This window comes from Notamacropus eugenii, chromosome 4 (assembly GCF_028372415.1).
Source record: "Notamacropus eugenii isolate mMacEug1 chromosome 4, mMacEug1.pri_v2, whole genome shotgun sequence".
Taxonomy (NCBI): Eukaryota; Metazoa; Chordata; class Mammalia; order Diprotodontia; family Macropodidae; genus Notamacropus; species Notamacropus eugenii.
This window is the reverse complement of record NC_092875.1, coordinates 74,863,824-74,934,545: the sequence shown is the minus strand read 5'-3', so window position 1 is coordinate 74,934,545 and position 70,722 is coordinate 74,863,824. Positions and strand designations below refer to the sequence as shown.

At 42.2% G+C, this 70,722-nt stretch overlaps 2 protein-coding genes and 1 long non-coding RNA gene across 8 annotated transcripts; 2 read left to right on the top strand and 1 right to left on the bottom strand.

The window, feature by feature from the left end:
- The first annotated feature begins 28,521 nt into the window (after positions 1-28,521).
- On the top strand, positions 28,522-36,112 carry LOC140499949 (general transcription factor IIF subunit 1-like). 4 transcript variants are annotated; one of them, XM_072602005.1, is made up of 13 exons: positions 28,522-28,640; positions 29,882-29,928; positions 30,034-30,106; positions 30,561-30,754; positions 31,089-31,259; positions 32,121-32,308; positions 32,413-32,563; positions 32,657-32,721; positions 34,038-34,157; positions 34,676-34,752; positions 34,848-34,986; positions 35,613-35,739; positions 35,824-36,112. In XM_072602005.1, exons 3-13 carry the CDS (start codon positions 30,059-30,061, stop codon positions 36,026-36,028), a joined length of 1,485 nt encoding a protein of 494 aa, XP_072458106.1. In that variant the 5' UTR covers positions 28,522-28,640; positions 29,882-29,928; positions 30,034-30,058; the 3' UTR covers positions 36,029-36,112. The 4 variants fall into 4 exon arrangements, with proteins under 4 accessions (XP_072458106.1, XP_072458108.1, XP_072458105.1 ...); XM_072602007.1 differs by having other exon boundaries at positions 28,591-28,640; positions 30,034-30,182; XM_072602004.1 differs by lacking the exon at positions 28,522-28,640 and adding an exon at positions 28,842-29,062.
- Positions 36,113-56,342: 20,230 nt separating this feature from the next.
- Positions 56,343-65,348, bottom strand: LOC140499945 (adenylate kinase isoenzyme 1-like). Of its 3 annotated transcripts, XM_072601999.1 has the most exons (6): positions 65,199-65,348; positions 64,471-64,670; positions 63,876-63,989; positions 61,086-61,280; positions 59,703-59,880; positions 56,343-56,513 (listed from the first exon to the last, which is right to left on the bottom strand). In XM_072601999.1, the coding sequence occupies exons 1-5, from the start codon at positions 65,257-65,259 to the stop codon at positions 59,812-59,814; spliced, it is 639 nt and encodes a 212-aa protein (XP_072458100.1). In that variant the 5' UTR covers positions 65,260-65,348; the 3' UTR covers positions 56,343-56,513; positions 59,703-59,811. The 3 variants fall into 3 exon arrangements, with proteins under 3 accessions (XP_072458100.1, XP_072458098.1, XP_072458099.1); XM_072601997.1 differs by lacking the exon at positions 59,703-59,880; XM_072601998.1 differs by lacking the exon at positions 59,703-59,880 and having other exon boundaries at positions 65,230-65,335.
- Positions 65,349-65,433: 85 nt separating this feature from the next.
- On the top strand, positions 65,434-66,009 carry LOC140499948 (uncharacterized). Its single transcript, XR_011965594.1, has 2 exons — positions 65,434-65,598; positions 65,804-66,009. It is a non-coding gene; the product is annotated as an uncharacterized lncRNA (long non-coding RNA).
- The last annotated feature ends 4,713 nt before the right edge of the window (positions 66,010-70,722 follow it).

The following is a 70,722-nucleotide window of genomic DNA, read 5'->3' as shown; positions in this document are numbered from 1 at the left end:
AGAAGACCTGTGTTCACATCTGGCCTCAGGCACTTATTGTCTATGTGATCCTGAACAAGTCACTTAACCCCGTTTGTTTCCAAAAAATAATAAGTGCCACAGTGGGGAGCTTAGAGGAGGCAATCTGCCAGAAGGATGGAATGGGATCTCTTGTGCAGGTAAAGGGGTTTACCTTGGCAAGGAGAAGGACCACCTCTTCATGTGACAGAGGAGAAGGAGATAGTGGCAGAAGACATGAGTACCGTGAGATGAGGAAGAGAGAAGAGGAATGTCAGTGAATGTTTTTTTAGTAGAATATTTGGTGAGGTTTTCAGCTAGAAGAGTGGGCAAAGAAGGAGCCCTAAGAGACTTGAGGAGGGATGGAAAGGTTTGGAAGAGCCATTGTGGTGAGAGGGATAGTGAATCAGAAAGGGTTGAAAGGATTACCTCGCAGTGATGAGGACCCAGTTGACGGTAGCAGAGCTAGGATCAGTTCTTGGAGATGTTTTAATCCATCCCTGACTAACCTTGGTGCTTTACAGTACCAATTACTATTCATGATTGTGAGGGGACAGGGTTTGTCCATTTTTTGCAGTAACCAACCCTCTCTCTTAAGCTGTAGAGAGAGAGAATTTTCTTCCAGATTTCCCCTCTGCTTTCTCATTTGGGCCAGAGAGGGGGTCAACTGCTGGCAATCCTGAGGCTGTCAGCAGTCCGGAAAGTTCAGTGGGCCCTCCTTTGGGGTCAGGGAGGGCTCTGGTTCCGCTAAGATTCTCAATAATGGCATTTTGCAAAATTTTGGTTGCATCTGAGGCAGGTGGTGGGTATCATGGGAGTCAGTTCTAGGCTCAGGGGAGGAGGTGAGTTCTGCTCCTGCCCTCACCTCTCCAACCACATTCCCCCTTACCAGGAAATGGGGATTGCTGGTCATCAGATGAAGAGCTGGAAAGGACTTCCGTTATCAAACCCCTTATTTTACCGGTGAGACTCAGAGAAGACTTAAGCCCAGGTCACACAAGTAGAATAAATAGTAGTGCTGGGATATGACTCCATATCATCCAGTTCTAAATCCTGTGCTCATTCATCTCATTCACTGCCATCTCTTAAATGCCTAAAGTCGATCGGGTGAATTCTGCTTTAAGCAAAGCTGATGTTTGAGAATGGCAATTACTCCACACGATGTCAAAAGTTCGTTAAACCATCTGGTTTAATTCTTTGTGTCTCTGGGGAACTATCTGAATGATACTTTACTTTCAGTCAGTCAGTCAACAAGCATTTATTAAACACCTTCTATTATATGCCAAGTACTGTGCTAAATGCTGGAGATACCAAAAGAGGCAATGATGTTTTAATTTCTCCAAAGCACTTTCCCATCCAAAATTTTATTCTCAAAACCACCAGGTGGTGCAGTGCTGGGCCTGGATTCAAATCCTGAATTTGAATCACTTCCTAGCTGTGTGACACTGAGCAAATCACTTAAACTCTTCTTAACTTAGTCTCCTCAACAGTTAAATGAGGATAACAGTACCAAGGATTGGTGAGGATTGAATGAGATATTTTTAAAGCGCTCAGCTTTACAGTGCCAGGTACATAGTTGGTTATTGTCCTTCATTTTCAAAGAGGACCAAATGACATCACCATGATAAAATGAAGTTTCAGTGTGTCCGACTGTGGCTGATCAGACCAATATGAGCTCAGAATGCTCTACCACAGGTTGGGCACAGATAGTCCGTGTGAATATCTGCGGTGGATACTTCAAATTTGCTCATCCTATGTTTACTTTGTGCTGTCTCAATTCTGCTTTGCTCATAGAACACCCTTTCTAATGTGGGCATGCCATGCTGAGTGGTCCTGTGCCAGTGTCTCCCATGTTGCACACTCAAATCCAAAGTTCTTGAGAGAGATCCTGAGAGTATCCTTGTATCTCTTCTTCTGACCTCCATGTGATCTCCTTCCCCATGGGAGTTCTCCATAAAATAGTCTTTTTGGCAAGTGTACATTTTGCATTCGTACAATGTGGTCAACCCATCAGAGTTATGCTGTCTGAAGCATAGTTTGAATGCTTGGTAGTTCAGCTCAAGCTACCAGGTGATCCTCAGAATCTTCCTAAGACAGTTCAAATGGAAGCGATTCAGTTTCCTGGCATGGTGCTGGTAGACAGTCCATGTTTCACAGGCATACAACAATGAGGCACATAGTAGACACTATATAAATGCTTGTTTCCTTCCTTTCAGACACAGGAAGATATAACCTGTCAGGGGATCTTCTCATTTTGAAGATGAGGCTATTGAATCCTTGAAAGGTGAGATGGAGTAAGGACAATGAGTGGGAGTTACATAGAGATGACTTTAAGCATGACGTTGAGGAAAGCCATTCTCACAATACTAATCACAAGTAGAATGGACTGAGTTCTGTTTCACTGGAGGGACTCTGAGTAAAGTGGGAGGGGATTCTTATTTAGATATAGCTTACACAAGATGATCTCTGAAATGAAGAAGCGGAGGGGATTTGGACAATCAAAGTGAGGAGTGCCATAGAGAATCAATTAAAGAGAAGTAAAAGAATTGCCTTGCTGGCCCATTTGAAATTAGATAAATATGTATTGGACCCAGTTAGAATGATTCCATGACTTTCTAAAAGCTCAATTTTACTTTATTTTTAGTTCTTAATTTTCTTCCTTCATCTTCCCTCTCCCTCACTCATTGAGAAAGTAAGAAAAGCAAAATCCATTACAGATATGTATATTATACAAAACAAATTCTTGTTGTATCTGAAAAAAGGAAGAAAGGAAAGAAGGAAGGGAGGGAGGAAGGGAAGGAATTAGGAGAGAGAGAAAAGAAGGAAGGAAAGAGAAAGGAAGGAAGGGGGAAGGAAAGGAGGGAAAGAGGAAGGAAAGTATAAACCTAGTATTGCTGAGACAAAGGATATGAACACTTTAATAGTTTTTAAAGCTAGTTCCAAATTGCTTTCCAGAATAACTGAACCTGTTCATAGCTCCACCAATTTACACCATTTTTAAAATATAGCCATTGATAGACTGATCTTCTTCTCTACAAACCATCTATTGCTATCCCTTGACAGTTTATCCACTAGGGAATGACTCTTATTCTAGATTCTATGACTTCTTCCAATACTGTTCAGTAGCATTGATAGTGAAATTATGTATTGGTCTAAGCATTCTGGATAACAGCTTGGAATCATGTAAGAAAAGTCACTAAATTATTCTAGAGATCTAAAGTACAAAGTAAAATATGTAAATATGTGTCTCTCCACAAAAAAAAAAAAAAGTATGGGTCCACAGAGGCAGTATTTCAACTACCAATACTAGAAAATGTGACTTGAAGTAACAGCTTCCAGGGCCATCAGAGCAAACCAGAAGATGATAATCTAAGCTTGACCTGTACCAGCTCACTCAACTGAGCAGACATAAAGTCACATATCCATCACTCTAGCTGATAGAGCAACCAGCTTACTTTCACTGAACACAGTGAAACCACTCACAGCTTTTCCCAGTATTTCTGGGAATCATATTTTAATGAGGGAATAGAATAATTTTATATCTTATGGTTATGCTCCCCCACTCATTGAATCCCAATATTTTATTCCTTCCTTAACATGCTCCCTCCCCAAAAAAACTTCTCAATCATCGTATAGGCTAAGGAGAAAGCATTAATACCCAAGTCATAGGAGTGATAAGCATCTCTAGTCACCTCTGGTAACCTCTGAATTTCCAACTCCCTTTACCATCCTTTTTTTGTCACACCTTTTTGATTTATCAGGGAGGGGGCAGACAGATACATCTAAGAACATTTGCAGAAAAGCTCTTGGAGTCCTGGATAGCAAAGGGAAGAAAAATTGTCTCACCGTGATACAACTCCTCAAGCTCATTCCTCTTAAGGAACAGTCTTCTTGCTCTAGAAAGACATTACCTAAATCCTCTGATCTGAAGGTTGCTAGATATTATGGTTGGTTGATTGTTGTCCTCTGTACTCAAAGAGGACCAAAACGACATCACTATGTTGGGGTCAGTGTACCCTGTGTCCAATTGTGGCTGATCACACTAATACAAGCTTGGAAGCTTCTATCATAGTAGAACATAGGCCCAAATAGTCCATATGAACAATTGGAGTGGAGATGTCACTAAATTTGCACATTTCATGTTTCTTTTGAGCTACTGCAATTCTGCTTTACTCATTCTTTGATACATGCATGCCGTATTCTGCAATGTCTCAGTGGTGTCTGACTCTTCCTGAGTTTTCTTGGACAAGATACTAGAGCAATTTACCATTTCCCTCCCCAGCTCTTTTTTACAGATGAGGAACTGAGGCAAACACAGCTAAGTGATTTACCAGGGGTCACATAGCTAAGAAGTGTCTGAGGTTGGATTTGAACTGAGATCTTCCTGACTCCAATGCTGGTGCTATGAGCTACCCATGATTCACAGTCTATTCTAAAGTTCTTCAGAGAGATCTTGAGAATGTCCTTGTATCATTTCTTCTTTTTTGTTTTTCTTTTTTTATTTTCTTTTTTCTCTTCTTTTTTTCTTTATTTATTTTTAGTTTTCAACATTCATTTCCATGAGATTTTGAGTTCCAAATTTTCTCCCCATCTCTCCCCTCCCCCACACTGAAACACCATGCATTCTGATTACCCCTTCCCCTAATCTGCTCTCCCTTCTATCATACCTTTCCTTCCCTTATCCTCATCTTCTCTCTTTTATTGTAGGGCAAGGTAGATTTGTATACCCCATTACCTGTATTTCTTATTTCCCAGTTGCATGTAAAAACAATTCTCAACATTCATTCCTTAAACTTTGAGTTCTAACTTCTCTCCCTTCCTCCCTCCCCACCCATGCCCACTAACAAGGCAAGCAATTCAATGTAGGCTATATATATGTAGTTTTGCGAAGGACTTCCATAATAGTCATGTTGTGAAAGACTAATTATATTTCCTTCCATTCTATCCTGCCCCCTATTTATTCTATTCTCTCTTTAGACCTTGTCCCTCCCCTAAAGTGATTACTTCTTATTACTCCCTCTTCTCATTTGCCCTCCCTTCTATCGTTCCCCCCAACCCTGCTTATCCCCTTTTCCCCTACTTTCCTGTAGCATAAGATAGATTTTCATACCAAATTGAGTGTTCATGTTATTCACTCCTTAAGCCAAATGTGATGAGAGTAAGCCTCACTTTTTCTCTCTCACCTCCCCCCTTTTCCTCTCCATTGGAAAAAACTTTTTCTTGTCTCTTTTGTGAGAGATTATTTGCCCCATTCTATTTCTCCCTTTCTCTTCCCAATGTATTCCTGTCTAACACCTTAATTTTATTTTTTTAGATATCATCCCTTCCTACTCAACTCACCATGTGCCCTCTGTCTCTCTCTATATATATATGTATGTATGTATGTATGTATATTTATGTGTGTGTGTGTGTGTATAATCCTTCTAACTACCCAAATACTGAGAAAAGTTTCAAGAGTTATAAATATTATCTTTCCACATAGGAATGTAAACAGTTCAACTTTAGTAAGCCCCTTATGATTTCTCTTTCCTGTTTACCTTTTAATGCTTCTCTTGATTCTTGTGTTTGAAAGTCAAATTTTCTATTCAGCTCTGGTCTTTTCATCAAGAAAGGTTGAAATTCCTCTATTTCATTGAATGACAATTTTTTCCCCTGAAGTATTATACACAGTTTTGCTGGGTAGGTGATTCTTGGTTTTAATCCTAGTTCCTTTAATATCACATTCCAAGACCTTCAATCCCTTAGTAGAAGCTGCTAGATCTTGTGTTATCCTGATTATATTTCCACAATGCTAGAATTGTTTCTTTCTAGCTGCTTGCAATATTTTCTCCTTGACCTAGGAACTCTGGAATTTGGTTACAATATTCCTAGGAGTTTCTCTTTTCATATCTCAGGAGGCGATCGGTGAATTCTTTCCATTTCTATTTTACCCTCTGGGTCTAGGATATCAGGTCAATTTTCCTTAATAATTTCTTGGAAGATAATGTCTAGGCTCTTTTTTTGATCATGGTTTTCAAGTAGATCAACAGTTTTTAAATTATCTCTCCTGAATCGATTTTCCAGGTCAGTTGTTTTTCCAATGAGATATTTCACATTGTCTTCTATTTTTTCATTCTTTTGGTTTTGTTTTGTAATTTCTTGGTTTCTCATAAAGTAATTAGTTTTCATCTGCTCCATTCGAATTTTTAAAGAACAATTTTCTTCAGTGAGCTTTTGAACTTCCTTTTCCATTTGGCTAATTCTGCTTTTTAAAGCATTCTTCTCCTCATTGGCTTTTTGAACCTCTTTTGCCAATTGAGTTAGCCTATTTTTAAAGGTGTTATTTTCTTCAGCATTTTTTTAGGGTCTCCTTTAGCAAGCTGTTAACTCACTTTTCATGAATTTCTTGCATCGCTCTCATTTCTCTTCCCAATTTTTCCTCCACCTCTCTTACTTGATTTTCAAAATCCTTTTTGAGCTCTTCCATAGCCTGAGACCATTGCATACTTATTTTGGAGGTTTTAGATGCAGAAGCCTTGACTTTTGGGTCTTCCTCTGATGGTATGTACTGTTCTTTCTCATCTGTGTGTGTGTGTATGTGTGTGTGTGTGTGTGTGTGTTCATCCTTCGTTGCCAAAGAAGACTATGCCATCAGAGACATGATGACATGACTGGCACTTGACTTTGTTTTGAGTGAGGTAGGGCTATGAAGGTCACCAGCCTGACTTCTTCTCCAGAGCCATCTGAATCCAGTGAGAAGAAAATACCTGTTCACCAAGAAATTAGCCTTCTATAGTCTTATTTTTTTTCCCTTTTGGGGGCATTTTCCCAGACAGTTACTTGTCTTTTGAGTCCTTTGTCAAGAGGAGGGATGTACTCTGGGGACCTGTAAGTTCTCAGTTCCTCCAAGGTGGCACAATCAAGGGAGAGGAGTTTACTCCTCTCCTGGCCTGAACTTTGGTCTGGGAGCTACCAAAGCTTTTCTGCCCAGGATCTGGTAGTAGAATTCTCTCTCCAGAGCCTCCACCAGCTCCACTATGCCAGAACTCTTCCTCACCCCAGGGCCTCCACTCAGGGCTGAGATTCAGATCAGCAGCTCAATTCCCCTAGGGTCTTTAGGCTGAGGACTCCAGAAATGGATGCTGTTACTGCTGCTGCCACCGCTGCCTGGGGCCAGGGCTAGGGGAGGATCCTGTTCCCTTCTCACCCAGGTGAAAAAGCTTTCTTACTGACCTTTGAAGCTATCTTTGGCGTTTGTGGGCTGAAGGATCTGGGAACCCGCAGCTGCTGCTGGTGGCGCCCTGAAACCTGCTCTGGTCCTGTCGCTGCTACACCATGCTGCCGAGGTTGGGCTGTGCTCTGCTCTGTGCCCCATGCGATAGACCTTTCTTGTTGGCCTTCCAGGCTACCTTGAGCTGGAAATCTCTTTTACTCTGTCATTTTGTGGGTTCTGTTGCTCTGAAATTTATTTAGAGTCATTTTTACAGATATTTTATTAGCTTGTATCATTTCTTCTGACCTCTGTCTAAGTGTTTGACTTATGTGAGTTCTCCATAAAATAATATTTTAGGTAAATGTACATTTGACATGTTTGTAAATGTACATGTTTGAGCATGGCCTGCCCATCAGATTTTCACTCTCTTTGAATTTGAATGCTTGGCAATTCAGCATAAGAAAGAGCCTCAGTATCTAGTACCATATCTTGCCAGGTGATCTTTAGAATCTTCAAATGGAAGTAATTCAGTTTCCTGGCATGGCACCAGTATAGGGTCCAGGTTTTCACAGGCATACAACAATGAGGTCAGGACAACAGCTCTGTAGCCTTCAGTTTGATAGTAGTCCAATATCTTTTTTTCCCCCACATCTTTTTTCAGAGACTCCCAAACACTGAGCTAGCTCTGGTAATGTATGCATCAACCTCTTCATCTCTGTGTGTATTCTTGGAAAGTACATTACCAAGGTAAGTGAACTTATCTACAGCATTCAAAATTTCTCCATTTTACCTCACTCTAGGTGAGTACCTAAAAAGACCTTACTTAGGGCCAAGGTCACCCAATGCATCCTGCACCATCTCCAGTCATTCTGATGAATATCTGGTCACTGGATCTAGATGGCTCTAGAGGAGAAAGTGAGGCTGGTGACCTTGCACAGCCCTCCCTCACTCAAATCCAAGTCAACTGCAAGTCATGTCATCATTTCCCTGATGTCATGGTCCTCTTTGAAAATGAAGGACAAACACAATTACTAGCTGGTATAGAACCTCTGTTTTCTTTGTATTAATTGTTATGCCAAAATTAGCTCAAGCAACAGAGAATTGATCCATTCTTTGTTGTATCTCAGCCTCAGAAGCTGCATTGAGTGCAAAATCATCTCTGAACATAAAGTCATACACCAGCTGTCCCTCCACTTTCGTCTTGGCTTGTAACTTTTCAAGTTAAATAAAATGCCATCAGTATGGTAGCTGACCTTTTTTCCATCCTCGTTGAAGGTGTCTGACAACATCATGCTAAAAAGCATGGAAGCAAGTACACAGCCCTGCTTCACTCCACTGGTGATGGGAAAGTGAGAGAGCATTGTTTATTATTCAGAACCTGTACAAGCATGCCATCATGAAACTGATCTACAATACCAGGAACTTGTCTGGGCAACCAAATATTGCCATGATCTTCCACAAACCCTCATGACCGACTGTATCAAAGGCCTTAGTTAGCTCAGTGAACATTCAGAGCCCTACTCTGCTCTGACATTTCTCCTGGAGTTGTTGGCCAGCAAACATCACATCAACCGTTCTGGCTTCCAATGGTTCCTAGGTAGACCTTCCTCTAAACCCATTTCATTTTGTGTTTACTCCTGATGTGTGGCCACCTTGTGAGTTTTTTCCCCTTAAATTTCTCTTATTTACTACTTCTCACAATTAATTGATATTCAGAGAAAAAATCAGGAAGTTTTCTATAAACTGATACAGGAGTAAAATAACGAGAACTTTAAGATAAGGACAATAATAATGTAGTAAGGTTTGGGGAGACTTGAGGAGGTTTGATTTCTCTGTGGGCAGAGATAGAGGGTTCTGAGTGCCTGACTCCATAAGTTTCTGGAAGAGAGGGTCTCAAAGAAAATGTTCCATCCTATCTTCGGAGCAGATCAATTTTTACTCCCAACCCCATACCTGCTACACATACAGAGACTACAACAATGTAAATGGAAGTCAAATTCTGAGTAATTGAAAAACTAGTGAAAATCCTGGATAACAGACAATGAAACATATCTCCCTTTTCATAGCTGAGAAGCAGGGGATGTCCAGTGTAGAATGTTGTATGCATCATATACAATGTAGTCACTCTATCAGATATTTTTGCTTAACTATTTTCCCTTGCCACAAATGAATATGGGATCTCAGAGAAAATAGAAGGGAAGAAGCATTTATGTAATGCCTACCATGTGCCAGAAACTGTACTAAGCACTTTACAAATATTATCACATTTGATCCTCACAACAACCCTGTGAGGTAGATGTTATTACCCCCATTTTGGGGCAGCTAGGTGGTGCAGTAGATAGAGCACCAGTGCAGGAGTCAGGAGGACCTGAGCTCACATCTCACCTCAGACACTCACTAGCTGTGTGGCCTTGGGCAAGTCACTTAATCCCAACTTCTTCATCCTGGGTCATCTCCAGTCATCCTGATGAATATCTGGTCACTGGATTCAGATGACGCTGGAAGAGAAGTGAGGCTGGTGACCTGCACAGCTCTCCCTCACTCTAAACAAAGTTAAGTGCAAGTCAAGTCATTATTTCTCTGATGGCATGGTCTTCTTTGGCAATGAAGGACGAACACACACCCCCATTTTACAGTTGAGGAAACTGAGTCCAAAGATGGACTTACACAGGATCACATAGCTAGGAAGTGTCTGAGGTAGGATTTGAACTTGGATCTTCTTCCTGGGCCTATCACTCTATGCTCCTTGCTGCCTAAGAGGAAAATCTTTTATTTTTCTTCAGAAATGACTATGATGTAAGGACAAAAAGCATCGATAATATTAATATCTCAACAATGATAAAGAAAACCACACTTTGAGTAAGTGAAAAACCAATAATGATCCTAGAGAACAAGTGATAAAATGTATCTCCCTATTCATGGCCCTAATTGTGAGGATTAAGAGATAAAGGAATCCATTCTTCCTTTTGGTAAAACACCAAAAATCTAGGGAGGGACTGTGCATGTTGTATACATTGCCATTCACTGTCTCAATTGGTTTTAACTGTTTTTCTTTGGAGGGGGAAAGTTTATTGTGAAATTATTACAATACAGAAATCAGAGACTTAGATTAAATGTATTTTTAAAAGTCATCTTATTATATTTGGACCAGCATTTTAGCTTATCAAGATCTTGGATACTGATATTCAAAGTGATAGCTTCCCTCCAGCTTTGTGTCCACTGTTAATATGACAATCTGGCCATTTATGCCTCTATACAAGCACCGAGTCTCTGATGAGATGTCTCCAATGCTTACATACGTGATCCCCTTCCCCAACCACTGTGTGGCTGTGCAGGGTTTAATTGCCCTTACTAAACAGATTCAAAATTGAGTCTGGAAGAAAAAAGAAAATAGAACAATTCTCTAAACTATGAGAATGACAGAAATCGTGCAATTTTAGAAAATGACTTTGCTTTGAGATATTGACTATTGAAGAAAACACATTGGTAGAGTTTTGTGTCGGATATATTTTATTTGCATTATAGGAACCCACTGGGGGTGGGGAGGGGAAATGGTTATTTCCAACAGAAATGCTCTAAACTGGATCCTTTCTATCTCTAGACTGGTTCATGATCTGACTGAGCAACTTCTGAAATTTCTCCCACTTTTTAAAACCCACAAGGTCATGGTTAGGGTGTTTAGTTAGCCAATCACGATATTCCTTTTTTCATGGAATTAAAGACAAGTTCTAACCTGACAAAGGGATCTCAGGATGCAGATAATCTTGTTTGTGCATTTAAAAAATACACTCAGATCTACTGATTAATTGAGGAGGGATATGGAGCTCCCTCCCTCGAGAGTTCATGATAGTCTTTCCAGATTTCTCTGAATCTATCCCTCTCATCATTTCTTGACGCACAACAATGTTCTGTTACATTAATATCTCATAAATTGTTTTTGTTGTTTGGTGTTCGGTCATTTTAGTCACGTCCAATTCTTTGTGATCCCATTTGGGGTTTTCTTGGCAAATATAGTAGTTTGCCATTTCCTTCTCCAGTTTATTTTACAGATAAGGAAAGTGAGATAAACAAGGTTAAGTGACTTGAGTTAGTCAGTGTCTGAGACCAGATCTGAACTCATAAGGATGAGTCTTTTTGATTCCAGGCCCAACACTCTATCCACTCACCACCTAGCTGCCTAGCTATTATCATAGATTGTAGTTTCCAGTTTTTTATTGCAATAAAAATTGCTGCTATAAATGTTTTTGTAGATGGGGGTCTCAATAGAAGATAGATAGATAGATAGATAGATAGATAGATAGATAGATAGATAGATAGATAGATAGATAGATAGATAGATAGATAGATAGATGGACGGACGGACGGACGGACGGATGGATGGATGGATGGATGGATGGATGGATGGATGGATGGATAGATAGATGGATGGATGGATAGATAGAAGATGGGGCAAAGGATGTACACAGTAACTTTTGGGGCCTAGTTCCAAACTGCTCTTTCATATGACTGGACCAATTTATAGCTTCATCAATAGTGTAGTAGTAAACCTGTTTACCCACAATGTCTCTAACATTTGCTATCTTGTTCCGTTGTTTTCGGCCAATTTGATGTGTGTGAAGAAAGAATTCGCAGTTTCTCTAATTCTTATTTCTCTAATTATTTATGTTGTAGAGCATTTTCTCATATGGTCGTTGAGGGTTTAGATTTCTTCCTTTGAAAACTACCTGTTCATACCCTTTAACCATTTATCAATTAGGGAATGGTTCTTTGTTTTACATATTTGAATCAGTTCCTTACATAGTTTGGGAATGAGACCTATCAGAAAAATTTGATGCAAAGATTTTTCCCAGTTGACAGTTTCTCTTCTCATTCTAACTACATTATATTACTTTGTGCAAAATTTTTTTAATTTTATGTAAACAAAATTATCTTGTTTGATTCCATCACTTACTTAATTATTAATTCTTCCCACATCCATCAATTAAAGGGGTTAGATTTCTTCCATATTTCTCCAAGTTTTTTATGATGTGACCTTAGAATGTTTTATAAATAGTCATCTATTTCCTCTGAAAATAGTTTCTGATAATTTCCTTTATTTCCTCTTCAAGTGTTGCACTTTTTTTTATTTTTAATATGAACGATTTCATTTTTCTTTCTTTACAAATATTGAATTAGCTAAACTATTTACATACTTTATTATTTTTTAAAAGCTCCTAGTTTTATTTATTAATTCATTGGTCTTTTTGCTTTAAGTTTTGTTAGTCTCTTCTGTAATTTTTATAATTTCTACTGTGTTACTTAACTGGGGATTTTTTATTTCTTGCTGTTCAAAATTTTTAAATTGCATGCTCAATTCACTGATTTGTTCTTTCTTTCTCTCTTCCCTTTTTTTCTTAATAGAACTGTTTAGAGGTATAAATTTTCCCCTATGAACCACTTTAGTCTTGGTATGTATCTCATAATTGTAATTTTCTTTGATGAAATTTTCTGTTGTTTCTAAAGTGTGTTCTTTGAGCCACCCATTCATTATAATTGTTATTTCATCTACAATTCATTTTTAATTCTTTAAGTGGCATTAATTGAACATTATTTTCATTGCAATGTAATCAATAAATGATGTATTTAATATGTCTTCTTTTCTACATTTCTATTATTTCTGTTTTTCTGAATTTGGCTGTGAGATTTTTATGTCCTAATGCATGGTCAAATTTTGTACATGTCATGACCTGCTGAGAAAAAGATATATTCATTTCCATTCAATTTTCTCCCAAGATCGATCATATCTAACTCTTCCAGAATTTTTTTCACTTCCTTAACTTCTTTCTTGTTTATTTTTTTATTAGACTTATCTAGTTCTGAGAGGGGAAAATTGAGGTCCCCCAATAATACAGTTTTATTATCTATTTCCTCCTGTAACTCATTCAACTTCTTTAAAAATTTAGATGCTACACCATTTGGCACATATATGTTTAGTACTAATCTGAGATCATGATTGCTATCTCTACTTTCTTTGATCTGAAACATAATCAATTCTGCTCAGTCCCTTACCTTTACTCTATATCTCTCTTCTTCAAATGTGTTTCTTGTCAACAACATATTGTAGGATTCTGGTTTTTAATCTATTCTTCTATCCACTTTTGTTTTATGGGTGAGTTCATTCCATTCACATTCATAGTTATGATAACTGTGTATTTCCCTCTATGCTATTGTTTATCTCCCTTGTTTATTTCCCCCTCTCTCTTACCCTCCAACTTATCCCTCTTCACAACTGTTTTACTTCTGATCACTGCCTTCCCCAATCTATCCTCTCTTTTATCAGTCCTCCGTCCCCCTTCTATTATCCTGTCCCTTCTTACTTATAGGGTATGATAGATTTCTGCATCCAACTGAGTGTATATGTTATTCCTTCTTTGAGCCAATTTTGATGAGAGTAGAGTTTAAGCTTTGCCCATCACTCCCACCCCCATTTTCACCTCCATTATAATCTCTCTTTCATGACTCTTCTATGTGGGTTAATTTATCCCCATTTAGTATCCACCTCCTTCAGTGCAATTTTCTTTCTCATTCCTTTACTTTTTGGAGGAGGGGTATCATCCCATCAAAGTCACCTTATATCCACACCCTCTGTCTATATATACTCCTTCTAATTGCTCTTGTAGTAATAAAACTCTTTAGAGCTACAAATATTATCCTACCACATAGAAATATAAACAGTTTAATCTTAATGAATTTCTTATATTTTTCCCTTGTTTCTTTTTTACTTTTTAATGTTTCCCTTGAGTCTTGTATTTGGAAGTCACATTTTTTTTTTTATTCAGCTCTGGTCTTTTAATTAGGAATGCTTGAAAGTCCTCTATTTCATTAAATTTCCAATTTCCCCCCTGAAAGATTATAATCACTTTTGCTAAGTAGGTGATTCTTGATTGTAATCCTAACTCTTTTGCCTTCAAGAATATCATATTCCAAGTTCTTCGGTTCTTTCATGTGGAAGATGCCAAATCATGTGTAATTCTGACTGTAGCTCTGTGGTATTTAAATTGTTTCTTTTTGGCTGCTTGCAGTACTTTTTCCTTGATCTGTGAGCTCTAGAATTTGCCTCTGATGTTCCTGAGAGTTTTCATTTGGGGATCTCTATCAGGCAGTGATGGGTGGAGTTTTACCATTTCTATTTTGCCCTCTAATTCTAATATATCAGAACAATTTTCTTTGATATTTTCTTGAAAGATGTTGTCCAGTTGTTTTTTTTTTTTATCATGGCTTTGAGGTAGTACAATAATTCTTACTTGATCTCTCCTGGATCTATTTTCTAGGTCAGTTGTTTCTCCAGTGAGAAATTTCACATTATCTTCTATTTTTTGAAAAAAACTTTTTGGATTTTTTTTTATCATATTTTGATGTCTCATAGAGTCACTAGCTTCCATTTGCTCAATTCTATTTTTTAATATATAATTAATTTTTAATTCTTAATATTCACCTCCACAAGAATTTGAATTCAAAATTTTCTCCCCATGGCTCCCCACCTCCTACCCCAGGACAGCATGCACCCCATCCACCCTTGCCTCCAGTCTGTCCTCCCTTCTATTACCCACCCTTCTTCCAACCCCCTTCCCTCTATTTTCCTGTAGGGCAAAATAGATTTCTATACTCCATTGCCTGTATAGCTTAGTTTCCAGTTGCTTGCCATAACATTTTTTAACATTCATTCTTAAAGCTTTGACTTTCATATTCTCTCCCTCCCTTTACCCACCTTCATTGAGAAAACAAGCAAATCAATATAGGTCATACATGTGTAACAATGCAAAGCACTTCCATAATAGTTATGGTGTAAAAAACTAACTACGTTTCCCTCTGTCCTATCCTGCCCTACATTTATTCCATTCTCTCCCTTGACGTGTCTTCCCATAGTAGTGTTTGCTTCTGTTTATCCCTTTCCCCAATTTTCTGTCCCTTCCATTATCTTCCCTCTCCTATTCCCTTCCCCCTTGCCTTCCTGCAGGGTAAAATAGATTTCCCTATCCAATTGAGTGTGTGTTATTCCCTCCTTAGGCCAAATCCCACGAAGGTAAGGCTCACTTATTTCCTTTCGTCTCCTCCCTCTTCCCCTCCATTGAAAAAATTCTTTCTTCCCTCTTTTATGTGAGATGGTTTTCTACATTCTACCTCTCCCTTTCTCTTATTCCTACTACATTCCATTCAACAGTAAATTTTTTTTTAGGTATTCTCCCTTCATATTCAGCTCTGTGCCCTCTGTCTCTCTCTGTCTCTCTGTCTGTCTGTCTGTCTCCACATATATATATATACACATACACACACACACACATACACCCATGTACATATATATACCTATGCATATATAATATACATATGCATACATACATACCCATGCACACCTACATATGTGTATTGCCTCTAACTACCCTAATACTGAAAAAAGTCTCATGAGTTACAAATAACATCTTTCCATCTAGGAATGTAAACAGTTCAGTTTTAATGAGTTCCTTAAGGTTTCTCTTTCCTGTTTACCTTTTCATGTTTCTCTTGATTCTTGTATTTGAAAGTCAACATTTCTATTCAGCTCTGGTCTTTTCAACAAGAAAGCTTGGAAGTCCTCTATTTCATTGAAATTCCATTTTTTTCCTTGAAATAGTATACTCAGTTTTGCTGGGTAGGTGATTCCTGGTTTTAATCCTATCTCCTTTCATCTTTGGAATATCATATTCCAAATCCTTCAATCCCTTAGTGTAGAAGCTCCTAAATCCTGCGTTATTCTGATTGTATTTTCACCATACTTGAATTGTTTCTTTCTGGCTGTTTGTAATATTTTCTCCTTGACCATGGAACTCTGGAATTTGGCTAATTCCTAGGAGTTTTCCTTTTGGGATTTCTTTCAGGAGATGATCAGTGAATTCTTTCCATTTCTATTTTCCCTCTGGATCTAGGATATCAGGGCAGTTTTCCTTGATAATTTCTTGGAATATGATGTCTAGGCTCTCTTTTTGATCATGGTTTTCAGGTAGATCAATAGTTTTTAAATTGTCTCTCCTGGATGTATTTTCCAGGTCAGTTGTTTTTCCAAAGAGATATTTCACATTGTCTTCAATTTTTTCATTCTTTTGGTTTTGTTTTGTAATTTCTTGGTTTCTCATAAAGTAATTAGTTTCCATCTGCTCCATTCAAATTTTTAAAGAACTATTTTCTTCAGTGAGCTTTTGAACTTCCTTTTCCATTTTGTCAACTCTGCTTTTTAAAGCATTCTTCTCCTCGTTGGCTTTTTGGATCTTTTCTGCCATTTGCATTAGTCTATTTTTTAAGGTGCTATTTTCTTCAGCATTTTTTGGGTCTCCTTTAGCAAGCTGTTGACTTGCTTTTCATGATTTTCTTATATCACTCTCATTTTTCTTCCCAATTTTTCCTCTACCTTTCTTACTTGATTTTTTAAATTTTATTTATTTTAGTTTTCAACATTCATTTCCGCAAAATTTTGAGTTCCAAATTTTCTCCCCATCTCTCCCCTCCCCCTACCCCAAAATGCCGAGCATTCTGATTACCCCTTCCACCAGTCTGCCCTCCCTTCTAACAGCCCTCCCCCCATCTTCTCTTTTGTCCTGTAGGTCAAGATAAATTTCTATACCCTATTACCTGTATTTCTTATTTCTCAGTTGTATGTAGGAACAATACTCACCATTTGTTCCTAAAACTTTGAGTTCCAACTTCTCTTCCTTTCTCCCTCCCCACCCATCCCTGAGAAGGCAAGCAATTCGATATAGGCTATATATGTGTAGTTTTGCAAATGACTTTCTTAACAGTCATGTTGTGTAAGACTAACTATATTTCCCTTCATCCTATCTTGCCCCCCATTTCTTCTATTCTCTCTTTTGACCTTGCCCCTCTTCAAGAATCTTTATTTCTAATTGCTCCTTCCTCCCATTTGCTATCCCTTCTATCATCCCCCCCCACCCTGCTTATCCCCTTCTCCCCTACTTTTCTGTATTGTAAAATAGGTTTTCATACCAAATTGAGTGTGCATGATATTCCTTCCCTGAGCCAAATGTAATGAGAGTAACCGTCACTTTTTCCCTCTCACCTCCCACCTTTTCACCTCCATTGAAAAGACTTTTTCTTGCCTCTTTTATGAGAGATAATTTGTCCCATTCCATTTCTCCCCTTCTTCCCCCAATACATTCCTCTCTCACCCCTTAATTTTATTTTTTTAGATATGATCCCTTCCTATTCAACTCACCCTGTGCACTGTCTCTCTCTCTCTCTCTCTCTCTCTCTCTCTCTCTCTCTCTCTCTCTCTCTCTCTCTCTCTCTCTCTATATATATATATATATATATATATATATATATATATATATATATATATATATATATATGTATATGTGTGTGTGTGTGTGTGTGTGTGTGATCCCACCAACTACTCAGATACTGAGAAAAGTTTCAAGAGTTACAAATATTATCTTTCCATGGAGGAATGTAAACAGTTCAACTTTAGTAAGTCCCTTATGATTTTTCTTTCCTGTTTATCTTTTCATGCTTCTCTTCATTCTCCTGTTTGAAAGTCAAATTTTCTTTTTAGCTCTGGTCTTTTCATCAAGAATGCTTGAAAGTCCTCTATTTCACTGAAAAACCATTTTTTCCCCTGAAGTATTATACTCAGTTTTCCTGTGTAGGCGATTCTTGGTTTTAATCCTAGTTCTTTTGACTTCTGGAATATCATATTCCATGCCCATCGACCCCTTAATGTAAAAGGTGCTAGGTCTTATGTTATCCTGATTGCATTTCCACAATACTTGAATTGCTTCTTTCTAGCTGCTTGCAATATTTTCTCCTTGACCTGGTAACTCTGGAATTTGGCTACAATGTTCCTAGAAGTTTCTCTTTTCGGGTCTCTTTCAGGAAGTGAGCAGTGGATTCTTCCAATATTTATTTTGCCCTCTGGTTCTAGAATATCAGGGCAATTTTCCCTGATAATCTCATAAAAGATGATGTCTAGGCACTTTTTTTGATCATGGCTTTCAGGTAGTCCCAAAATTTTTAAACTGTCTCTCCTGAATCTATTTTCTAGGTCAGTTGTTTTTGCAATGAGATATTTCACATTGTCTTCTATTTTTTCATTCTTTTGGTTTTGTTTTTTGATTTCTTGGTTTCTCATAAAGTCATTAGCTTCTGTCTGCACCACTCTAATTTTTAAAGAACTATTTTCTTCAGTGAGCTTTTGAACCTCCTTTTCCATTTGGCTAATTCTGCTTTTTAAAGCATTCTTCTCCTTATTGGCTTTTTGAACTTCTTTTGCCAATTGAGTTAACCTACTTTTAAAGGTGTTATTTTCTTCAGCATTTTTTGGGTCTCCTTTAGCAAACTGTTGACTTGCTTCTCATGATTTTCTTGCATCTCTCTCATTTCTCTTCCCAATTTTTCCTCCACCTCTCTTACTTGATTTTCAAAATCCTTTTTGAGCTCTTCCATGGCCTGAAACCATTGAATATTTATTTTTGATGTTTAGGGTACAGAAGCCTTGACTTTTATGTCTTTCCCTGACAGTAAGCATTGTTCTTACTCATCTGAAAGGATGAGAGAAGATACCTGTTCACTAAGAAAGTAACCTTCTATAGTCTTATTTTTTCCCCTTTTGGGGGCATTTTCCCAACCAGTTACTTGACTTTTGGGTTCTTTGTCAAGAGTAGGGTATACTCTGAGGACCTGTAAGATCTCAGTTCCTCCAAGGTGGCACAATCTAGCCTGCACACTTGTCTGGGAGCAACCACAAAGTTTTGTGCCCAGAATCTGTGAGCAGTAGAATTTCCTCTCCACAGCCACCTCGCCTCCAGTTATCTGCCAACTAGGGGCTGAGATTCAGATCAACTGCTCAATTCCCCCAAGGGCTTTATAATGAGACCTCCAACAATGGATGCTGGCTGCTGCCTGCTATGGGAGCCTCTGCTGCCCACTGTGGCCTCTGCTGCTGCTGCATGGTGCCAGAGCTATGGGAGGACCCTGCTCCCTTCTTGGCCAGCTGAAAAATCCCTCTCACTGACCTTTGGTGCTTGTGGGTTGAAGGATCTGTGAACCATTGTTGCTGCCACTGGGGATTCCACCCCTGAGACCTGCTCTGGTCCTCCTCCCCACGCTGCATGGCCAAGGCTGGGCTGTGCTCTGCTCTGCATTTGGTGTGGCAGACCTTTCCTGTGAGCCTTCCAGGTCACCCTGGGCTGAAAGTCCCCTCTGCTGCATTGCTCTGTGGCTTCTGCTGCTCTAGAATTTGTTGACAGTTATTCTTTACAGGTATTTTATGGGCTGTGGGGGAAGAGCTAGAGTGTGTGCATCTTTCTACTCCACCATCTTGGCTCCATTACCCCCTTGGATTTGATTTTCAAAGTCCTTTTTGAGCTCTTCCATGGCGGGAGACCATTGCATATTTTTTTGGAAGTTTTGGATGTAGGAGCCTTGATTTTGTGTCTTCCTCTGATGGTATGCTTTCTTCTTCCTCATATGAAAGGATGGAAGAAAATACCTGTTTACCAAGAAAGTAACCTTCTACAGTCTTTTTTCTCCCTTTTGGGGGCATTTTCCCAGTCAGTTGATTGCGTTTTGAGTCCTTTGTCAAGAGGAGGGTATACTCTAGTGAACTGTAAGTTCTCAGTTTCTCCAAGGTGGGACAATCAAGGGAGAGGAGTTTACTCCTTCTCCTGGCCTGCACTCTGGTCTGTGAACAACCACAAGCACTCTTTTCTGCCCTCAGTCAGTGAGTAGGATTCCCTCTCCACACTCACCACCAGCTCCACCCCACCAGCACTGTTCCTCACCCCAGGACCATCACTCAGAACTGAGATCCAGATCACCAGCTCTATTCCCCCAGGGTCTTTTGGCTGAAGGCTCCAAGAGTGGAAGCTGCTGCCTCAGTGGCTGCTGCCACCCCGGGTCCAGGGCTGAAGTCATACAGCAACTCCCCTCTCACCCAGGTGAAAGAGCTTTCTTACTGATCTTTGAAGCTGTCTGACGTTTTTGGGTTGAGAAATCTGGGAACCACAGCTGCTACCCATGATTCTGTGTCCTGAAGCCTGGTTCAGTCCTATTTGCGTTGTGTGCCAAGGCTGGGTTGCATTCTGCTCTGAGCCTGGTGCAATAGACCTTTCCTGTTGGCCTTCCAGGCTGTCTTGGTCTGCAAATCTCTCTCACTCTGTCGTTTTGTGATTTCCGCTACTCTAGAATTTGTTTAGAGTCATTTTTACAGGTATTTTATGGGCTATGTGGGGAGTGATAGAGGAGGTCTATCCTACTCTGCCATCTTGGCTCTACCCCCTTCAATTCTAATTTTTAAGGAGTTATTTTCTTCAGTGAGCTTTTGTACTTCCTTTTCCATTTGGCTAATTCCATTTTTTAGGGAGTTATTTTCCTCAGTAAATTTTTGTACATCTTTTTCCATGCTATTGATGCCTTTTTTCATTAACCTCATTTCTTTTCCTAATTCTTCTAATTCTCTAATTTGCTTTTTAAAATCTTTTTAAGGTCTTCCAAAAATTCTTTTGGACATGAGACTAAATTACATCGTTCTTTGAGGCTTCATATGTAGCTATTTTGACACTATTGCCTTCTTTTAAATTTATGCCTTGATCTTCCCTGTCACCAGAGTAACTTTCTATAGTCAAGTTCTTTTTTTTGTTTGTTTGTTTGTTTTTATTCATTTTTCAAGCCTTTTTTTATGACTTGGTGTTTCTATGTAAGAGTTGGGCTCTGGTCCTGCACTGACCCAGACTTTTTGTATTGAGGCTCAAGTTCTTACTGCTTACTTTCATTGGAGGGTAGGTTACCCTTCTGTCTTGTACTGGGGGGGAGATATGGAGCCTCCCTCTTGCCCTCCCTTGGGTGTGGCCTGCCCTAGGTGTGGAGCCTATCTGCTGAGTTCATATTATGACAGAGTTTTTCTGGTGGCTGGCCCTGGAGGAGCGATCCTTTTGCTGATCTGTCCCAAGAGTGGGGTCCTGCTGCTGGGTTGCTTTGGAAACAAGGTCTTTCTGCTGGCAGGCCCCAGGGTTGCTGTTGGTCAGCTCCAGGGAAAGAATTCACTACTGGTCAGCAATGGGGTCAGGGCCTCACTGGTGGCTAGTGTTGGGAATGGGGTTACTGAGGTTGGGGCCTTGCTATTCTGCTCAGACTGCTCACTTGACTAAGAGTCTGCTGGTTTGCAGGAGGGTGAGACCTTGCTGGTGGATTGCCCCAGGTTGGGATCCTTGCTGCAGGCCCCTTGCTGTGAGGCTGCCTACTTCTGCTCTTGGACCTTTCTCCCTTTCCACCCCAGTAAGACAGACCTTTTCTGCCTGACTGATAAGCTGCTTCCCTGCTTCTAGGTCAATCTGAGGTGCTTTTCTCATTGTTTGGAGGGGAATTGTGGAGGGTTTCAGAGGACTTCTTTCTCACTCAGCCATATTGGCACCATAAGTCCCATCCTTATTTAGAATTTTCAACATAGGGAAAGCCAGGTGATCCAATGAATAGAGCACTGCCCAGAGGTCAGAAGGAACTGAATTTAAATCTAGACATAGACACTTACTTGCCATGTGACCCTGGGCAAGTCATTTAATCCTGATTGCCTCAAAAAAAAAAAAGAATTTTTAACATAAAGGAGTATTGTACTTTCTCAAAAAGCCTTTCTTGAATCTATTGATAAAATTGTATAATTTTTCAGTATTAATTTTATTGTATTATTATATTTTATTTTTATTTTGTAATTATGCTTATAGTTTTCCTAACTTGGAACCAACTCTGAATTAACAGTATAAATATAATCTGTTCATAATGTGTAATTTTTTTAATATGATGTAGTCTCTTTGATAATATCTTATTCTCTATTTTTGCATTGATATTTATTAGAGATAATAGTCTATAACTTTCTTTTTTTGCTTTATCACTACCTGCTTTAGACATAAGGACCAAATTTATCTCATAGAAGTAGTTGGGTAGAATCCCTTTTCCTTCTATTCTTATAAACAATTTATGTAATATTAGGACTAATTGTTTATTTAAAATTTACTCACAAATCCATCTGATCCTGTTTCTTTTTCACGGTTTTGGAAATATCTTTAATTTCTTTGCCTGAGATTACATTATTTAAGTTCTTTGCATTGTCTAATTAATCTAGGTATTTTGTATTTTTCTAAATATTCATTTATTTCATTTACCAATGTTTGGAGTACATAATTGAGCAAAAACAGTTTCTGATAATTTCTTTATTTCCTCTTCATTTGTTGTAAATTTTCCTTCTCCTTTTTTAATTTTAGTAATTTGGTTTTTCTCACTTTTAAAAATTAGGTTAGCCTGTAGTTTATCAGTTTTATTGCTGTTCATTCATTTCTGTCATGTTTGACTCTTTGTGACCCCATTTCGAGTTTTCTTGGCCAAGATACTGGAGTGGTTTGCCATTTCCTTCTCCAGCTCATTTTATAGATGAGGAACTGAGGCACACAAGGTTCAGTGACTTGCCCAGAGTCACATAACTAGTAAGTGTTTGAGACCAGATTTGAACTCATGAAGATGAGTCTTTCAAGCTCTAGGCTCAATGCTCTATGCACTTTCCACCCAGGTGCCCCTATCAATTTTATTAACCTTTTTAAACAACCCAGTTCTAGAACCAGGAAAACATGTACACAGTAACAGCAACATTGTGTGATGACCAACTTCGATAGACTTAGCTTTTCTCAGTAATGCAATAATCTAAGATAATTCCAAAAACTTCGTGATGGAAAATGATATCCACATCCAGAGAAACAACCATGGATTCTGAATGCAGATCAAAGCATGCTATTTTTCCTTTTTTGTTGTTTTAATTTTTCTTTCTCATGGTTTTCCCCTTTGGTTCTAATTCTTCATTACAACATGATAATATGGAAATTTGTTTAATATGATTGTACATGTATGGTCTATATCAGATTGCACGCTACCTTGGAGAAAGGGAAGGGGAAATGGGAGAAGGAAATTTAAAATTCAAAATCTTGTAAAAGTGAATGTTGAAAACTAAAAATTTTTTTTTAAACTCAGCTCTTAGTTTTTATCAAATCAATAATTTTTTTGTTTTTAATTTTGTCAGTTTCTTCTTTGATCTTTATAATTTCTATTTTTGTGTTTAGTGGGAATTTTTGCCTTTCCAGTTTTTCTTTAAAATGTTGCATGTCCAATTAATCCATTCTTTCTCTTTTATTAATAAAAGTGTGTAATAATATACATTTCCCCCTAAAAATTGTTTTCGCTATCTTCCCAATTTTTTAGCATGTTGTCTCGTTGTCATCATTTTCTTTGATGAAATTTTCCATAGTTTCCATGATTTGCTCTTCGGCCCAGAAATTCTTTAATATTTAATTATGCAGTGTCCTTTTAAGTTTGAATCCCTTTATCAAATGCCTTTTATTGGTTATAATTTGTATTGCATTGTGGTCAGTAAATATGTTTAATATTTCTGCATAGTTTTATGATACTTTTATGTCCTAGCATATAGCCATTTTTTGTATGTAGCAGAGAAATATTATATATACATACACACACACACAAACACATATTCTTTTCTATTCCTAACCACTAATTGCCACAGATCTATATGTCTAACATTTCTGAAATTCTACTAACTTTTTTCTTATCTTTTTAAAAAAATATTTCTCCAGATTATTAAAGGGGCACATAAAAAATCTTGATTTTAGTTTTACCGTCTATTTCTTTCCATAATTTGATTCACTTTTCATTGAACTACTCAAATGCTTTGCCATTTGAAGCATATATTAAGAATTTATATTATTTCATTTTATAGTTCCCTTAAGTGTAATATAGTTATTCCCTTTAAACAAACCTATTTTTATTGTTGTCTTGTCTGAAATTATGGTTGCCACTCTTAATTTTAAAAATTTCACCTGAAACATAATAAATTATGCTCCAGTCAATTTATCAATCAGTAAACCTTTATTCAGTGTCCACGATGTTTTTAAAGCTGGGAATACAAAGAGTCAAAAAGTCCCTCATTTTAACTCTGTGGATCTTTTTATTTCAAATATGTTTCTTGTAAGTGGTTTTTTGTTAGAGTCTAGTTTCTAATATATTCTACTGCTCTCCTCAGTTTTGTAGGTGAGTTCATCTCATTCTCATGAATAGTTATAATTAATTCTATATTTCCCTCCATTAGATCTACTTACATTTTCCTCTCTTCTCCTCCCCCCCAAGTTTTCTCTTAAATTGCTTCTTTCATTATTTCCTATTGGGTAATAGCATGCTTTTGTAAATTCTTTTAATATATACATCCTTTCTTTGATATCCTTCAGGTATAGAAATAGTAGTGGTATTATAGCATTGACTTTTTGGATACTTCTTTCCATATTGTTTAGATATGTTAATAGTTCCACCAAAAGTACATTAGTATCCTGTTCTCCTATAGCCCCTCCAACACTTCTAATTTTTTTATGTCATTTTTGCCAATTTAATGAGGGTAAGGTGGAATCTACTATGAGTTTCCATCTCATAATATTTTTAATGTGCATTTCTCTAATTATCACTGATTTGGAGCATTTTTTTTCTTGTAGATATTGATAATGTGCTTCTCTTCAGTTGATTTTAGATTGGGACCCTTATTCCTTGAAATTTAAGTACTAACAAGGTTTTTTCATTTAGGTGAGACCAAGGGCTTCAGACTAGGACACTGAGAAAATATGATGTCCCACTATTTCTAAGAGAGAGCAGAGAGGCCTTGGTATCTTCCATGAAGGTAATTTTCATTCCTGGTCCCATCTTCTTTTCCCAATGCTAGACCTATAGACTTTAGATTCTACAGCTAAAAACTGCATTCTCTTTGTGAGCATATCCAAATGACATATGACTACCTTCTCTGCAGTCACAATAGAACACATATTTGCCCTCCTTGTGGTCTCCTGGCAACACTGTTGGCATATCATGCTAGCTGGCATGGTTTTGTTCACAGTTCCATCTCACCAGATTTTCTACAATCTTTGGTCCTCAAATGTACATCTACACTATGATTTCCTTGCCTGCCTCCATGGCTCATTCACAAGAGGTGAGGTTGGGTCTTCCCTTAGGCAGCTTTTCACCCATGCTTCATCTTGCAAATTGTGTCCATTAGGTATGTGAAAGATGTTGGAGGCTAATGCAGCCCAATGTCAACTAGATTCGGTTTTACCTCTGGGTTCTGTATCAAGCCACTGAGGTAATCATTCCACTCTAAACCCAAATGCTTCCTCAGACTTGACTGTTCTTTTCTATAGCAGTCTGTTTAGTTGTTTCTGTAGCATCCCACTGACCCCAAAATGTTTCTCCCGTTTTTGCATACAGGTTTGCCATAGGAGTCCAGGATGGGTATCTTTCAAGCCTTCTGCAAGTCCAAAAGCTGACCCTATGAGGCATTCAATGAAGGCACTCATCTTTTGTAATGCGGAGATCTGCTGGATTCCATGATGACTCAACTTTCCATATTTGTTTCTACAAAAATACATGCTACTTTATCAGAGGAGATTCCTAACTCCATTTAGGAATCCCTCTCTAATGATGCATTTTAATTAATTAGCACATTCAGACTGTCAAATATTTTGGTTAACGCTGTTTATAAATAAAAGTAAATATTTTAAACAAAGGTAAATATCTTTTTCCTGTGCCAAAAGGGAAAGGTTTCAGGTTACCAGGAGTACACATAGGAAGAAAGGAGATACAGAATTACAGCTTTGGGATTGTGTGTGTGTGTGTGTGTGTGTGTGAGGGGCCAAAAGTGTGCAACAAGGCAGGATCTGGCTGGAAATTCCTTGTGCCCACTTGCCCCATACAGTCTCACTTGCATTCTCCCAGTTCTCAAAGTTTCTTACTGCCTCATTTTCTCCAACTCCATGCAGCTTCTATATGCCTTGTCAGGAGCTGGGTTTTGGTCTAAGTTCCGCCTGTTGCAGAACTGACTTTTAAAAATCACCTTGAAGCATAGCTAACTGTGGTATGATGCTTCCTTTCCAATTCCCTCAGTGAGTTTAACAACATCCAATTATTCTCTTTATGTGATGAGGTCCTGGACTTTCAAAGACCAACACCATTACACTTAGATGAAGACACAGGTAGAATGCTTCTCAGACTTACAAATGACAAAAAAAGGGGGGGGGGGGGTTGGGAAACCTCTTCTCTCTAGGTTTCCAAGACCCTGATCTTTCCTTGTTCTCTTCCTACCTAACTGTTCCTTTTCAATTTACTTTGCTGGATCTTCAACCAGATCATACTCACTAACTACAGGCATCTCAATGGGCTCCATCCGGGGCCCTCTTCTCTTCTCCCTCAACGCTATTTTGTTTGGTGATCTTATTAACTCTTGTGGATTCAATTATCATCTCTGTGCAGATGATTCTCAGATTGATGCTGCCCCAACCTCTTTTCTGACCTCTCATCTCCAACTGCCTGCTGGATATGTCACACTGGATGTCCCATAGACATTAAACTCAACATGTCCAAAACTGAATTCATTATCTTTCCTCTGTACCCTCCCCCCTTTCAAATTTTCCACTTACTACTAAGAGTACCCCATCCTCCCAATCCCCCAGGCTTGAAACCTAGGTGTCATTTTGGATGCCTCATTCTCTCATTCCCACATCCAGTCTTTGGCCAAGGCCTGTTGATTTAATCTCCATAACAACTCTCAAATACCACCCCCTCCTTCTGTCCTCTGACATGGCCACCATCTTGGTGCAGGTCCTCATCTCCTTACACCTGAAATATTGCAATAGTGCATTGATTTGTCTCCCTGACAAGTCTTTCCCTATTGCATTCTATGCACTTAGATGGTAAAGAAATCTTCTTTAAAGTTCAAGCCTGACCCACAACTCAGTAAATTCCAGTACCAGCTTATCACCTCCAGCATCAGTACAAAATCCTCTGTTCTGCATTCAAAGTGCTTCATAACCTGGCCTCCTCCCTTTCCAGTTTCCTTACACTTTACGCATCCCCACTTACTCTTGGATAACTTGGGACACTGGACTCCTTATTGCTTCTCACACAGGACATTTTTTTTCACTGGCTGTCTTCCATATCTGGAATTCAATCCTTCCTCATATCTACCTCCTATCTTCCCTAGCTTCCTTGAAGTCCTAGTTAAAATCTCACTTTCTTCAATAGAGGTGTCAAACACATGGATCTGGTACGCCCCACATTCTCAAGTGCCATAGGATTAAAACATAATTAAAATAAATTGAAATGCAATTGGCAAATATTTAAAGAGATAAAACATATACTAAAACATAGATAATACTACATTTCAAAACTAAGTCAATATATAACCTGCAGGGACCTTTATGAACAGTTTAGTGCCACCTGTTTCTATTTGAGTTTGACAGCACTGTTCTACAGGAAGCCTAATTCTAATGTCTTCCCTCTATTGATTACTTCCCATTTATCCTGTATACAGCTTGCTTTTACATTGTTGTTTGAGTGCTGTCTCCCCCATCACACTGTGAGCTCCTGGAGAGCAGGGACCGTCTTCTGGCTTTTTTTATGCCTCGGGTGCTTAGTTCAGTGACTAGCACAGAGTAGGGATTTAATAAACATTTGCTGGCGGACTGATGGAATTTTAATACAGATAAGTGACAAATTCTATACTTGGATTGAAAAAAAATCAACTTGACAGGTTGAGGAAGACTATCAGTTCATCTGAAAAATCACCGTGTGATACGGCGTCCAAAAAGACTAATTTAGTCTTACGCTACATAGAGAAACGTGCAGCTTCTGGCAACAAGGTGACTGTCTTGCTGTACAGAGCACATCTGGAGTGGTGTGTTTCTGTCTGGGCATCACATTTTAGAAGAGGCATCGATGAGCTGGATGATATGATCCAGAGTGGAACTGGTACAGCGGAGGATTAGGTCCAAGGAATGGGGATGTTAATCTAGAAAAGATTCCGGGAGGGAGGCGGGGGGACAGGACAGTATTCCTAGTATTTGAAGGGCTGTTACTTGGGGAAAAGATTAGTCTTGTTCTATTTAGCTCCCAAGGGGGATAAATGGGTGGAAAGTGCAAAGAGAGTGATTCAAGTTTGCTAGAAGGAAAAACTTCCTAAGAGTTACGAGCGATCCCAAAGCCTCCCCTGGATGGATCAGCTCCCGTTCCATCGCCGGAGGTCTTTGAGCAGGGGCTGGCTGGGCTGGCTGGGACAGGTTGTGCTGCAAAGAGGGCTGGACCAAGCGCCCGGGAGGTCTTGGCAGGCTCCGAGACGTGGTTGCTGTTGCTTCAAGAACAGGGGGAGGTAGGGAGCGAGGAAAGGCTACAGTTGCCATGGTAACGAGGCCAGCAGAGTTACATCAGTGTGGGAAGGGGAGAAAGAGAGTACAGAATGTGCGCATCTGCGCACAGAGCTCCGCGGCCCGGCAAGGTCGAGGACTACGTTTCCCAAGATGCTCTGCGCTGAAGACACCCCGGGGAGGAACGCCGAGTCTGGAAGGTGCGGGGAGTCGGTAGCTTCATGAATAATTTACGACGCGCGAATGGCTCTCGTAATCACACCGAAGGTCTAGGAGGGAGGGGAAATGGGCCAAGAGAACCCAGGAAAGGGACTGAGCCTTCTAGAGAGGCGGACGTAGTAACACTGTCTGTGAGGGGTGCACACTCAGAGTCCCAGTAGGTTCACCAGGGGTGGAGGGGGTTGGGCCGCGCGAGGGCGGCGGGCGGTTGTCATGACGACGGAGTAGTCACTTCCGGATCCGGCCGTGGGGAATGCTGGGGCCCCGGAGCTTCAGTCCCGTCTTTTTTAAGCCGGTTTGGTGGCGACGTTGTAGAGCAGAGTGTCGGGAACCGTGTGTAGGGCACCGGGCCAGTCTGTACGGAGCAGTCCGGCCGCGCACCGCCCCGGCCATGACGACCCTGGTGGGTGAATGGGAGTGCTGCCAGTGCGCGATCAAGAGGGAGCGGGAGTGTGTGACCGTGGGGAGTGGGAGCGACTGGGGAGGGGGGGGGGCGGTGCAGGGGGCCTCGCCGCCGCCTGTCTGTCCGTGTGCAACAGGGGGTCTGTGTGTGGGAGCCTGGTCAGTGGGACGGGATGCCTGCGTGTGTGCACATGGGTGTGTGTCTGGACGTGTGAACCCGGTGAGTGGGAGCGGCTGGGGGTGGGGGTCAGCGGGGCGCCCCGCAGCCTGTCTGCCCGTGTGCAACAATGTATCTGTGCCTGGGAGCCTGGTCAGTGGGACAGGATGCCTGCGTGTGTGCACATGGGTGTGCGTCTGGGCATGTGAACCCTGTGAGTGCCAGTGGCGTCTGGGGCCGCCTGTGTCTGATCGCGAAGGAGGAGAGGATGAGAGGATTGTCAGTTCCAGTGGGGCCGCCTGTAGATGTGTGCCCAGACTTTCACACCAGCATTCGGATATCACCCACCTTCCTGATGTCTGTGCCTGCACGTCTGCCACCCTGCGTTCACTCATTTTTGTGTGTACCAGGCCTCCCTCCCTGAGAGGGCTAGCATGTCAGTACACCTAGGTCTTTGTATGTAGCAGTGCATCCCATGGCATGTCCCATGCAGATGGCAGGGATGCTGTGCCTGGGGGTGTTTTTAGCTTCAGTGTCCCTGCCCATGGACACCTGTGTTTTTAACTATTAGATGTGTGTCACCATGTGCAGCCTTGTATTTTAAACAGTTTCTCATAATTGTTGCCCAATTTTCTATGACTCTGTGTTTTTCTCTTTCTCCAGGGGACCAGCAGCCAGACTGTGACTGAATATGTTGTTCGAGTTCCCAAGTAAGTTCTTTTTGGGATGGGGTGGGATGATGGGGGGAGGTCCTCAAATCCCGGTCTTTCCTCCTTGCTGCCTTTCCTGGCCTGCTGACAGTTCTGTTCCTGCAGGAACAACCCCAAGAGGTACAATATCATGGCTTTCAACGCAGCTGACAAAGTGAACTTCTCCACCTGGCACCAGGTAAAAGTCTCGCATCCTGGCACTGGGCAGGAGCCTCAAGAAAATGGGCAAGGAGGCTTTGAGGTTGAATCAAAAGGTGAGGGTTGGTGGCTTCCAGGCCCAGGGGTATGAGGCCTGCATGAGGGCAACCTTCTAGCTCCATCTTTATCCCCAGTATACGTTAGCCACCTATTCTATGCTCAGCTTGTCACTATACCTTATGGGACATAAAAGAAATATAAGAAAAAGGCCTGCCACCACAGTGTGTAGTGAACTGCCAGATTGCTGAAATCTGTCATGACAGTGGGAGACACTGGGAGCCAGTCCATAAGAAATCCTGAAGCAGGCAGGGCTTGAGCAGAGCTTTGGACAGTGGAGGTGAATAGCATGAGGCCAGACTAGGTCACTCAGCTGGGTCTGGGGGAACTGAGTCCTTGCCAGGGGCTCTGGGATGAGGTGGCTTCCTTCACGTCAGGCCAAGATGGAGCGGGATCTGAGCAACAAGAAAATCTATCAGGAAGAAGAAATGCCAGAATCTGGGGCTGGCAGCGAGTTTAATCGAAAGCTCCGGGATGAGGCCAGGAGGAAGAAATATGGCATCATTCTCAAGGCCTTCAAGGCTGAGGACCAGCCCTGGCTACTCAAAGTCAATGGCAAAACAGGCAGGAGGTGAGTGGTGATTTTGCAAGCCTCCAGCTTATGCTCCTCACCCTCTGGCTCTGGCTTTTGTCCTTCCTGGAGGGAAAGCAGGCCAGGGAGCATTCTCCATGCTTTGGTGGATGAAAAACATGAGACCAGAAAAGGTCTCTGGTCCCAGGCAGCTCATGATCTGCCTGAGGCAAGGACCCAAGGCTCATGGCCCCCACCCTGGGCCATTTTCCTAACTGTGTCAGTGCCTGAGATTCAGATTTCTGTCCCTGTTGAACTGCAGCCAGGGCCTGCTGAGGGGGCTGGCCCTGGATGAGGGATGATGTCTGTGTCCTCTTTCCTGCTCCTGCTGCAGGTTCAAGGGAGTAAAGAAGGGTGGTGTGACAGAGAACACCTCCTACTACATCTTTACCCAGTGCCCTGATGGGGCCTTTGAAGCCTTCCCTGTGCACAACTGGTACAACTTCACTCCTCTGGCCCGGCACAGGACACTCACTGCAGAGGAGGCTGAGGAAGAATGGGAAAGGTGAGAAGGAGGGAGGAAGGGGGCAGCAGTCAGTCAGTCAGCAAGCACATGTTAAGTACTTCCTCTGTGATTGGCACTTTGCACTGGGGGTGCAAAGGAAGGCCAGGACAGCCCTTGTGCTCAGGGGAGACAGCGTGTGGAACCACTGCTTTACACCAGGTATGTCCAGCACAGAAGGTCAGCTATGGGTCCCCAGCTCTCACCCTCCTCAGCCTTTGCCTGATACTAGCTTTGTGACCCTCTAATGAACTTGCCATGACGTGGCTTGAATTCTTGTCATTTCTTTATATGTTATCTACCTCCTAGTGACACAGAACCACGTCCCTCCACATTCTGGGCCTTGGTCCATTCAACCTTTTTGTTCAGCAAAGAGAGTGGAGGCCTGAAAGTTTGCCCTAGGTCACAGAGGTAGTAATTGGAAAAATCCCCTTTCCACTATTGAGGTCTGAGGGATTTATGTCCCTTAACCCCTTTTCCTTCAGTTTCCTTAGCTATGAAATGAGGGAGTGGGCTGGATGGCTGCTGAGTTTGCTTCCTGCTGCAGGTCTGTGATGAAAGGATGTAACTGAAGATCACAACCAGGGATCATGCCTAGCTCTCCTGACTCCATATTAAGGGCTCTTGCTGCTCCCTCTTGCATTTGTGAGACACATACACACACACACACACACACACACACGCACACACACGCACACACACACACGCACATCACACACACACACACACCAAACAAACTAGACATAAGCCCTAAAGGGAAGGAGGAGACATCTGAGTGGGGCATGTTCAATCAGGGAAGGTTGCCTGGATGAGGGGGACTGTGCATCCTGGAGACCCTACATGACACATAGCCTTTTTTTGTAGGAGGAACAAAGTCTTGAACCACTTCAGCATCATGCAGCAACGTAGACTGAAGGACCAGGACCATGAGGAAGAGGAGGACGAGCATAAAGAGAAAAAGGGACGCAAGAAGCCCAGTGAGCTCCGTATCCATGACCTGGAGGATGACCTGGAGATGAGCTCTGATGACAGTGATGGCAGTGGGGAGGATGGTGAGGAGGGGGACTGGGGCTGGGCAGGGTGTGTGCAGGCAAAGGCCTCCAGAGGGTCAGTAGCCAGGACAGTGGAGGCCCTGACCCCATTCTGCTCTCCCCAGGGGAGAAGGTCCCCAAGACCAAGAAGAAGGCAGCTCCCTCCAGGGGGGGCAAGAAGAAGAAGAAGAAGGCCTCTGATGATGAGGCCTTTGAGGACAGTGATGATGGGGACTTTGAGGGTCAGGAGGTAGACTACATGTCAGATGGCTCCAGGTGAGAGAGACTGCCCCATTCCCCTTCTTCCCTTCAGACCTGCAGCTCAGGCCATACCACCTGCTCACCTGCAGCCTGTTCTTTCTCTTACAGTAGCTCTGAGGAGGAGGCAGTGGGGAAACCCAAGGTGGTCCAGCAGGAGGAAGATGGCCCTAAAGGTAAGTGTGGACCCAGGAACAGGGCCATCTCCCATTTTGTCTTCCCCTCTGAAGAGCAAGACATCCAGGTCACTTTAGTTCACCCAGTAGTGACTAAGTGCCATCCACTGAGGAGACTTATGTTTGTGAGAGAGGCCCTACCATCAGGGGCTTATATTCTACTGGTATCCAGACAGGTGCAAGGAGATTCAAAATAGATTTAGGGAGGGGGAAGCTGGGGAATGGGCTGGGAGTGGAAGTGCTAACAGTGGTGATCAGAAAAGGTCTCCAATGGGAAGGGTCTCTTGAGTAGAGAATTGAACAGAGCTGGGATCCCAGAAGGTGAAGGTCAAGAAGGGGAGGGATCCTGGACTGTGGGACAGCCTGTTCAGAGGCTCAGCTGTTGTGGGTAAAGAGCAGTAAATAGGCCAGTGTACTTGGGCCATAGAGCTTTGGAAGGGTATCATGTGAAATACATGGGTAAATGTGGGTTGGGACCAGGCTGAGAAGGACTTTAAGGGCCAGACAGGAGCTCCTACTTCAGCCTAGAAACAGGAGAAAACCCCTGAAGCTTCTTAAGTGAAGGGAGTGACATGGTTCCTTAGAAATCCTGTGATTTAGGTGTAGCAGTTTGGTAACTTTCTAGAGGGTGCCTAGGAGAGGGGAGAGATTGGGGTCAAGGAGACCAGTGGAGGCTGGTGCAGCAGTCCAGGTGAGAAAGGGTGAGCATCTGAATTAGGAAAGGAGAGGAGAACAACGTGAGAAATAGAGGAAAGGAATAGACAAGACTTGACAACTGAGTGCATGTGAGTGGTGAGGGAGAGGAAAGAGTGGAATGTGACTTGAAGCTTGTGAAGCTGGCAGCACCTGAGCTCTTAAAAGAACTTGAGAACATTTTTTTTAAATAGGGAAGTTAGAAAGAGGAAGTGGGTTTTAGGGGGCATGTGATGAATTCTGCTTTAGTCCTGTTGAGTTGGAAATGGAGATGCAGCCTCCAGTTGGAAAAAGAAAAGGGTAGTGATGTTTAACAATTAAGAGATCACTGGTAACCTGGAGGAGAGTGGGCTCAAAATTGAGTCCATTTGGCTTCCCAAAGTCAGACCCCTGCAAGGGGCTGAGAAGGGAGTGGCAGGTGAGGAAGTCTGTGAGGAAGGCTGGGAAAGGGAGGAGAGAGATGGAGGCCTGGAGCTGGAGAGGATGGTCAGGTCCAGTGAAGGGGCTTTAATTGGGGTAGATCTGGGTGTGTTTGTGGGCAGCAGGGAAGGAAAGCCAGTGGCTGAGGTGAGAGAGCAGGCTGGAGTCACTGGCCCTGGAGGGAACTCTTGCTTCTCTCCCAGGCATAGATGAACAAAGTGAAAGCAGTGAAGAGAGTGAGGAGGAAAAACCACCAGAGGAGGAAGAGAAGGAGGAGGAAGATAAGAAGGCCCCCACCCCACAGGAGAAGAAGAGGAGGAAAGGTGAGTGTGGTTGGGAGAAGGCATTTGGTCTTGTCCTTCTGCAGTGTGCCCCAAGCTGCCTCTCTCCTTTCCTAGATGCCCTCTGTGGGTAACAGGGGCAGCTCCTCTTCCCTTCAGGGGCCCTGCACTCATTGCTGCCCATCCCCTCCACTCTCCCCTGAGCTCTTTGGGAAAATGTCCTTTGCTCCCAGTCTTGTCTTTGGAGGTCACATCAGTCCCCCAGGCATCTCTGCCTCCAGCTTTTACTGGCTGGCAGAAGCAATTGGAATGAGCCCAGTTCCACACATTTATTAAGGTTAATAGTAATTGAAGGCAACTGTTGATTCTTTACATGCCAGAGTCTAGGGTCTGCCACTAGACTAACTCCCTGAGGACAGAACCCAAGGGAGGTGGCCCTTTGCCTGTGGACAGCCTGGCATGGGCTGTGTTGGTTGGGGAGTGAAGGGAAAGGGAGTTCGGGGATGGGGAAGACTAAGAATCTCAGGGCACAGGGCTCAGGCTCCTCTTTGACCCCTCAGGAGACAGCAGCGAGGAGTCAGAGACCTCTGAGGAGAGTGACATTGACAACGAGGCATCCTCAGCCCTCTTCATGACAGTGAGTATGGCCTAGTGGGACACAAAGCTGGACAGGGGCTGGCTTGTCTGTCTTTTCCCTTGGCTCAGCCTCCCTTCCCCATACCATTTCTGCAGAAGAAGAAGACGCCCCCCAAGAGGGAACGGAAGGCCTCAGGCAGCAGCTCCAGGGGAGATAGCCGCCCAGGCACCCCCAGCGTGGACAGCGGCAGCACGTCCTCCACCCTTCGGGCAGCTGCCAACAAGCTGGAGCAAGGTGAGCCAAGTGTGGTGCTGGTTCTGCCCCCATGTGTCTCTTCTGACAGTCTTGGTAGGCCTTTTCACACCTGGAACTTCACTTTTCCCAAACACTCCCAGCTTTTCTCTTAGGGCTAGTTCTGTTATCCCCACCTGAGAGCAGAGGCTGAGGCCCAGGGACAGTGAGGGAGAGGCCACACTTACCCAGGGATCTTCCTTCTCTTGGGGCTATCTCCAAGCCAAAACAGCTCCCCTGGTTTTATGGTGCTGTGGGGGGTGCAGGGTGTTGCCCACCCCTGGGAAGGGCATAGTCCCACTGTACTCTGCCTCTGCAATAGTGTGCTCAGTTCTGGGGCCACCTCTTGTGGACAGCATTGACCTTGTGGGAGAACACACCCAGAGGAAGATGGCCAGGGTGGTGTAGGTCCTGGAAAGAAGGCCCTACAAGAACCAGCTAAGGACACTGAGACCCAGGGAGGTTCTGTAAGTGGCAGGGCTGGCATTTGTATCTTGATCCTCTAATTCCAAATGAGTCTTCAGAGAGGGACCAGAAGACCACTTAGGAGGAGTCCTGAAGAGCAGAGAAGCCCGATCCCTGAGAGACCCCTGCAGCTCAGACACTGTGGTTTTGGTGTTTTCATGCAGGGAAGCGCCAGATGGGACCCAGTGATACACCTGCTGCCAAGCGCCTGAGGTTAGATGGTGGGCCCCAGAGCATCTCGGGGAAGTCCACCCCCCAGCCCCAGTCTGGCAAATCCACGCCCAGCAGTGGGTGAGTGTCAGTGAATTCTGGGGCCTAGGGGCTGGGTCAGGCACGAGGACCCCAGCCCCCTGACTTGGGTGTTCCTCCTCACAGTGATGTGCAGGTGACAGAGGATGCAGTGAGACGCTACCTGACCCGAAAGCCCATGACCACCAAAGACCTGCTGAAGAAATTCCAGACCAAAAAGACAGGGCTGAGCAGTGACCAGACAGTCAACGTGCTGGCCCAGATCCTGAAGCGCCTCAACCCTGAACGCAAAATGATCAATGACAAGATGCACTTCTCCCTCAAGGAGTGAGGCCCAGGGGCCTCAGACTGGACACAGGTGATCCCCGGACCTGCCCTCCATCCCTGGGGGGAATAAAGCTGCTTGGGGGTTTTCTCTCTGGCTCTGTGTGACTTCTTGCATTGAGGAGACCAGGACTCACAGCATTATGGCTTTTGGAGCCAGAGTGACTTGAGACTATCTGCTCCAACTCCCTGACTCTCCAGATAGGGAAACTGAGCCCCACAGAGGGAAAGGGTCTGGTCTAGTGACACACAGGCAGTGAACAGAGCTCAGACCTTGTGACTGTAAATCCACTGCCCCCCTTCCTGGTCCCCACAGGGATAGCCTTCCATCAGGGGATTCAGTCTGCAGTGCAGGTGTGGAAACTTCCTCTTCCCACACTCTACTTGGCTGCTATTGGGAATGTCTGGGATATCAGGCTAATTCTGGGGAAATGCCTGGCATTCCAGGAGGAGACTCTCCTGTTCCCCATCTCCTCATCCACCTTATATGGGAACATCCAGGTGGGCTCTTCTGAACCCATCTCACCTCATCACCCCACTCCCTCCCAAATACAGGCCTTGCTTTCAGGGTCAGGGTCTGGTCCTCTTATCAGGAACCCTGAAGGGCTCAGGGGGCTCCCCAGTCCTCACTCTGCCTTCCCCCTCAAACAGCTGTGGAAGAGCTCCAAGTTCCCTGGTCTAATCTGTGGCTCAGTGAAGGGAAAATGTGGGGCTGTGATGGGGTGTTTCCTGTTTTGATGTTGGAGTAGCCAGGCCCGGAGACAGGGCCATGATGCTTTAATCCCCCTGCTCAAATTGGAGCCTGGAACCTAGAAAGGTTGGAGGAGGGATTTCCCATCGTCTGTTGAACACGTGGTCTTTCTGCTCCCTTCTCCCTCTCCCTAGACATTTGCTTTTCTCCTTCACAGATCCAGGATTCCTTAAATAATTCTCCCTCCTTCAGAGAATAGGAAAGGATTAGTAAAGAGTGACTTCTTTTGGACCAAGGGTTAGATTAGTAATCTCTGACCTTCCTCTACCTTTTGTGGCTGTCCCAAATTGTGGGGAGAACTCTTTCACCCTGAACTTTAGAAAGCCATGGGCTGCATCTTGACTCTGACCCAACTAATGAGGAGTAGGGAGGATGCAGGGGCTAAATTCTCATCTTGGAGTTCACACTCACATTATTTAGGGGATATTGGAAAGAAGGTTGGGACCCCCATCATGATGCCAGGGATACAGGGTCCCAGCCTGGTAAGAAGGGTTCCTACAAAGAGGGGGATAGTTTGATTTTGAAAGTAAGCAGTGCTGAAGGGATCTATCATCTCTCTAAACTGCCTAACCCATAGAGAAAATTACTTCATCCCTTCTCCTAGCCATTACTGATGGTCTGGGAGGGTATAAGTGCCAGGTTAAATGGATGCTGGCAATGGGGAAAAAAGCATGGCTACGTGCTCCCAAGTCTGCGTTCTCGTCTCTAGTCTCATCTTCAGGAAGAAGGGGCTGAATGGGTAAGGGTTTATATTGCGGGCCACCCTTTCAGAAATGACCAGCCTCTTTTGAAGGTAATGGGATGGAACCCTCCAGTCTCTAGATTTTATGCAATCTATAACTCCTTATGGACCTGATGCCTCTTCTGTTCTGCTCCTGTTGATTCTATCTCAGTCTTGGGGACCTGCTTTCTGTCTTTGGAACTCTGGGCCCACATCTGAGAAATTGTCTTTAGCTCCTGAATTCTTGATTCACTCCTCAGCACAGTAGCTACCTCCAGCTAAGGACTAAGAGGTCCTGGCTGGGTACGTGCTCCTCAGCTGCAGTTCAGAATTGTGTCCCTGGACATGTGAGTTTTCCTTCTTGTCTGATTTATGCAAGTTTGTGCCTCAGGCTACAACCCAGGAACCCTTAGGGTCTTCTCCCAGTTTGATTTTTTTTTTTTTATTCAAGGAGCCATCCCTTGAGCAACTACTTAAAGAGGCCTATTCATTGAATGGGTGTATCTCACTCAAAGTGAGAATGCTAGAAGACCTTAGCCTGAAAGGGCCAGGGTCTCACTTTGTATCCTGGGCCATCTCCAGTCATCCTGATGAAAATCAGGCCACTGGACCCAGATGGCTCAGGAAAAGAAAGTGAGGTTGGTGACTTGCACAGCCCTCCCTCATTCAAATCAAAGTCAACTGCAAAGTCATGTCTTCTTGATGTCATGGTCCTCCTCAAGAATGAAGGACAAATACAACAACAACTCACAGCTCTATATTGGAGACCTTTGATTTCTTCAAAGAAGAGACTATTATTTGTCACCTGCTGCAAAGAGCTACTCCATTCTCCTGCTCGGCTGATTGGTTGCTACTCTTAGGCCACCGAAACAGTGCTAAACTCTTTTAGTGAAAGCAGAGACCCTAAGCCTGGGGTCCACAGGTCACCCTTTATGACTAGACTGAGGCAATATTAGCTCTTTCAACGAAACCAGTTCCCTTAAGCCTAGGATCTAAAGAACTATTCAAGTCAGCTCTCACCTAGGCTCAGAGGGGTTTCCTAGGTCTGAAGCTGTGGGCAGGTGGTGACAAAATACTTGCCTTTTCTCATCCTAGATAGCTCTTCAAATTGCTGATGAGTTCTCTCTTCTCCAATTAGCTTTCAAAAGCAAATCCATCCTCCAATCAGATCAACTCCCAGCAGCAGGCAGACCTTCCTTATGCTTAGTTGGACTCAGGTGGAAGCAATTCAGTGATGATGAGCTGCTCCAAAATGAAACAAATGCCCCAAGTTCCTTCTCTCTTCTCCCCCACTCCCTCTCCATTCTCATCACCCTCTTCTCAGTGACTGATTCTTGCCCCAAAGCAGGATTTCCTAGTGTGAAGTGACTCCTTTACCATGGACTGAGAAACCAAAATGCACATTTTTCTCAGAGCCACCACAGACAAGCAATGTACAGGTGTCCCAAAATTACTGAACAGTCCTAGTTATCAGGGTGTCTAAGCTATCAAACTCAAAGGCCACACAACAGTCATGTGTAAATGAGTTGCTAGGGAACATTTGGACCATCTTTATCTTCAGTATGTCCTTTTTCCATGAGGGCATGCTTTCTCTCAGGTCTCAGTATTACTTGTGTTTCTGCTTAAGGACTGAGAGACTGCTTTTCTCAGTGTTTCTCACACAAATGTCCTTTTTTATGCCCCCTTTCAATAAATAATGTCCAAAGAAGAAAGGCACCACCTTACAGCATAATACAGTAATAGGAGGTTATGATGGTGTAACCTTGGAGACCAGCACCTGCCTGTTAGTGGGTAGAAAATTCCCCAATGTTCCTCTACTCAATTCTTTGGGAGAGCATTTAGGATACACATACACACAGAAAGTGTTTAAATATATTTCATACAAACTTTACATTATTTTAGACCTCTTGTGCTCTTTTCATCACTTGGCATTCCTGGACACCTTGCTTCCCCAGAAGACACTGAAATTCTTAGCCATTCTTCTTGGTACTGCTTATACCACCTCCCATGTACCCTGGTCTTGATGAGTGAGTTTTTGCTTCTCTTTGCTGCCATCAGTCAGGATCTTCTCCTATGGGTCCAGATTTTACCACTAAATCCATATCCTGGTAACTATTAACTAGATTGCCAATGAGATCATTCTCTCTCCTTCCTCAAGGAGTTTAGTGCCTAGTTCATAGTCTGTCTCTATACCAACCAGATGTAGGAATGGGGAGGTTAGAATTTTTGAAGGAATATTAACTTGAATGTTGAAGTCCAAGTTGATATGTCTTCAAAAATCCTATCCTCCCAATTCCTATATCTACTCAGTTCCTATGACCTCCTCTGATCCACTTTAGCTATATAGAGGGATAGTTTGACCCTTATTTCCTCTAACTTCTGCTTGAAATTTAGCATTTCCTTCAGTTATTTAAAAACATTATTCCAAAAAAGAGTTCATAGACTTTGCCAGGCTGCCAAAGAAATCCCTGACAACACACACAAAAACCTATCCTTTACATTTGGGAGAAGGGGGAAGTGGTGGCAGATCCTCTTCACCTACAGACAATATAGATGTACTGATGGACTTAAATGCTCTGCCAGTCAATATTTGGCTTGACACAAATCAGCAGAGGATTTCCAAACAAGATGAGTAAATTGTCAGTTGGAATCTCATGAAGTCAATGTCCTCTTACTGTAAGAAGCATAGACCCACATGGAAGGATCTTGGTACTTTCATGCAATGCTAGTGATGAAGAGTCCATTTAGCAGAACTTGAGGGTAGCCTTCTGCTAATGGACTTCCAGACAAACTCAGTCTCTGGTCTGCATGAGATGACAAGAGTTCCTCTGGTTCTATGGGCAAGGTAGCTTATAATGTGTATGGAAGACTTTGACACATTTCATCAATGCCTTACAATAATTCAAGCTAATGCCATCAACCAGCTGTGGCCCAGAGACTTGGCTGCCCATTATGATCTTATGTTCAAAGAGTGTGGGTTTCCAGTTGGTAACAGAACACATGCTACTGAGGACAAAACATTTGACCATTGAAATTTAGGTTCAGCACAAATTTTAACCATTTTATTATGATTTTTAATTTAATTTTATCTTTCTGTAGCTTCAGGTCTTATGGGCATTGAAAATGTTGGGTTTTCAATGCTTCTCAGATTTTTTTACAGACCTTTCAAAACACCCAGGATCAGAGATTATTCTCCTTTTACCAGAAACCATGAGCAGAGTTACAGAGATCCAAGTAAACCAAATGAAACAAACGAACCATAGTTAGGACTTGACAAACCATTTTGAAGGTCTCCACAGCCAATCAATATTAGGTCTGAGACTGGCCCCCTTAGAAACACTTCTTCTCCAGGGTTCCCAGCTGAGGAAGTAGATGTGAATGAATGCCCCCTTGCACAGCCCTCCCTCACTCAAAGTCGACTGCAAAGTCATGTCATCATCTTGATGTCATGGTCCTCTTCGAGAATGAAGGACAAATGCAACAACAATAACCACATTTTTAATCAAGAAATCTCTGTTGCAGTCAGAAACTCACTAGCTGCTGTGGTTGCCATGTTTGTACTGATCAGCCCCTATTCACTGTTCTGTTAGCTCTCCCTCTTATGTCCTAGCAGGTCTTCTTTGATGTATTAAGTTATTTTAGGGGACTAGCCTTGTTTGTGTGATTATTCCAGAAGAGTTGGAGAGGGAGAAAAAAATTGATCTGAAAAAAAGCAAAACCACAATCAAGCATCCAGCATTCAGCTGAGTGTGGAAACTGACCTTGGGCAGTCCTCACCCATAGCAGTCAAACAGTGGATGCTACCTGGAAACTCACCAACTTTATGGGGCTGGGGTTGACCTCATTCTACACTGGTCCAAGGTTATGAAGGGAAGATATAAAGACCAGAGAAAATGATTTGTAATTTATTACATGAAACCATAAATTCTCTCTAGATCTTATTCCTTATTTAGAAACCATAAATACTCTCCAGACTTATTATTCCTTAACTAGCCAAAGAGAGGGAGAGAAAGAAAGAGGAGAAAGGGTGAGAAAGAAAGAAAGAGAGGGAGGGAGGGAGAGGGAAGGGGAAGAGAGAAGAAAGGAGAGAGAAAAGGAAAGAGAAGAAAGAGAGGGAAATGAGAGAGAAGACAGAAAGAGAGGGAAAGAGGAAAGAGACAAGGAGGGAGAGAGAGAAGGGAGAAGAGGGAGAAAGAAGGGAAAAAGTGGTAGAGGTAGAAGAAAGAGGCAAAGAGTTTAAAGGGATGAAGAAGGGAAAGAGAGAAGGGAGAAAGAGAGAGAAGAGAAAAAGGGAGAAAAAGAAAGGGAGAGAGGAAAAAGAAGGGAGAGAAAAAAGAGAAGGAAGGAGGGAGAAAGAAGAGAGAGAAGAGAGGAGAGAAAGAAGGAGAAAAGAGAATGGAGAAAGAGGGGGAGAGGAGGGAGAAAGGGAGAGAAGAGAAGCAGAGAGGAGGAGGGAAAAAGAGAGGAGAAGTATTGCACTTTGTGGGTTCTCTTGAGCTCTGCTCCTCTCGCTTTTGACTCTGTGCCACAAGGGGGCTTCATCCACTTCATTTACCTCCCTAAAAATATTTTGCATGCAAAATTCTACATCATGCTCCATGACAAGATAGTTCTGGGATGGAGGGTGTTAGCATTTGGGCAGATTAGGAAAGGCTTTATGTGGAAGGTGATACTTCAGCAGAGACTTGAAGAAAGCAAGGAATTCTTAGAGGTGAGGAGGGAGGATGTTCTAGGCATAGGGGTCAGCCGGTGTAAAGGCACAGAGACTTGAGGTAAGGAACCTAATTAGGAAGCCATTTTAATAATACAGCCTGGAGGCAATGACTCTTGGACTGAGGTGGTGGCTACATGAGCAGTGAGAAGATGGATGTGACAGGTGTTAGAGGTAGACTTGGGAAGGTTTGATAACTGATTGGAGATGTGGGGTTAAAGGGATGAGTTGAGGATAGTGCCAAAGTTATGAGCCTGGGAGAAAGGAAGAATAATGTGGCCTTCAGTGGGAGATTGGGGTGACATGTTTTATTAAGCACCTACTATGTTCCAGGTATTGTGCTAAGTGCTTTACAAATATTACCTCATTTGAGCCTCATGAGGCAGGTGCTATTAATGATCCATTTTACAACTGAAGAAACTGGGACAGACAGAGGTTAAGTGATATGCCCAGGGTCACACAGCTGCTAAGTGTCTGAGGTCAGATTTGAACTCAGGTCTTCCTGACTCTAGACATAGCACTGTACCTTATAACTATATGTCCATACATCGGGAAGTTTGGCATTGGGTATTTTTTGGCGGGTGGGGTAGGAAAGAGAGATGATGAATTCCATTTTGAACATATTGATTATTGTTAAGTCAGGGTTAAGTGACTTGCTTAGGGTCACACAGCTAGTAAAGGTCTGAAGCCAAATTTGAGCTCAGGTCCTCCTAACTTCAGGGATGATGCTCTATCTACTGAGCCACTTATACCCTGACATTTATTCTGAGATATCTATGGGACAACTAGTACAAAATGTCCTATAGGCAATTGATGATGCAAAACTGTAACTCAGAAGAGAGGTGAGGGCTGGATAAATCATTTTCATTGAGATGATAGTTGAACTCATGAGCTGATGAGAGAGAGAAATAGAGATAGAAAAGAAGGACCCAGGGAGCAGAGCCAAGATGGAGGAGAAAAGGCAGGAACTCACCTGAGCTCTCCCCCAAACCTCTCCAAACACCTTTAAATAATGCCATAAAACAATCCCTGGAGCTGCAAAACCCACAAAAGGACAGGATGAAATAATTTTCCATCCAAAAACAACTTAGAAGGTTAACAGGAAAGGTGTGTTACACCTGGATGAGAGTGGAGCACAGTCCAGTGCAGGCCATGCCAGCACAGACCCAGCCCCAGCAAGCCAGGGAATAGACCTTGGGAGCCATTAAATCAGTAGTGACAGCAGCTACTTCCAGAGCTCTTAGTCCATAGAGGGTAAGGGGGCCAAATAACTGGCCAGAAGGAGATTACAGGGGTCTCTTTGCTAGCACTGAGGCAGGCTTCTGTTATTTTGCTCATATTTGAATCTGGGTGACAGTTCTAGGGTGAAGAGGAGCACCAGCACACTCCAGCTTGCAACCGCTGGACCAGGACCCTCGTCACAGTTCCAAGGCAAAAAAGAGTGCTTGTGGTCACTCACAGAGCAGGAGAGTAGTAAACAAACATCTTCTTAGATCACATTGCATTGAAAGAATTGAGAACTTACAGGTCTCTAGAAGCAGCTCTGAAAATAGCTGCACAAAACCCCTGAAGGTTGGAACAGTGTGCCCTCCACCCTGGAAGCAGAGTCCTACTTCAACAAAGAGTTAAATGGCAAGAAATAGGCTGGGAAAATGAGCAAACGAGAAAAAAAATTCTGACCAGAAAGTTACTATGGTGACAAGGAAGGTCAAAACACACACTCAAAAGGAGAGAACAAAGTCAAAGACTCCAAAAAAAGCATGAATTGGAAAAGAAGGGCTCAGGACACGGCCCTGGAACTTCTGACTGACTAATACAAGAATGACCAGGCTTAAATCTGTTTTAGGACAATCCAAGGTTGTCTGTGTCCTTCAGATTTATGGTCTCTATGAGTGATTCACTATAACATGAGAAAGGAATTTCTTAATTGCATAGGTTGTAAATACAATAAGGTAACAGAGTTGACAGAGTTTCAATTGAAATTACCACCCAGGATATCTATGTTTTCTTTACCATTAACATATCATAACTTAGTAAATGTCCACAAACTATTAAGATGTGGGAAAAGTCCCATTATTCAAGATAGTATCTTGGGTTAATGGTCTCATAAAGTATGCTAAGTCAGCCCCATCTGACCTTGTTGACATAGGAAGAGGTATTCTCTGAGTTTACTTCAGAGAACAAAGAGACTTTTGGGTCCAGGCTCTTCTTCTGATTGATTAATTCAAGCTCTGGCCCTTATTAAAGTCCAAAATTTATATTAAATGATTATTAGGGGAAACCACCTGGAAAAATCGAGGGCACATGTGAAGTGATTAGCCTTGGCCAGAGGTAGGTCCGCTGAATGATCAGAGCCTGAAGAAAAGGCGAGATTGTTCCACTGCGGCTGCCAGCTGGGGCATGCTAGTACTCCTTCTCACCCTCACAAAGAGAGATGAAGAGAAAGGGAGGAGAAGCTGGTGGTAAATGATTTCAGTTTTTCCAGTCAAGTAAGAGGTGAAGCTGATTGGTTGAGAGCATGGGAGTAAGGAAAGATATGGAAGGCTTAAGAAGAGAAAATTCAGAATAGCCATAGTGGGGAATGGGATTAGGAATCACTCCGATCTTCCTTGTAATTTACATTCAGCTAGAACTGTTTTAATTTATGGATAGGCTATTCTTTACTCCCCACTCTACTCCCCCCTGGCAGCTCTCAGGCATTTCCTCCTTGCATGATGGATAGTTGTTCTTTGTCCTTCCTTCTCAATGACATTAGGAGGGTGACGTCTTGACTTACTTGTGAAATGGATTTAAGTGAGGCAGTCATCAGTCTGACTCTCTCCTCCAAAGTCATCAAAGTCTGGTGTTAAGACAAAGGTCAAGACAACTGACCAGAGCCCAGGATGCGGAGGGTGAGCTTGGCCTTTCTAAACGAGATCTTCCCCATATCTCAGTTTGTCTGAGGCAATGCCCGTTGAATGACTAAGGGCTTGGTAAGAATTGAGACAGAAGACAGCTCAATTGTCCATCACCAAGTTATCAACCTGGGAGAGGAAGACTCTGAGTTTCTGGCCAGAACAGAAAACAATTGCTCTACGTTCACTCTAAACCACCAAAACCTAAGCAATTAGCTACAGAGGCTTGGTTTGGGGACTATTATTGGCCATTCAGCGAAAACCGAAGTGATTTGGGTTTAAAGGCATAGTCAAGTAGTTCAATGTGAAAAAAATGGGCTTTTTAAAAGCCTGGTTTTTTTTTTTCCAGAGGTATATTTCAAGAAATTATAAAATGCTTAGGACAAAAAGTAAATTGTGAAATTTTGAAGAAAAGGAGAAGGAGGAGGAGGAAGAGAATGAGGAGAAGGAAAAGAAGGAGGAGGAGGAGGAGGAGGAGGAGGAGAAAAAGGAGACAGAGGAGGAGAAATAGCCTTCCCACCTTCTGCTCAAATTGGCAAGTTGCCAGAGGGAAGCTGCTACCATTCTCAGATAGCATGATAAAGGTCGTTAATACAAAACGCTCTACAAAAAAACTTGGCTTACACCTTCCCACAAGTATACACAGAATCCAGGGTAGAGAAAGCTTAAACTTAGGCCATAATGGTAGGGAGGCACACATGTAAAACTACATGTGACAAAAGTTTAATTAACACCACCTTCTCTGAAAGTCCCTCTCTCCATGCAGAGACCCCCACCCTTTGGTGGCGGTGGTGGTCCTTTATTCTCAAAGAGGACCAATTTGTCAATGGATGATTTGTCGATTTAAACATTTTTGACCAGGGACAAAGTGACTTTGTTCCTCTCCAGGCTCCACTCCCAACTTTCCAGTCTTTCTCTATAGTAACCCAGACCTGGCATTGCCCTCCTCCTTTCTTTATCTCCATTTAATGTGTTGGAAGCACCTTGACATGACGGATTTTCTTTCTTTCTGCTTCTATTTGTACTCCTGATACTTAATACAGTTTCTGGCATGTAGTAAGAACTGAATAAATACATGCCTATTGACTTGTTGATATCATAAACAATAAGCAGGGCAAATTTTACAATTCCAGGGTTTCCATCTCACATAGCAAGTTGCAGTGCTCACAACAAAAGCAGAATGCCATCGTCTAATAGCAATGTCAATAGAAATCTGGTTTGGTTGACGGTTGTAAGAGAATACATGAAAAATTTTAGGGCTCACTCAGAATTTAGATTTCCAGGAGACAAATCTCCAAATTCATCATTTAAATACATTATAGGCAACCTATTTCACATTTATTATATTTCAAATAGTCCTGGTTCTTATGAACTGCTCTGCCTTTTACTCAGAACAAAATGCCATATGCTCTTTATGTTCTAAAAAGTGACCCTATAAGTTCATCGCTGCAAAAGAAAAAACTTAGGAAATCTGGATAAAGTTAGTCTCAAATTAACTCAGTAAATTGCTTCCTGTCTGGTGAAAGGAGACTAACAGGACTCAGATACCCTCTAGCATTTTGTGCAGAGAACCTCATATATAAATTTGTAAGATCCACATAGCCCGTTAGTCATAATTAAACAGAAACTTTGAAGTCCAAATGTAATGTTCTGATTACCGTATTCAAAGGGTAATTAAAATATAAGGCATTTCTGATTTCAATTAAATTTTTTTAAAAATTCTGAATTTACTAAACAATTTCTGTCCCCCAAAAGAGAAAATTTCCATATATAATGTAGAATAGAAAAAGATGATTTTATGTAAAAATGATGAATTTCTATTATGTACAGTTTGTTTTCTTTTTTAGAAGTGTGTGATAAGTTCAACACATTCCTTTCAAAGCTGTCCTCCTAGTCTCTCTGTGAACTTCCTTCTGTTTTCATCAGGGCATTAAAAAAAAAGTTTCAATGATTTTCTTTCCTTTTCTTTTCTTTTCTTTTGGCAACTCAACCACTAGTTTCCCTCCACTTTCTAAAATAGCGCTCCAAATCCACCACCCTTGTGAGAAATAGACATAGTCAAGCACTATGAATGCATACATCTGTCATAGGCTAGATGAATGTATTGCTCTGCACCTTAAGCCCATCCTTCCTCTGTCAGGAGGTGGGATCAAAGCTTCTTCAAAGGTCCTCTGTAGTCATGGCTGGAAATTTTTCAGTATTGTCATTGCTGTGTAAACTGTTCTCCTGGTTCTGCTCACTTCAACCTGCATCAGTTCATGCAAGTCTTAATAGGTTTCTTGATTTCAATTTATTTCCAAGCTTAATAAAGACCTTGTATTAGTCCCTGTGTTTATAAAAAGTCCTGATTGCTTTTCCTACTCTTGGAGAATCAGGAATTGAAGTTACTACAATCTCTGATTGATACTTATTATGATTTTCTTCCAATGTCTAGAATATACCCTTAAAGTTCCTATTAACTTTAATTAAATTTCAGGGTTTCACTGTGCAAGCTCAAACTTCCTTATAATTTTTCTTTAAGGCAGGTATTGGTCTAGCCCCACTCTGGAGGTGGAATACATCCCCATGCCCCTTATCATTCTCAGGTACAATAAAGGCTTTATGGTTGCCTCTTTTCTCTGCCAATCACTTACACTCATCCTGGATTCCCCCTATTTTTAGGGCCTCAGTGACAAGGATCTCAGTTCCATTTAATCATTTACCATCAGGCAACTTTTTACAAAGAGATATTTATCTCAGAGGTAGAAAGAGCAAATGTACAAACATGTCCCTTAACCTCTTTGGGGGGATAAGTTCCTCCTACACTCCCTCAGTTTAGAGAGGTAGGTGGGAATAAGCTCATATTTTAACTCAGTTTCTACATGGCATTGTTCCCACCAAGTTCACATCCAAAGGTGCATTGCTAGAGGCTTCAGCTGAACTGCTGTTCTGAAGGTCATAACTGCTCTTTGTTCTCCTTGAGATACCTGCTGGCTGCAACCCCTGACCCTGACTCCTGGATTCCTTTGACTTGCACTCCTAGTCTTTGAAACTCTCAAAGATGAAGACTCCACTTCTGACACCTGGAACATAAACATTTTCCAAACCTCCATCACACTTGGTTTTCAGCTTTAATATGAATCTCCAATAAATGTATAGCAAATAAATTCATTGTGATTTAAGCTCTCTGCAAATGATTACATTTCTTTTTGTATGTCTATAATATCCTGCCCCCTCACCCCAATACTTTGCTTCCAAGTCATACTTCATGTATTTCAATTGGGTTGTTTTAATATCAATTTCCCCACTGTTTGTCTTTCTCTTGCAAATTAAGAATCTCATCTTTGCCAGTGGATCAGTTGTTGTTTGGTGATTCTGTCATAAATTTCACAGTCAGACATTTTTCAATGACCCATTTTGGTCACTGGCTTTAGAGTTTTCAATATGATCGGTGTGAGAGACCATAAGTACTTTCTTTCCAAACATCCCTCTGCATAGCTGCCCCCTCCTCATAAGAACCATTAGGGTACTTTTTCCTTCAGATCACCTTCCTTGGTCAAATTTGCTAGTTTTGTTCACCATGGAATTAAAGGTAACATGTAGACTATAATGAATACTTTCTTGGCTAAATCAAGTTCTAAAAAGGCTGCCTCTGGTCTTTTTCTTGTACATCTTGCTATGACCTAGATTCTGCAGTTCAGAACAAATTCAGGTCACCAGGCTTGCCCTTTTCAGCTTTCTTTGTCTATAGCGGCCATCATGACAAACTTCCATTGAAGTTGGAGAGATATTTGCAGAACAGATCTCCTCGGAGCCCCCACTGGGGTGGCACACTGAGATTCTTCAGTGTCTTTAATCTCTTCTCCAAGGAAAACATTGTAGAGCTATTCTGTCCCAAACTTATTTTAAGGAATTGCTTATTTGCAGAGAAAAGAGCTACAGTGTCCTTGTTGGATCTGGGGGGTTTTGATTCCTCTCCTGATTACGTCTCAGAATTGTTATATGATTCCCGAACAAGTCACCTAACACTTTGTTTCTCAGTTATCACCATCCATCTGAAAATCAGTTTGCTTACCACCCAGGCTAGGTCAGAATGATGTGGGGCTTTATGACTTGGCATCCATGTATACACATTTAGCAGAAGGCATTCATGAAAGATTTTAGGTGTCAGATATGTCCAGCACTCCCAAAATTTTACATGAGGCATGCAGAATGACATAAGTACATTGGAAAACATCACAAACAGAAGCTTGTTTTTAAATGTGTAAGGTTCCAGGTAATATTTGAGGCTACTAAAGAGCACCAACAGAGAACTGTGACATACTCCAATTTAAAACCAACCTTTTGAGTCAGTAATCCCAACAATACTGGCACCTTTTGAAGGGCTTTGCCCTCTAAAGAAGTTTTGTTTGCCTCACTCTAAGCTAACAGAGAGATCTGTCTGCCTCGATGCCTCTTTGAGAGGGCATTCAGGCAATGTAGAGTCAATAGCTCTGAGCCATTTTTTCACAAATACAGTCTGAGACACTAGAGAGTAGTCTCAATGAACCTCCTCTTGGGGTAGCCCAGGCCAAGGGAGATAAGAGAAGAACTCCTTTGTAATAGGGAACTTGATACAGGATGAGTCCTTCAGGAATCAAAAGATCCTAATAGAGTTTGCGATGACTTACTAATCTGCAGAATTCCCAGATATTTTATACTAAGATAATAGAGGCATCGGTGAATAAGGAAGCCAGTGATCGAATTTTAAATAACAGAGTACCACCAAGTAAAACCGCACTTAATGCACCCCCCCCAAAGAAAAGAACCACAAATTTAAATACAGTAACTGCAAAAATCGATTTTACCTTTAGTACTGAAAATGCTAGTGTTTTTCTAGCTTCTCGCCAAATTGTGCTTTCATTAAAAAAGAGAGAGAAGCAAAGACAGCAAAGAAAAGTTCCTTCCCAGTCTTGCCTTCCTCATTTGCAAAATGTAGACATAGTAACACTTACTTCCTCTGGCATACCAAGGGGCAGAGTCAGGGCACAGGCGATGTGGGCAGAGAATGAACAATAAACATTGTGTTGCCCTTCAAGGCTAATTCAGAGAACACCACAGTTAGCCCCCAGTATACTCAAACTTAGTTACATATATTCATTTTGAAAGTAAGTTTGTAACCTCCCTTCAGGCACAGTTTGTATCTCCAGCCCCTGTGTTATTCCATATTCCTGTGTTTAAATGGTGGGTTTGGAATAAACAAGGATAGCACAGTGATCATTTGGTTGTCCTTCAATGAATGGGCATTACCTCACCCTAAGTGAGTACCTGCATAGACCTTGGTCTAAAGGGGACAAGGTCTCCTAGTGCATCCTATGTCATCTCCAGTCATCCTGATGAATATCTAGTCACTGGATTCAGATGGCTCTGAAGGAGAAGTGAGGCTGGTGACCTTGCAAGTCATGTCATCCTTCCTCTGATGGCATGGTCTTCATCAGAAATGAAGGACGAACACAGAAACAACTCGAAGATGACCAAAATGACATCACCATGTGGGATCAGTGTACAATGTGCCTGACTGTGGCTGACTGACCAGTATGAGCTTGGAAGGCTGAAAGACAGATCAGGCACACATAGTCCATCTGAACATTTGGGATGGCGATGTCTCTAAATTGGCCCATCTCAAAGTGATTGTACAAAGAAAAGAGAATTCAGATTCAATTATGTCATCCTACATGACCCCTTGGCGTTTTTATTTGGGGATAACATTGTCCACCTTGACCCCCAGTGTCTGAAGGCTAGGTATATCATTTCATCCCTCCCACAAGGTTCTCTGGTACCTTAAAGGGGGTTATGAATGTCTAGGCTCTTCACCAATGGTGTTCCCTCTGACTGTAGTGGGGGGGTGGGAGGGAGTGACCTGCATGCCAGTTCTATTTAACCACTTACAGTCGGATGAGCTTTTACAGAGAAATCTTTGCTTCCACTGGCCAGGCTGGGTTTTAGATAGCTTCCTGTTCTAAACTGCCAATCAAAGGAAGTTATATTTAAGTACCTGATTAGGGATACAGGCACAGTATTAGGATCTAGGCATGCCCAAGCAAACATCTTCACCGGTATTTAAAATTTAAAATAGCAAAATAGTGCAAGCTGGGACTGTAAGTAATGTTTTTGTTTGGGAGATGCAGATTTTCATTCCAAAATGAGGTATTTTACTGAATTTGAAAAAATCTTTAAAATAAAAATTTCTTTTTGTGAATTGTTTTAAAACTAAAGAACAAATCAAGAAAATGTTACATCCGTGACACATGATTTAGTAGTTGCCTAAATTGTGCCATTTGTAGGCATTTTGGTTTTATTAAAATTCACTTTGAAACAGGATTTTTATGACTCTTGACCAAATTTTTCCTCCTGTTTAATCATTATTATTATTTACTAGTGCTAATAAAATATAATTAACATGCACAGTGCTTTAAAATTTGCAAAGTGTTTTACATATATTACTTCATCTGATTCCCCCAACAACCTTGTGAGGTAGATAGTGGCATATCTAGCATATTCAAAACTCAGAGCAGAAAATTTTTTAATATCCCCTTCCCCTATATAACTATTTTTAGTAAGTCATAAAATGAAATAAAGAATAATAATGGCAAGAAAAGAAATGCAGGAAGTGAAACTTTGTTTATGTAATCTTGCCAGTAAAAGTCTGGACTAGGTCATGGTCTTAGTTTCACAAAACTAGCCCTTTGTATAAAAGAGCCATGACTCAGATTTCAGAAAAACCTGGAAAGACTTATCTGAACTGATGCTGAGTGAAGTAAGCAGAAGCAGGAGAACAGTGAACACAGTAACAGCAACGTTGTGACGTGACCAACTTTGGTAGACTTAGCTCTTCGCAGTAATTCACAGTGATCTAAGACAATTCCAAAAGATTCATGATGACAAAATGCTATCCACATCAAGAAAAAGAACTGGGGAGTCTGAATGCAGATTGAAGCATACTATTTTCTCTCTTTTTTTTCTTTCTCATGGGTTTTCCCTTTTGTTCTGATTCTTCTTTCATAACTTGACTAATGTGGAAATGTGTGTAGTATGACTGCACATGTATAATCCAAAGTAGATTGCATGCCATCTTGGGGAGGGAGAAAAAAATTGGAATTTAAAATCTTATAAAAGGTAACGTTGAAAACTATCTTTACATGTCACTGGAAAAAATTAAAATACTCTTAAACAGAAAAAAAATTAAAAATTAAAGTCTTGCCTGACTTGAGTCAGCGAGAGCTTTTTAATTGTCTTTCTTTGTTTTCCTTGGATTACCAGGAAAATGGATTTGTGATCTTAGCAACTCATGAGTTCCCTTCAATGATACAGATTACAACCCATCCATGCCTGCCCACCCTGTGTGACTCTTGTCCATCCATGTTCTTCACCAAAGTTCACCATGGGTCTCCACCCAACACATTGGAGGTTTCCTTGAATTCTCCTGGCATCATGAGAGTACAAGTGGAGCCCTTTGGCTGTCCCACTTATGTTCCAGCCAGTTCTTTCTTCATATCACACAATTTCTCCATGACTTTCTTCAATGCTGTTCTACTTCAGAGTACCTCACTGGTTACAGGTTGCAGCCTGCTCATATCCACCATGGCTTTCTCCATGGTCTTCTGTGTGATGTCCATTTTTAGTTCTTTGGAGTCAATAGTGTTCATAGGGCATATGGCACTGAAAGAGACATTTCCTTGCAGAGGATGATTTCTCCTTCAGCAAAGAGTTGGACTAGTTAATTTCTGATTATGATGATCACTTTAATAATTAATAATAATAACTAATATTTATATGGCACGTTGAGGTTCGGAAAGCACTTTGCATATATTATTTCATTTGATTGATTTTTAGCTGCAAATGGGCAGGAGACAATGGAAGGAGGCCAGGAAGGAGAAACCAAGTGATCCCTATCCCTAGTTACCCAGGTGACTTCTGTCTCCTTCAAGACCCATCACAACAAATCTTGAAAAGATTGTGTAGCAGATAGAAATTTGGCATGTTCTATTTGTTTGGATGAACTGAGAGATGAACTGGACCCTTATTAAGATCATAGCATTGTCATAATTAGTCTGAGTTTATCCAGTTAATAAGCAGTGTAGTATGCCACACCACCAAATTCTAAACCTCACAGTTCACTGGACCTTAGTTTCCTCCTTAAAATGAGGGGTTTACATTGGATGACCTGTAAGACTCTATTCTGTCTGTGCGTGTGTGTTTGTGAGTGTACATGCACACATGTATATGTATATATAACATATGTGTGGGGGTATATGTGTATGTATATGTGTATCTATATATATTCCATCTTGATAAAGAAAGCTAAATTGACAATACTGTATTATAGAAATGGTAGAGAGTTCCTTGTCCTTGTCTTTATCCATCATTTCTTTTCAGGTTAGAAGCATTCTCTACCATGGTTACAAATTATGTCCTGGCCAATGGCCTGTCCTTTCTGGTAACCTGGCAACAAGCTTTCTCTTTGAGAATTCTTCCCAGTGACTGAAGCCCAGGCTGCTAATGGATGATTCTTCAGAGTTCTCAAGGAAAGGTTTTCATTGAGCACATTCTAGTAAACTGGGAACTATTGAGAGACATGAGAGTTGTTCATTTGTGTGGTGTAATTTTGGGAGATCAGAGCAGCTATAAACAACAGGAAAATAGAGCATATGTGGTATAGCCTGAGTTGTATAAGGATGGAAGTGTTGTTTGTTCCTTTGTGTGTTGTTTTCCATCTTCTCACTGAAGTGACTGTTGCCATAGGAATAGGGCTAGTCAGTCTAGAGAAAAAGGTAAAATGATTTTCAGGAGAAGAAGTAGAATTGGGATTTGAATCCAGAATTCCTGCCTCATACTCAGATCACCATTTGCTTAGCTATCCTCAAATGGTCTTTATTTCTTTATTTCAACCCCTACCCCACATCTTCAGTCCAGGCATACCTCCTGGAGACAGGAGGTCCAGCTAGGAGAACTAAGAACCTCCCAGTAGTAACATAGTCTTTTTGCCATTCTGGCTCATGAGTTTGCACTCATATGAGGTTAAGTGTTACTGATCACCTAGCTCTCCTTCTTTCAAACCTCTTTCTATTCCAGCTACTGCTTGGACCCTATGGCCCCCTCCCTACCTCAACCACCTCTACACTCACATATAAATTTGTTTAGGTAGGGAACTTGAAAGTCATGAATCAAGACAGACACCTTGAGGAGTCAATGTTGAGCTGATTGGAAAACCCATCATGGACATCCTCTTGGACTTCCAGCAATCTTAAGACTCCTGGATGTCTAGACACCCAGATGGCTCTCTCTCCTGACCTTTTGGAACTCTCCAGGTTAGAGACTTCAATCCGCTATCTAAAATGCAAGAACAAATATCAAAGTAAAGAGCTAAAGCCTGTATTCATGGCGCTACCTGTCAGCCTTCAAGGGAGAAGGCCCTAGGCCTCTCTCTCCCTTTATAGCATTGTTTCTTATCAGACACCATCAACAAAAGAGTAAAACCAAGAGTAGAAATCTACTGAGAGAAGTGCTGAGGGTAACTGAAGTCTTCCAGTGGTGCTCCAATTCAGGTTTAAAACTGCAACCAAATAAGTTATCATTTGCCATGAAGGAAATAGCAAACCACTCCAGTCTCTTTGCCAAGAAAATTCCAAATGGGGTCACAAAGACTCAACCACAACTGAAATGAATAAACAACAACAAAATGTGGTGAATATCTGCAGAATATCTATGCATGCTCCACATTCTCTCTGATATCATTATTCATTGTCACAACTCCCTTCAAAACAGGATTCCTAACCTCTTCCATAGAGGAATTCCATCATTCAGGTACACTAATGCACCCTGTATAGACTTCATAAGGACTGAGTTTATTGACCAACTCCTTATTACAAAAGATTAAATACAAAAGAGAGTCCACAGACACACATCTACTGGGTAGGAGATATGACAGCTATCCCTCCCTACCCCTCAGCTGCAAGCAGTCCTCACTGGAGAGTTGCCAGGGAAGAGAGGGAGAGATTGACCACTTGTAATTTTGATATGTACTGTACTCTCCATCTCAGTTAAGCTTCTCCTAAGTCATTGGTCCTTCAAGCTCCAAAGGCAAGTAGAGGGCTTTGCATAATAGCATAAGATTAACCCTGAGACATCACGGTCAAAATCTGCTTCAAAAGTTCCAGAAGTTGACTTGGCAGCAGACAGAAAATGGCAGCTTCCAGGATTGGACCTCCATTGCTTAGTCCATTGATTACATTTATTTTTTGGCAAGAGAACAATGGTCACCTTGGGAGAGGGAAATAGCCCATGGCAGAGAAAGCACCCGTTGGTATAGTTGGTGTTTCTTGTTCTCTCTCTCCTCTCTCTCTCTCTCTCTCTCTCTCTCTCTCTCTCTCTCTCTCTCTCTCTCTCTCTCTCTCTCTCTCTCTCTTTTTCTCTCCTTTCTCCTCTCTCTGTTTCTGTCTCTGTCTCTGTATCTCCTCTCTCCTCTCTCTCTCTGTCTGTCTGTCTCTGTCTCTATCTCTGTCTCTCTCTCTCTCTCTCTCTCTCTCTCTCTCTCTCTCTCTCTCTCTCTTTTTCTCTCCTTTCTCCTCTCTCTGTCTCTGTCTCTGTCTCTGTATCTCCTCTCTCCTCTCTCTCTCTGTCTGTCTGTCTCTGTCTCTATCTCTGTCTCTCTCTCTCTCTCTCTCTCTCTCTCTCATTCTCACACTTTGTTTTGTTTTGTTTTCTGTGTGTCTCATAAATTTTTCCTTTAGAACTCAGAATTGTTTATGTTGAGCTGGCCATAGAAGAACTAAATTGCTGCAGCCAAAGCAAGCAAACAAAATCTATTTTAAAATCCCTCTCTTTCTCTCTCAAACAGATTTTTTTTCAGGGTTAAGATAATCTATTCTTCCTACCAGAGACATATCACTACCACCATCAGACCTGACCTTTCAAAAGGAAAAAAAAACTTCCTTTTTTTTTTCAATGTTAAGATCTGGAACATTACTTGAAGTAGGTATTGGGGCTGCAGGGGAAAAAAATTGAAAATTATCTCCTTTGCACCATCCTAAAGTAACAAAGCCCACTGTAACCCCCTTGGGCTCTTTTCTCCTTCATTTTCTTTTGCTCTCTGTGAACAGCAGCATCTGCTATGCAACCCCTCCCCCCCAAAAAATCCTGAGAGATCTGTCAATTTCAGCTGTTCTAGAGGAGATTGAAAATGAAAACAAAATGGGGGGAAACCCTTTAAAACATATAAAAGTATGGCAGGTTTTTTTTTTACTTTTTATTGCTTGTTTTGAACTTCAGAAATAAATGAGAACAAAACCTCCCCCTGTATATGCTGGCTGATGTCTGTGACAGTAGGGTTTTGAAACGGATGTTGTTCAGTATAGATGTTGTAAAGCCTGATAATGGTGATTGGAAAATATGTTCTTCCTGTTTAAAAAAAAGCAGAGAGAAAGAGAAGAGAAAAGAGGAGAAAGAGAAGAGACACAGAGAGAAGACAGAGGGAGAAAGAGAGAAGAGGATGAGAGAGAGAGAGAGATAGAAAGGGGAAAAAAGAGAGGGAGAGAGGAGGAAAAGAGAGAGCGAGAGAAGAAATCATTTTCCACAGATCTGTTGTTTCTTTTCTCCTCCCCTTACCCCCTTTTTTTCTTAACAAACCCACCTTGTGTGTGGCACTGTTGTTTTTGGAGTGGGAGACAGTGCTACTTGGGGGTGGATGGGAGCAGGAGTAGAGCTCCAGACCTCGTCTCCCTCACTCCTGTATCTTTCTGTCCATTCTAGGAGGGCCAAGGGCCACCAGCCTGGTTTGTGCTTAAGAGTTCCTGTACAGTTATTTTCCTGTACTAGAGAACTAAGAGGTTTTTGCCTTGGCAGTTGGGGGTTATGAAACTATGGATCATTGATTAATGCCTGGTACCCAATATTCCCATGGTTCTTGCCTCCCAGAAGAACCCATAACACTGCCCGGAAGAGAGGGTTTGAGGATTTCAACAGAAAGAGCCCTGGATCTAAAGGACCTGAGTTCAGATCTGCTCCTTACTTCCTGGGTGACAAGGAAACAAGTCATTTGTACCTGCTTCACAGGAGGCCGAGGTGACAGAATGGTTGGAAAATGCTTTGAAAACCTTCAGGTGTGATGGAAATGTCACCTCCTCATGTCTCCCTTCCTTGACCTTAAGTTTCCTCATCTGGAAAATGCTTCTCTACCAACCCCCTTCACATGTTTGGAGTGAGAGCCAACTAGGTAATGTTTATCCTTTTAAAAAGTCCTTCTCTAGTGAAATAGGGTTATTTAGTCAGACTCTCCCATGGGCAGGATGGAGTCCTGAAGACTTCACAGCGGAAGTAGTTCAAAATCTTGCCAAGAATCCTAAGACTTGTAGGATTTTGCCCTCTTCCTAGTCTGGGAATATAGACCTATGATTATATCTCTGATCATAAATATACATATGTGTTACAAATATACATACATGTATGTATACACATATACGAGTGTACACATATACATACATGAGTGTACACATATACATACATATGAGTGTACACATATACATACATATATGTGTGTGCACATATGCATGTGTATATATATGTATACATAAATCTTAAGAAAGGAGGCTGAACTAAACTGTTTCTCTTTGCGAAGCTGAGAAACGTTTAAAAAATTCTCTCTGAATTTCCCTTCCCCATGGCTAGTCACTAGCTGGCATCCATTTCTAATTTGTTTCCTTGCTAACTTTAAGCTGTTCATTTATTGTGATTTTGTTTTCTCTTCCCATAAAAGCTACGGCTGAACATGACATTTGTGGGTTGCCTGTCTGTTCATTAGAGGAATGCAAAATGGGCTGATGGGAGATGCCAGCAGTTAGCTGAAATAAAAGTACAAAAAAAAGAGATCAGAAGAATCAATTCTGTTCTAAGGACCACATCTTAGAACTTATCTGGGGCCTAAGAGTTTTTATTTATTTTTACTAATAATTGATAAATCTCCAAACAGAGGGATTTTAAACTGAACCTTTCCCCTGCCCCCCATAGTAAGCAGAACAGTAGGAACTGGAGCACCTGGGGCTAGACATCATTTGCTTTTTCTGTTTTATTCTCTAGGAATAAACATTTCTCTATCACCTGCTACGTGCCAGACATTGCGCTACGTCCCCTCCCCTTTTTTTAAACAAATATTATCACATCTGATCCTCACAACAACCCTGGAAGGTAGAGGCTATTATTATCTCCACTTTACAGCTGAGGAAACTGAGGCAGACAGAAGTTAAGTGATTTGCCCAGGGTCATATAGGTAGTAAGTATCTGAGGCCAGATTTGAAATCAGGTCTTCCTGACTCCAGGCTCAGCACTTTATTGCACCACCAGCTGCTTTTAAGAAAGTAAAGGGAGTGGGGAGAGGGAAAAGGGAAAAGGAGAAAGACAGAGACACAGAAACAGGGGTGGGAGAGAGATAGAGACAGAGAGAAGGAGGAAGAGGGGAAGGAGGAGGAGCATGGAGCTTGTTCTCCATAGTATCCTACTGGTTAAATGAACATAATAGGGTTCAGAGCCAGAGGGTATCTTTAGGGCTTAGGTAGTCTAATTTCCTCATTTTTCCAAGGGGAAATTGAGCACCTGGTGTCCAAGGCCACCAGAGCTGATCTTCAAACCCTGGTCTTCTGAAAAGTCCTTGTTCTTTCCATTATACCACAGAGCCTAGATCTCCAACTCAAACTCTCTCTCTGTCTCTGTCTCTGTCTCTCTGTCTCTGTCTCTGTCTCTCTGTCTCTGTCTCTGTCTCTCTGTCTCTGTCTCTGTCTCTCTCTCTCTATCTGCCTCTCTCTGCCTCTCTCTCTCTCTCTCTCTCTCTCTCTCTCTCTCTCTCTCTCTCTCTCTCTCTCTCTCTCTCTCTCTCTCTCTCTCTCTCTCTCTCGTTGTCCCCATTAACCCTTGGAAAACAGGATTTTCTATTCCCCAAGGATGGGAAAGAACTATCTCCCATCTCAATAGTCTTCATAATGCACTTTCTTTATGACAACCCTTAGAAGTATTAGATAGCCCGAGAACTCTATTAGCTCCATTTTATAGTTGAGAGAAGAGGCACCAGAGGTACCAGGACGTGCCCAGGCTCATGCAGCTAGCAGACATCCAAATCCAGATTTAAACCCAGGACCCTCAATCTCCAAGTCTAGCACTTATCCAGCTGCCTGTCATATTTTACAGGAAAAGACACTCAGTGAGACAATTTATCCAAGGACACGTGTTAAGGGGTAAAGACGGGATTGGAAGCCAGTTCTCGTCTCCAAGGCTAGCATGCATTCCACTACCCTAGGCTGTCTTCTGATAATTCTGATCAAGAACTGAAGGAGTGAATGAACCATGGGACATCAGAGGTAGTAGAGACCAACCTCCTCATTTTGTGGAGGGGAGACAAGCCCAGAGAGAAGAAGAGACCTAAGGACACAGTTAGTGGCAGGACCAGCCTTTGGGGATTTGACCCATCCCTGGCTAACTTAGGTATTTTAGGGTACCCGTAACTGCCTATGGTTCTCGGGGGACAGGATCTGTTCCATTCCATTGCTTGACTTTGCCGTAGAGAGGGAGAGAGACTTTTCTCCCTGCCTGACTCCCTTTTACCTCATGGAGGTCCCCAGGAAATGGCAACTGCTGGTGGGGCTGAAGCTTGAAACTGTCTGGAAGTTTCCACATCTTAGGCCTCTAGTGGGAGTGGGGGAGGGCTCTGGCTCTACTGCAGACTGTCAATGACGGAGCAGCATTTGGCAAAGATGTTTTCTGCCGCGTCTTCTGCCAGGATCTAAGGGAGGTGGGAGGTATGGAGGGGGAAGGGTCAACTTTAGGCCCAGGAGACGGGGGAGGTGCTACCCCCTGTCCTTACCTCCCCCTGGACGCACCCCCACCCTGCCCCACTGCATGTGATAGGAGGTAGAGCTAGAATGGACTTCAGATACTAACCCCGCTCATTTTTCAGATGAGGAAACCAAGGCTCGGAAACAATCTCCAGGTCATATGAGTGGAATAAATATGAGAGTCAGGATTTGAATTCAAGTCCTCTGACTTCAAATCCAGCGCCCATTCAATCATGTCATTGTTTTCTGTTTTAAGGAAATCTGACATCTAAGATGCCAGTTTCTTCAGTGTCAAAGGGGGAAGAGCTAAATCAGGGACTGTTTCCATTTTTTCAGATGGAAAAATTGAGTCCTTGAAAGGGCAAGTCCTGGAACTAGGAGCACTGAGCTGAAGTTGTAAATGGACACATCTGAGTCTGAGGTGATGAAACATTGCCACAGAATTAGAACTATCCCAGAGTGGGATGGGATGCCTGGACCAGTGACTTGTGCCATATTAATAATAAAAATAAACACTTATATAGCACTTACTAAGTACCAGGAACTATGCTAAGTGCATTACAGTTATCATCTCATTTGATCCTCACAACAACCCTGAGAGGTTGGGCAATTGTCTCTGTTTTTCAGATGAGGAAACTGAGGCTAACAGAGGTTAAGTGACTTGCCCACTGGAGGTCTGTCTTCAAGCAAAGCCTGGGTGGCATTTTTCAAGTGGGTTGTAGTTAAGGAGAGGCTGAGCTGGACCTTGACGGTCTCTTCCAACTTAGACTCTACGACTCAGACAGGGGGCTAGAAGGAATCTTAGATGACAGAATGTAGAATGTTAAGAGCCGGGGGAATCTCAGATCATAGAAGACAGAATGTCAGGGCTCAGAGGGAATCCGGACATCTTCCAGCCCAACCCCCTGATTTTACAAACTAGAAATGAAACAGTTTTTCCAAGATCACCTATCAAATGGCAGAGCCAGTACTGGACCCAGTATTGGGGGGGGAGGATTGGTTTGCTTCTTACTCTGCTGCTACCCAGACTTTCCTGCAAATGGGAACAGATAGCCTCCCCTTCCCTCTACCACCTCCTATCTGGGATAATTTAACCCAAACCCCTCATTTTTACATGTGAGGAAAATGAGGGCAGGCCCACAGAAACACCTACATTCCGGAGAAGGTTTTTCTGCTGGTAGAACGCCAAGATGGGCTCACAGAGGGTGTAATGGGTCTCCAGCCGCTGTCGTACAACGTCCTCAGCATCATCCTCACGATGTCCTTTCTGGCTTCGAAGCAGCACACGGTGAATCATGGTCTCCGTGGAGCAGTCAAAGACAATAACGATGTTGGGGGAGCGGCCCACCTGGCAGAGTGAGTCAAGGGAAGAGACTGCAGATGTCCATTACAGGCCCCCTTCACCTTCTTTCTCCCTCTTCAATCTCAGAGAGGCACTGACTAAGGGAGCAGTGGGGGCACCAAGTTAAGAGCAGTTCATGAAAATGGCAGATGGGCACATTTTGGCTCAATATGAGCAAAATCTTCTTAAGACTCCGAGCCATCCCAAGGAAGACTGGTAGTATTCAAGAGGAGAGCGGATGACTACATTCTGAGACGTCAGACTGAGCATCCCTACTCATGTACAGGTTGGCCTACGTACATATATAATAGTAACAATAATGACGATGCGTAACATTTATGTATTTTTATTATGCTCCAGGCACTGTGCTAAGCGTTTTACAATTATTATCTCATTTGAGGTGTTACTGTCCCCATTTTACTGATGAGACAACAGAGGCAGACAGAGCTTGAATGATTTGTCCAGGGTCACATAGCTATTAAGTGTTGGAGGCCAAATTTGGACTTAGATGTTCTTGACTGCAGGCCCAGTGCTCAATCCACTGTGCCACCTAACTACCTCTTCTATATATATATCACCTGAGGTTTTTGTTGTTTTCTTTGTTTGTTTGTTTTTTCCAACTCTGAGACTGCTTTATGAATGTCAAAGGAAGAGTGGTGGATAGGGAATCAGAAGGCCTGGGTCCAAATCCTAGCACTTTCCCTTTCTGGGCCTTGGTTCCTTCATTGTGGAGGAGGGTGAGAAAGAAGAAATCGTATATCACAGTTAGTAGGACTACCCCTTTTATATACTGAATGGAACACTGGGCAGTGTGGCTGCTGGGGAAAGGGCCTGGGTTCAAGTCCCATTCTTCTCCTTTTTAGCTGTGTTGACATTTCTTTGAGCCTCAGTTTCCCCATTTGTAAAATGAATAGGTTGAGCTCAATGATCTCTTATATACCTCCTATCTCAAACACCTATGAAACACATCCCTATATGACCTTTAGTTAAAGTCACCCACCACCACTTTCTAGGCCCTGGTTTCCTATCTGTAAAATGGGGATAAATGGGACTCCCCATCCCCCCCCAAAAAAGTCCTATTGTAAGAAAAATGCTCTGTAAACTGCCGAGCACTATACTGTTGTTATTATAGGTTATTTCAAAATTCAAATTTTCATAGCAACTTACAAAGTAGTTTTTTTCGTAACAACTCTGTGTGATAGCTTGCATATCTCTATCCATTTTTACAGAGGGGAAACTTACATTTTTATGGGCAGTTAAATGGCACAATGGATAGAGCCCTGGCTCTAGAGTCAGGAGGACCTGAGTTCAAATCCAGCCTCAGCCCTTTACTAGCTCGGTTACCCTGGGCAAATCATCTGTTTGCCTCAGTTTCTTCATTTGTAAAAAACGAGTTGGAGAAAGAAATAATGGCAAACCACTCCAGTGTCTTTGCCAAGAAAATTCCAAATGGGGTCATAGAGAGTCAAACAGCACTGACACAACTCAACATCAACAATAAACATATTTTAAAGACACTAAGCAACTTACCTGAGGTCTTCTGCTGACCAACTTTTTTATCTTTACTTCTTTTTAAAAAATTCTTTATTACCAGGCATAGATTTAGAAATACAAGTGATGGAAAAACAAAAATATCCATTTTTTTAATTGCCCAAGACCACATCATAGGGAGAGTCAGAGCTCGATTCAAAACTTGATCTTTTAAGTCCAAGGCTCTAAATCCATTTTCTCCTTCAGAAACTCAACCCAAATTTGTTGTATTTTGTCTTATTTTCATCAAATCAAACTTTAGGCCTGGAAGAGATCTTAGAGATTATTTAAGTCCAGTTGGCTCATTTTATAGATAGGAAAGCTGAGGCTACATGACAGAAGGCAATTTACCTTTGTAACAGAGCTGAATCCTTCAACTCCCAGTCCAGGGGTCTTTCTAGTACACAACATTCCCTTTCCACATTTCTCCAAAGCCTTCTATTCATTCATTCATTCAATTAAGCATTTTCAGCTCTCTTTCCCAAGCCCTCCTATTTCCAGTGCCTTCCCTCTGCTGTTTAGATCCGATTTGTTGTGTCTATCACTTTTTTGTCTGTCCCTTTGTTTGCATTTGTCTTTTTTTCCTATCCCCAGCATTTAGTGTAGTGCCTGGCATACAGTAGGCATTTAATACTGGTTGACCAACTGGCTTCTGGAAGACTCCAAAGAGTAAGGGGATCTTTCCATTTTCTAATTCCCCGTTCTTTGACTTGAAATAGTAAGATTCTGATCCAGTTATATCTGCATGGCCTGGTTCAGTTCCTGTCATCTGGAGATCCCACCCTTTCTTCCCACTCCTCTCCTTTCCCAGACCTCATACGTGAGATCTCTCTAGAATGGGGAAGGATTGAGGGAGATGACTCAATAATGCATTCCATGGGTTGGGGAGAAGGCATCAGGAATTCAGAGACTGAAGATGAGCTCTGGGATCCCTTGGTTTTTCTCAGAGTTGTTAATAAAGTCAGGGAAGGGGACATGAGTTCGGAGGTGGAGACACGGGTTTGGAGGTGGGGACATGGGTTGGAGAAGATGGTTGAGCTGGCAAGGTTGGGGAGGAAGCAGTACACTTACAATGCGTTCAAATTCCTTGGCTTGACTGAGTTCCCGGGGGAATCCATCTATGAGAAAGCCTTTACTCTCTGGTCGGGACAATATGTTGTCACTGACCATGTCCAGAATCACACCCTATGGGGCAGAGGTGGGGCATTAGTGAGGTCTAGACTTGATCATGCACTAACTTTGGGGGCGTCACTAGCCTTTTCTGTGCCTTAATATCATGGGAACCACAGTGTTTACAGCTGGGCATACTGAGGCCTAGTCCTACAGGTAGTAAGCCTCAGATCATAATTCAAACCCAAGACACTTGACTACTTCACACCCAGCTCCACAGCTGCTTCAGTTTCATCTGAAAAGTGAGGACACTGGTTTTCCACCCCACACAGTTACCCAGGCTTAAGGACATAAATCACCCAGATCTGTGAAGTGGGTACAATCTCCCATTCTATTCCTATATGCCAAGTAAGGATCATTTGAAATGCCATGAGGATGGACCTCTCCTGAGAGTTCCAAGACCCCAGTGAACCCCACTAGGCTCTAGTAGTAGGTAAAGATCTGAGCCACAAAGGTAGAGTTGTGGGAGAGCAGAATGAGTCAGTTGGTTCCTCACCGTGGGCACCAACAGGCCCTTCAGCATGATGTCCCGGATCTGCTGGCCCCGCACAGTGGCCTGATTTGCCTCCTCCCTCAATAGCTCCCCAAGACCCACATGGCAGAAGCCGTACTTGGCTGCCATGTTCTCACACTGTGTCCCCTTGCCACAGCCTGGTCCTCCCATTACAAAGATGATCCGGAGGGACTTGAGCAGATCTGGTGAGTGGGGAGGAAGAAGGTAAGTTGGCATGTGTGTGCAATTGGCACATGTATGTGCATGCTTACTCATGCTTGCATACAGTGTGCGCATGTGTATTTATGTATGTGAGTGCATTCTTTTGTTACAGAATCACATGATTTAGAGCTGGCCAGGGCTTAGAGATCATATGATCAAATCCCTTTACCTTATAGTTACTGAAGCCCAGATTGGGAAAAAGACTTTGCCAAGAATTTGAACCCAGGCCTTCTGATTGCAAATCTGGCATTGCTTCTATTGCCTCATGTGGTTTACATTTGAGTGCCTTGGTGTTTGTGCCAATATATACCTGTTGGCGTATGTAGGGAAAACCTCTAAAACAAGAGAATGAAGGGCTCCAAACTCTGTCTTCCCCAACTTTTCTCTTCTCCCCTACTCCCTCTCCCCTGGTTCCTGGCCCCCTTAGCTTCTGAAACTGGAATATGGGTCCTGGTTCTGTGAGTAGGTAGGGGGATGCTGGGCTCCCAGGAGGACTCCTAGAGATTTACCCTTTTGCTGAGGCCTCAGGGGTTTTCCCACCTGGGGCAGCCTGGAATAGCATCTGCCCATCTTCCCAGTAGCCCTGGGGGCTTAGTGACCCTGCCCACCAACTTCTCCTTCCTGGATCTTGCACTTCCAGACCCCTTTGGTCCTAGCCCAACCTTTCTCCCCCTCTTTACCCTCCCGCCCCAGCTCCCTTAGCTTTCTGATGTCATAAGGAACTCTGAGGCTCCCACTGTTGCCCTTCCCTTGGGTGGGGAGGGAAAGGAGGCATGCATGGGGTCAGGAAAAAGAGAGTGGCATTGGACTATGGGAGCATACACAGATCTGGAGGAAATCTTAGAGATAATTGAATACAGGAGTTCTTAATCCTATTTGTGTCAAGGACTCACCCCTTTGAACAGTCTGGTAAAGCCTATAAATCTCTCTTCAGAAAATACTTTTAAATGCTATATACATATATATGTGTGTGTGTGTGTGCATATATACACACATATGTATGTATATACATATATGACCAATTATATTGAAATAGTTACCCAAATATTTTTTTAAACTTGATGAACCCTGGGTTAAGAACTCCTAATGTAGTCTAACCTTCTTAATTTTACAGGTGGGGAAACTGAGGTATAGATAATCAAAGTAACTTGGCCAAGTCCAAGAACACACAGCTTAGCGGGGAATGGAGTCTGGAGTCTAAGGCAGATCTTTTAACTGCAAATCTAGTGGTCCTTCTGCCATGCCTCTTCATCCAAAATGTGGTCACCTCTGTATTCAGTGCCCTAGAAGAAAGAAAATAAATTTCCATGCTTTCTCATATTTAGGTTCATATAAGTCTCTGGGAAATCTGGGCTGTAGGTAGGGTTTGTTTTGGTTTTACTAATAGATTTCAAAAATAATTACAGAAGACATAAAAAAAAGTCAGCCAAGGAAGATAGCTCTGAGGTCTTCTCTCTCCACCACTATCCCTGCTGAACAACACGGTATGCCTTTGTTTTTCTCTCTCTTCCTGCCTGGTTCCCCCAGATGTCACTATGTCCCTATTATTCACAAGAGCTCTTGGTTACATAAACAAGAGATAGTGAGCAGAGTGAGGTGTAAAATGGATAATTTTGATAATTTGTCACATTTCTCTCAGGTATTAATTCCTTTGACTGTCTGATTTTGGAAGTGATCTCAGAGAACAGCTCCCCATAACACATCTCTATATGGGAGATATCCTAATTAGAGCAGGCTTGAGAGTAATGGAGAGTACAGCAGCCTTCTAGTAATGGAGAGGTCACTATGCTCAGAGGAAAGCTATTCCACATCAAGACAATTCTCATTAGGTGGCACAGTGGATAGAGTGCTGGGTCTGAAGTCAGGAAGACAAGTTTTCCTGAGTTCAAATCTGACCTCAGCCACTTACTTGCTGTGTAACCCTGGGCAAGTCACTTAATACTGTTTGCCTCAGTTTCCTCATTTATAAAATGAGCTGGAGAAGGAAATGGCAAACCACTCCACGATCTTTGCCAAGAAAATCCCAAATGAAGTCATGAAGAGTCAGACATGACTGAAAAACAACAGAATATTATTAGGAAGCTTCTCCTTACATTCAGCCTAAATCTGCCTCTGTGCATCAAGACCTATCCCCTCCCCACCTCTACCCCCACCCTTCAACTCTCATACATGTTGTGCCTAGTTTATAGCCAGAAAGTTAAAGACAGAGAGGATGATTGTGGAGGCAATATGCTGGTAGACCTCAGAGGAGACAGAATCAAATGTAGAGAATCAAGAAGAAACGTTGACTGTCAAAAACAGCCATCAGTGGAGGTTGGAGTCAAAGTGTGCTGAGATGTGATGAATGTCCTCTATTTCCTCATTAAAGTATGATGTGGGGATAGGGGATGGGGGATGGAAGCCTGAAGAGAGAAGAGAAGGTTTGGAGCAGCCTCTGTGGGAAGTGAGCTAGAGTATTAGAGAGGATTAAAAGAATTGCCTTGCTGCAGCAAGGACCCAAACGAAATTAGGCAACATAAATTTGTAGTGGATTCACTATGTTCAATTGCATGATTTCCTCTGGTGCCTTTCAGTCACATTGGTGGTGGTGCAGCGAATTAGTCCAACCATTCCAGAAAAGCATTTTTTAATTATGCAAGAAAACCCACTAAACTGTTTATGCCCTTGGACCCAAGGATCAAGAAATAAAGAAATAACTTCTTTCAGTTAGAGGTAGGGTGTGGGATGTTACATACACTGCTGATCCTTATGTTGGTTGGATTTATTGAAATGTGTGTTTTTTTTAAAGGGAGGGCTCTTTTTGGGGTAGGGGTGGGGTGTATATCAAGAAATATCTTTGAGGTAAAAAGAAAAAACTTTAATAAAAGTTTTTAAATTCATCACATTTGGATCAATATTTTATTTATAGCCTATTAAGATCTTGAGTCCTGACTGCTATCCAAAGAGTTGGCTGATCCTCCTAGTTTAATGTCACCAGTAAATATGATGAGCATATCATCTATGCCTTTTTTCCCCCAAGTAACTGATAAAAACATTAAACAGTGAAGGGTCAAGCATAGGTAGCTAAGGCAGAAGATCACCATCTGAGTTGATAAGGAATCATTATCACCACTCTTTCAGTCCAACTATGCAACCATTTTTCAATTCACCTAACTCTACCACTGCTATCTCACACCAATCCATCTTTTCCACAAAGGTAGCATGGTGTGTTAGGTATCTATTTTGTGGTGCTACCAAATCCATACCTTTCTACCCCTGGCTCTTTGCCTGCTGGCTGAAATCTACAAAGAAGCAGGCAACCATGCCATTAATCAATTAGCAAGCAAGGGAGTGTAATTTATAATTTGCTTGTGAGGTGATGCTTCACTCTGTCTTTCAGCTCAGGTGGATTTCAGAGAAGGTCTCCCCAATGGTTATGCAAGAGGGCCCTTGTCCCTTCCACTTCATATCTGAGAAGGGTTAACCATCCTCACTATCCTGACTTAACATTCAGTGCAGGAAAATAATGTTAATGTCTCTATGGCTCTGCCTTCACCACTCCAACAGGATCTTTGTACTGTAATTTCATACTATATCTACATACATATTTCCTTCCTCCCTCCTCCTGACCATTTCTCAAAGTAAAAAATTTTGCCTAACTACATTCTCCTTTAAGGCTTAGGGATTATAAAGTCTGGGATATCTTTTCAGAGGTCTGAGGCCTCCATCAATTAAAGCAAAGGAATTCATCTTCCCTTCATTTCAACAACTAATATGGCTCCCAGAAACTGCTGATTTAGGATCAGCCCTCCCTCCCAACATTTCTCTTCTTCAGCTTAGACTCTCCTCGGTAGTGGCAGTATCAACCCCCATATTCCTAGAAAGCAGCTCACATCTATTTGTTTGAGTCTCAGCTCTTATACTGACTCAGTCAAAGCAGGTTAAGGCTCAGGCCACAGCCGCAGTGGTACCGGACTCTAGACTGAACATGTCAGTCTGAGCAGAGCAAACAATTGCTCCCCTTGGGGTGGCCTGGCTCACAGAGTCCATTGCTCTCCTCTTTCCTTCTCCCGTCTCGGACTTGAAGCAGGAGTTCAAAGGTTATGTCAGGCAAGCAGGTGCTCTTGCAAGTCCTAACAAGCTAGAAAAGTTCTGAGTCACTACACAGCATGTGGCAGCTGTCCAAAGAGCAGACTGACAGAGGCTCATCTTCAGAGTACTGACCACTGAGGGATGTATCATGGGCCACAGTAACTAATGAAACCACCACAAAGGAGTGTGGGATTTTGTGAGTGAGGGATTTTGATTTCTCAGCATACAAGAAGTAATGATGAAATTAAAGTCTCCTGAAATGACAAGATAACATGACATCACCCTGTCTCTTTCCCGACTTCTACTCCCAGATCACCAAAGGTCTATTGAACATTTCAAACTGGATGTCCCAGAGGCAGTTCAAACTTAGCCCAGCCAGAACAGAATTCATTATTTTCTTTTTCCAAACTCGCCTATTTCTGCCAAAGTCACCCTCATTTCTCCAGTCTCCCCAGTTCATAATATTGGCATTATCCTCAAGTGCTGCTTATCCTCCCTCACACCACATATCCAATCAGTGGCTGAATCTCATAGGTCATATCCATATCTCTTCCATCTTTCCACTTGCATAGATATGACTTTAGTTCAGGACCTCATCACCTTTTACCTAGACCATTGGAGTGGCTTCTGAATTGATCCGTCTAAGGCAACTGTCACCATTTCAAACCCTCCTTCACATAGTGGCCAAAGTGATTTTCCTTAAGTATAGATCCAGCCACATGTTTCCTCTAGTGGCTCCCTCTAAGATAAAATATAAACCCTTCCTATTAGCTTTTAGGTCCCTTCACAACTTGGCCCCAACGTATTTTTTCAAACTTATCATACACATCTTGTGGTTCGTCCTTAGTTTTGGACGACCAATAACATCATGAATGAGTGATGACTTGCTCACGAATTGTATTTAGGTGAGGCAGAGTTGAATAAAGTTGTTAGCCTCACTTTCTCTTCCAGTCATCTAAGTCCAGTAGCAAGATAAAAGTGAGGACAATTGGTGAGGGCCAAGGATGAAGTGGATGACCTTGATATTTTCAATGTCTGATCAAGCTCTAAGCACTCCATGGTAGCTGCTTCACCCAGCTTCGTGACTGTTGGAACAAATTGTTCTTGTCCACCCATTTTGCTGAGAGAAGTCTTCACATGCTTGAGTTAGGCATCCCTCTAACTCACCAATGGGTTTAAAGGCTGTTGGTTCTCTCAACCTGGTTTAGCCCTTTCTGCTAAGATAGTTTACCAGGGTGTGGCCACTGTGAGCTGCCACCTACCTTTGGTATCCACTTGTCACCCACCTGTGGCTCCAAGAAGCTATGCTATATACTACTCTCCTTCCCAAACTTTATAATGTTCAACTTCTGTGTCTTTGCTTGGGCCATTTTCCATATATGGAACATACTCCCTTTTCACCTTCCCCTTCTACCTTGGAGATGCAGCTCAAGCTTCTTCTACAGAAAGCCTTTCCTGGTCCTTCACTCCCAGGTGTGTGTGACCTTTGTCACATGTTTATTCTCCAATTGTGCCTCACTATCATTATATTTAAAATCTGAGCTTACTCTATGAATTCCATTTACATTCGTGGGAGGGTGCGTTCTAAATTTAAAGTTTGGGGCTACTGTTCTTGTTATACCACTTGAGTAAATGTTTTTTGCTAAGAGCTAATTGAGGCTACTAGATATTTTTAACCTCAAGGTGAGATTGGGGTTATAAAGTAAAGTAATAGGAGTATAGTCCTAAAAGGATCGGCTTTACAAGTAGAGGATGGGAAGCTACAAGACAACAAACAGTTCATCTGGAACCAGGCATGGTACCCCTAGATCCTGCTTTTGGGAAGGCTGAACCTGGTGGATTGCTTGAGTTTGGAAGTTCAGAGAGGCAGTCAACAAACAATTGTGTTTCTGGTACTATTTAACGCCTGTCAGGGGTCGGCATTAAGTCCCACCACAATCAGGTGAAAGCAGAGGGGCCACC

What these genes read in the sequence shown, in the direction of transcription:
- LOC140499945 (XM_072601997.1), bottom strand. Translation starts at nt 65,259, where the DNA reads ATGGGCAGATGCTATTCCAGGCTGCCCCAGGTGGGAAAACCCCTGAGG. An exon ending in CCTGAGGCCTCAGCAAAAGG is followed by an intron (nt 64,671 to 65,198) that starts GTAAATCTCTAG and finishes CCCACTCACCAG; the next exon opens with ATCTGCTCAAGTCCCTCCGG. An exon ending in CCAAGGAATTTGAACGCATT is followed by an intron (nt 61,281 to 63,875) that starts GTAAGTGTACTG and finishes TCACTCTGCCAG; the next exon opens with GTGGGCCGCTCCCCCAACAT.
- LOC140499949 (XM_072602004.1), top strand. Translation starts at nt 28,913, where the DNA reads ATGCTGGGGCCCCGGAGCTTCAGTCCCGTCTTTTTTAAGCCGGTTTGG. An exon ending in CCCCGGCCATGACGACCCTG is followed by an intron (nt 29,063 to 29,881) that starts GTGGGTGAATGG and finishes CTCTTTCTCCAG; the next exon opens with GGGACCAGCAGCCAGACTGT. An exon ending in AAATCCACGCCCAGCAGTGG is followed by an intron (nt 35,740 to 35,823) that starts GTGAGTGTCAGT and finishes TCCTCCTCACAG; the next exon opens with TGATGTGCAGGTGACAGAGG.